This window comes from Thunnus maccoyii, chromosome 14, assembly GCF_910596095.1.
Source record: "Thunnus maccoyii chromosome 14, fThuMac1.1, whole genome shotgun sequence".
Classification (NCBI taxonomy): domain Eukaryota; kingdom Metazoa; phylum Chordata; class Actinopteri; order Scombriformes; family Scombridae; genus Thunnus; species Thunnus maccoyii.
In genome coordinates this window covers 23,593,388-23,650,357 of record NC_056546.1, presented here as the reverse complement: position 1 = coordinate 23,650,357, position 56,970 = coordinate 23,593,388, and the positions used below count along the sequence as shown (strand labels likewise).

The 56,970-nt window shown below is 39.0% G+C and overlaps 5 protein-coding genes across 7 annotated transcripts; 2 read left to right on the top strand and 3 right to left on the bottom strand.

Annotated features, from left to right (window-relative positions):
• The first annotated feature begins 611 nt into the window (after positions 1 to 611).
• On the top strand, positions 612 to 6,397 carry dnajc12 (DnaJ (Hsp40) homolog, subfamily C, member 12). Its single transcript, XM_042433575.1, has 5 exons — positions 612 to 955; positions 1,716 to 1,794; positions 2,127 to 2,266; positions 2,362 to 2,506; positions 3,691 to 6,397. The coding sequence occupies exons 1-5, from the start codon at positions 878 to 880 to the stop codon at positions 3,771 to 3,773; spliced, it is 525 nt and encodes a 174-aa protein (XP_042289509.1). The 5' UTR covers positions 612 to 877; the 3' UTR covers positions 3,774 to 6,397.
• An 8,151-nt stretch (positions 6,398 to 14,548) lies between these two features.
• On the top strand, positions 14,549 to 15,880 carry LOC121911687 (cytochrome c oxidase subunit 5B, mitochondrial). Its single transcript, XM_042433441.1, has 4 exons — positions 14,549 to 14,709; positions 15,307 to 15,377; positions 15,448 to 15,547; positions 15,639 to 15,880. The coding sequence occupies exons 1-4, from the start codon at positions 14,610 to 14,612 to the stop codon at positions 15,749 to 15,751; spliced, it is 384 nt and encodes a 127-aa protein (XP_042289375.1). The 5' UTR covers positions 14,549 to 14,609; the 3' UTR covers positions 15,752 to 15,880.
• A 491-nt stretch (positions 15,881 to 16,371) lies between these two features.
• On the bottom strand, positions 16,372 to 29,536 carry herc4 (HECT and RLD domain containing E3 ubiquitin protein ligase 4). Of its 3 annotated transcripts, XM_042433437.1 has the most exons (24): positions 29,420 to 29,535; positions 26,941 to 27,218; positions 26,697 to 26,856; positions 26,528 to 26,604; positions 26,214 to 26,435; positions 26,021 to 26,112; positions 25,335 to 25,465; positions 25,012 to 25,166; positions 24,572 to 24,648; positions 24,342 to 24,466; positions 24,164 to 24,223; positions 23,461 to 23,572; positions 21,949 to 22,138; positions 21,693 to 21,865; positions 21,470 to 21,589; positions 21,277 to 21,375; positions 21,000 to 21,167; positions 20,582 to 20,725; positions 19,953 to 20,119; positions 19,661 to 19,727; positions 19,481 to 19,563; positions 17,975 to 18,158; positions 17,493 to 17,595; positions 16,372 to 17,378 (listed from the first exon to the last, which is right to left on the bottom strand). In XM_042433437.1, exons 2-24 carry the CDS (start codon positions 27,164 to 27,166, stop codon positions 17,170 to 17,172), a joined length of 3,144 nt encoding a protein of 1,047 aa, XP_042289371.1. In that variant the 5' UTR covers positions 27,167 to 27,218; positions 29,420 to 29,535; the 3' UTR covers positions 16,372 to 17,169. The 3 variants fall into 3 exon arrangements, with proteins under 3 accessions (XP_042289371.1, XP_042289372.1, XP_042289373.1); XM_042433438.1 differs by lacking the exon at positions 29,420 to 29,535 and having other exon boundaries at positions 26,941 to 27,570; XM_042433439.1 differs by lacking the exons at positions 16,372 to 17,378; positions 17,493 to 17,595; positions 17,975 to 18,158; positions 19,481 to 19,563 and having other exon boundaries at positions 19,902 to 20,119; positions 29,420 to 29,536.
• A 6,288-nt stretch (positions 29,537 to 35,824) lies between these two features.
• On the bottom strand, positions 35,825 to 37,496 carry LOC121912082 (androgen-dependent TFPI-regulating protein). The gene is made up of 6 exons (XM_042434144.1): positions 37,322 to 37,496; positions 37,077 to 37,202; positions 36,889 to 36,990; positions 36,664 to 36,779; positions 36,030 to 36,181; positions 35,825 to 35,916 (listed from the first exon to the last, which is right to left on the bottom strand). Exons 1-6 carry the CDS (start codon positions 37,472 to 37,474, stop codon positions 35,879 to 35,881), a joined length of 687 nt encoding a protein of 228 aa, XP_042290078.1. The 5' UTR covers positions 37,475 to 37,496; the 3' UTR covers positions 35,825 to 35,878.
• A 1,479-nt stretch (positions 37,497 to 38,975) lies between these two features.
• On the bottom strand, positions 38,976 to 48,926 carry fam83ha (family with sequence similarity 83 member Ha). The gene is made up of 6 exons (XM_042434202.1): positions 48,534 to 48,926; positions 46,795 to 47,246; positions 46,509 to 46,673; positions 44,584 to 44,708; positions 40,623 to 44,385; positions 38,976 to 40,516 (listed from the first exon to the last, which is right to left on the bottom strand). The coding sequence occupies exons 2-6, from the start codon at positions 47,236 to 47,238 to the stop codon at positions 40,505 to 40,507; spliced, it is 4,509 nt and encodes a 1,502-aa protein (XP_042290136.1). The 5' UTR covers positions 47,239 to 47,246; positions 48,534 to 48,926; the 3' UTR covers positions 38,976 to 40,504.
• Positions 48,927 to 56,970: the final 8,044 nt, after the last annotated feature.

Below are 56,970 nucleotides of genomic sequence, written 5' to 3'. Positions count from 1 at the left end.
TTTTTTCGACATATGTCACATGATATATAGCCCAGTCATCAATATATATCATTTTATCACATGGTCATTTATTATGTTGTTTCATATATTATGTTATTATGTATTTCAGTCAAAAGAGTGACAGTAAGTTTAAAAATAACTTACTGAACAATAAAAAAAATGGATGATCAGAAAGAAACATTGGTATAGAGGGACGGGGTACAGGATATGTAAGTTGTTTTTTGTTTTGTATTGTTTTGTTAGGTTTTGTTTTTGTTGTCTGATGTTACCTGCTGAGGTCAATATGACGTGTTGTTCAAAGGGTAAACATTATAAGCTGTAGCTTCAGCCTGGACCTTTTCAGACTGCAGAAATCTTTTAAGTTGTATTATTGTGTAGTTTTCAACTGTGGTATTTGAATATCTGCCTCCTTTCTTATGTGTTTATGTATGTATGTATGTATATGAATGTATACATTTATACATATGACCTCATTATTTCTGTTATTGATTGCAGACTAAAATAAATGTAAATATTTTTTTTTTTCTTTCCTTATGTTTTAATTTACCTTTACAGTATTTCATTGCCCCACGAATGCTCGAAATCTCGAGCTGGGTGGGAGCTTTTATGCAGACACTTGAATGCAGCATGCGTCACATGCTGAAAAATTACAGTTCATTTTTTTGCCCACAACTCAGGAGAAATCTCCTGGGATAATTTTTACCACCTGAGAGTTTCTCCATTAATTAAAAGCTTTCTTACAAAACAACAATAGAATTAACTTGAAGGATATTGTCAGTGATCCGCGCAGCAGCCATTGAACCGAACAGCTGTGATCCAGCAGACATTCAAGCTGCTCCATTACAAGAAATCAGACACATTTCCACACCAGATTTTCATGGAGGCTGTTTTGAACTGCAAACCAGAGGACTTGGAGGATTACTACGGGTTACTGGGATGTGATGAATTATCGTCGGTAAGTTGTTGCCAGTGGGTAAGGCTCAGCCTATTTGCTGGGATGACATAACCTAATGGTTGTTTAGATCTACAAACCAAAACATACACGTTCAAGGATTAATTAAAGTGGAGGTTAACATACGATACCTGATCCACACCGCGGAGATAAGTATTTTCTAAGCTGTTATGTCAAAAGGTTAATTAATTATATTCAGTATGTTTCAGAGGTTAGTCTGAACCAACAGAGACCTGTTGATGCTTCACTAAGAGATGTCAGATGTGTTGCGTTACAGTATTTATACCTAATACTTACTTCTTCAACATGTCCACATGGAGATGTAATACATGGTCGGTAGGTTATTTTATATATAGTTCATATAATTCAAAATAATAAAGTCTGACAACAGTAACATCTGCACACGTGTCTAAAATCATTGATTGATCTAAATCACTAGTCAGGCTAACTATAATAACCATATAAGATAAATTAAATTTTATTTTATTAAATTAAAATAAACATACAATACTTGTGTCACACAAGCAGTAAGCTAATGTATTTGAAGGCCTCACAATACACTGATCAATATCCTTTTCAAGACAGAATAAAGTACACCAGTACTCAGACATTCATGTTTCATGTAAATGTGTGTGTATCTAAATGTGCTTTACCGCAATGAATAATGTCCTTCAAAAATAAAAACAAGTGACTGTTGCCCAGAAAATTTACATTATTAGATTAACAAAATAAAATTACATTTCTTTAATCTTTTTCCTTGCAGAATGAACAGATTCTCAATGAATACAAGATCAGAGCCTTGGCTTGTCACCCAGACAAACATCTAGACAACCCGAGAGCAGGTAGATTCATGGACCACTGCTGTGACACGCTGGTGTATTTTTAAAACGGAAATTTTAAATGCTGACACATTTCAGATTTGTAATCCAAGTTCAAGATTTGAAGTCAATGTTAACTCAGTTTATTTTATTTTATTTTGTAATTGTGTCTCCATTTTCTGACTTCTCCCACAAAGAGTTAATGCCTCTTTCTGATGTCTTCACTTCAAAGCAAATTATGTTAATGGAGGGCTGCTTTACAAGTGCATACAAAGAGAAGGCTATTTCTCCCAGTTCTGTAACATTATTTGCCATCTTAGATATGATAGATATGACATTTTCTTTCTTTCTGACAGTGGTAGACTTTCAAAAGCTACAAGAAGCCAAAGAGGTTTTATGCAATGAGGCCAAAAGAAAAAACTATGACCTTTGGAAAAGAAGTGGAGTCACTATTCCATTCCGTGACTGGCAAGCCTTGAATGACTCTGTAAAAACCGTATGTAATGTCTTTACTTCTTTCTTTTTTTTCAAAATACTTTGTAATCTTAATAACTAGGAAGCCCTGTGATATGTTGTGTCACCTATCTGCAGTCAATGCACTGGGCTGTGAGAAGTAAAAAGGAACCAATGTTGGAGGCCCCAGAAGCAGAAACCCCAGTCACCTCTCAAGCAGAGGACCTTCACTGTGAGCAGGAAGCACCAGAGATCCCCTCATATGAAGCCATGCCATCCTCAAGTAAGTCTACTTCAAAATGTTCTCAAAGTATTGAAAAATATGCAAACCCGATTTATTTCAATGTATGATACTTCTGAAGTGTAAAATACAACGTCTAACAAAACAAATGAACAAAACAGAAAATACCAGCATGGAAGGGGCTAATTATGGTGTAGAAATCTTGGTGTTCAACTCTCCCTTTAACAGCCTTGTTCTTATAGCCTGAAGACTCAGAAACTGTTAACTCTTGCCACCAGTAACTCCTCTATGCACATATTAAAGATATACTTTTACACTAAGGTCACACCAGAGACGCACTAGATGATCAGAGAAGCACTCCAGGTGGCTAGAAACGGCTAGAAACAATTCTTACACAAGTTCCCCTCTGGTGTACATTAGAAAGCTCTTTGAAACTCCACAATGAAGCCCGTTTTTTGTTAAATGTTGTGTTGTGCACTTCAAGACGTCCACTATAATGAACTGCATTTTGAAAATTGGAAAGTATGAACAGCATTTCCATAAACACATATGACGTTTCTGCAGGTTCAGATGCATTGCCGTCCTGATATTTATTATGTTTTGTAATAATCTTCAGCTATAGCAGTCATTCCAAACTGTTCTGGGAAACTCAGGACCTTCAGGTTAATTGAGTTTACCTCAAAGATGCAGCTGCTTCACAGTAGAAGCCTTCCTTGTCATTCTGTGGTGAAAAGCTTTTGATGTGAAGCAGCAACAGCAGCAAGAGTTTGGTTTGTATTAACAGCATCAATACAACTGAATAACATGAAATGAATTTATTAAAATTATAATAACATGACCCTCTGAGTGGGATACAATTACCATAAAGCAGTTGTGGTAAAAAAAACAACAACAAAAAACAACAAAACAAACAGTTAGTAAAATGCTGTGATTATAACCTCATAAGAAGTAAAACATGTTTTTCCATTACTTAACTTATTGATCAGTCAGTGTATTATTATTGGTGTAGCATCACCATTTAAACAATACATCTTTTCTTTCTATGATGTAGTAATGTGATATTAGTACATTATGAATTGTGTGATTATTTAACAATGCTTAACATCAGCATGTTGGAAATATTTCTTATCCCATTCAGTTTTTGTGATGTACCAACAAGAAGCATCTATTGTTTGCACTGTATTAAATCCTATAAAGCAAACTAACTTTTTATCATCATTGTCTAGGTGATTACTGCCATCGGCGTTTCCGCTGGGCTGCTGACTCACCATCCAATCTACTGCAGAAGTTCAGAAATTATGAGATTTAAATATACCACCAATTAAATTTTGCTTCAATGTTTGTGTCTTATTGTTGTCACTTATTCACTTTGGACCCTGATAACTGTGGTGTCAAACTTAGTAAACATGGTCTAGCTGTAACTTCATATACTTTCTTGCATAAACTGGAGATATTAAGCTAAGCTGGAAGTGTGGAATACAGTTTGACAGATCATATGGATAATTTATGTTGTTGTAAGTCTTGCTCAGTTTATATGTTCATTAATGCACAATGGAGAGATGATCAAAGCTGATACTGAGGTACCTGTAACGCTGTAATGTGTACTTTCATGTTGCTGTTCATAATATTTGTTGGGAACATAAAACTACTTATGTGTATCATTTCATGGTTTACATTGTAATGGATGTCATGTAATAGCGAGTATGAAAGTTATTTATTGTCATAAAAATGCCTATCAATATGGATCATTATTGACTTCTATTCTTGCTTAAATAGGATATCTAACCACCAGAGAGGCATAAAAGGCAATTGATCAGGATTGTGGAAACCATGCTTTTACTTGTTTTCAGTGTATTTCAACTTAATTGTTAATTAGGTTGAATCCTACTGACCTGTACAGGTATTGCTTTTTACCATCAAGTCATTCAAAAAAGTGTAAGTTGTCCAACATTTCCTTGTTCAGCTGCAAACATTTCACTTCATTTATCCAAGGCTGCTTGCTTTCTCTAGACATAGACCTGACCTTAAGAGTCGCTATGTAATATGTAGACTGACAGACTGAATTAAAATGGTCAGTCAGTTCATTAATGTTGGAAGATTATATGCTGTGATTATCAAATACCACACAGAACTTTGAAGCATTTTGTTCTTTGAAGAACTGAGTGCGGAAAGAGCAGGGTAAGACTATTAATACCTCATAATTCACAGTTTAAATTACAGTCATGTTCAATAATTCCACAGAGGATATTCCTGAACCCATGGTTACAAACATGGTCCCAAAATATGATCACAGCTGCACACATTAAAATATGTAATGATGTTTAAGACATTAGTAATAGAAACATTGTAGGTCTCAGTAACATGAATATTATAAACACCACAGGACAACGCTGTCAAGATATAAAACTAGACTGGATAGAAATACAGGGCACTTTATTGCCAAATGGTTTTGGGGGACAATAAATGATAGCAAACATGATAGAAGAGACCTCCAAGTTTGAATGTGAGAGCTTAAAGGACGACATTTTTTTACAAGGTATTTTCCAGTACTTTCTATCAAATACTCATGAGGCCGCCACCGTGACCACTGAACCTATGGTTGGCGAATGCAACCATATTTGAGAGGGCACAGATCTGCAAGCTGGTTATGACCATTAGTTTTCATTAGTTTTACTTAAGACTGAGTTATAAACATGAAATCCAAGTTAGCAGACAAAATAAATCAAATAAAAAGCTAATTTTATTGAAGAAGGTTCTTGCATTGAATAGAGATGTTTTAAGTGAGGGCTTTAGAAACGAATGAAAATACCTCACATCACTAGCAAATAAGAATTTCTTCAAATGATTGTTTTACTCATAAAAAATGTGGGTTAAAACAAGACAAATGAAATACAGTCTCACAGACTAATCCTTTCTCTTGCCAACTAAAGCTGCAAAATAATTATAGCTGGATTTGCTCCTATACTGACTATGAATCATATATTATAAGTGTCTAATAAGTGAAAAAAGCTTTCTTAAATAATTTGAAGGTTTGGTTGATGTTTAAAGCACTGAAATGAGTTGAAATGTTGAAATGTAGATGATATATTGAGCTGGAAGTGTCAGTCGAAGGGAAATTAGTAAATCTTTATGAAGAGTGATAGGAGTTATTATTATTTGTTGTTGTTGTAGGAATGTATGTCAGAAATGCAGGTTGTACACTTCAACATACTGTATGACAACAGAAAATAGGCCAAGAGCAATTACTGAAAACAGATAAAGAGCTTTTCTAATGATTTAGTTACATATTTGAGGTATGCAGTTCTGACTGTTGTTTTGTCCTGTGTTTTCAGCCAGAGGCAACACCTTGCGGTTTGCACATTTTGCGAAGTGAGACATTAAAACAGGTTCAATTAACGGCAACAGAAGCCTACACAGTTATGCACACGGTTCAAACTGGAATCTCAAAACATTAGCACATTTACATTCAACTAAGCTCGGATATTATGACGCTTATCAGTGGATGAACTTTAGAAAAATGTTGAAACACTGAGCAACAAAGTGCAGCTGCACTTCTTCGCCACTAGACGTCACCGGAGTTTCTGATGACGTCATCTGTGTCGAAGTTAAAAGCCCGATGAGTGCAGAGAACAGTTGCCGGGTGCGGTGGCGCGCGCCTGTAATCCAAGCTACCGGGAGGCTGAGGCTGGCGGATCGTTTGAGCTCAGGAGCTCTGAGCTGCAGCGGACTATGCCGATCGGGTGTCCGCACTAAGTTCGGTATCGATATGGTGCTCCTGGGGGAGCTCGGGACCACCAGGTCGTCTAAGGAGGGGTGCACCGGCCCAGGTCGGAAACGGAGCAGGTCAAAGCCCCCGTGCCGCTCAGTAGTGGGATCGCGCCTGTGAATAGACGCTGTAGTGCAGCCTGAGTAATACAGCGGGACCCAGTCTTTTTTACATTCTGCACACTTTACAACAAACAGCTGTGACAGCACACGCACTCAAACATTATGTCTTTACATGTTAACACAGTTTTATGTTCCAGGAAGTCCTCAGAAACCAATGCTGTTTAGTCTCTCCCACACTGCCTCCACCTGGAGAAGAGGAGTAATTACTATCAATCACACCAATCAATGCAGCACCACAGACACACATCACTGTAACACTAGAACTATATTGAACTATATACCATCCCATATTCACTGGAGGTGAAACAATATGTTGCACCACAATATAGAGCTGTACAAAACTATGACAATATACATTGTGAATCTGAAAATAGAGATCAGTTTTTAATCTGATCAGTTATGATTCCCAAAAGGTCAAAGTTTTGCTTTTCATACCTTTACTTTCAAATTCAACTTTGTTAAAAAAAATTCTGAGTTTATTGTCAAACTGTGAACTGTGTGGTGTGTACTGAACCATGAGCTGAGTGTATCAAGTCTCCCTTAATGTTCATATTTTAGGCTGATATTAGACGCACACAACAACAACAACAACAATAACAACCTTGCAACAAGATGGAAAAAAACATTGTTAAATGTTTGTAATCCAGATATTCTGTAATCTGATTGTCCTGCCCAAATCAGTGTGGACATATTTTATTTTCTGTCTTAGAAAACTTCATTCAAAAATCTGGGGAAAAACTCAGTGATGCAAAGTGACTAAGTACATTTACTCAAGTATTGTACTTAGGTACAATTTTGAGGTACTTGTAATTAACTTGAGTATTTCCATTTGATGCAACTTTATACTTCCAGTCCACTATATTTCATACATTTCAGAGAGAAATATTGTACTTTCTACTCCACTACATTTATTTGACAGCTTTAGTTACTTTTCAGATGAAGATTTGACACAATGGATAATATAAGAACTTTTTTAAATACAACACATTGTTAAAGATGAAACCAGTGTTTTCCAACCTTTTTGACTTTTGATGTCTTACAAAAAGCATTGTGTAATCGGGGTCACATTTCAGATGTCTATGAGTTGTTAACAGCTCTACCAAATAGTGATTTTTCCCTCTAAACTTCTCACATGGTTTCATTTCAATAAATGTTCAGATGATCCAATAATTCACCAAAAATCAATAATTAGAGAAAAAGTTCAAAATCTGAAAAAAGATTTGTGTATCAGAACATTGTTTTTTCTTCTTTCCTCTCCCATTAATCATCTCATGACCCCTCAGATTTATCTGGTGACCCATTGGAGTGGTCTCTTCCAGGATGACAATGCCCCAATTTATATGTTCACTAGGGGTCACTGAATGTTTTGATGGGTATGAAATATGCTATGGCCCTCGCAGTGACCAGATCTCAACCCAAATTGAACACCTATGGGAGATTTTGGTCTGACAGCGCTCCCCACCACCATCATCAAAACACCAAATGAGGGAATGTCTTTGTGAAGAATGGGGTTCCTCAGCCCTGGCACTGAAGTCTCTGGAACTCTTCTGGAGGAATGAACAGTATTCTTCAAAAAGTCATAGTATGACAAGACATCCTCATGATCCAATATTAACTCTATGACAATTTTTTCCTAAGTTACATCTTATGTTCGTCGTCACGGCTATGTGACATCACAGAGGATGTCCATATTGATGTGTCATCAGTTCTCAGTTGACAACAGTGCTTATTTGACGTCATGAATGACAGCGTCAAGGCTTGGAACCGAGTTTATAAATAGGACCCCCTCCTGCCATCAATCTCCATTCCACACTCCCTCACAGGAGACGTGGAGGCTCTGATGCACTGCAGCACCATGGTAGCCCACGCCTCGGCCCACGTCTGCAGCCGAGGGGAGTCCTCGATAGCCGCCAGGTGTCATGCATCGCTGAGCTCGAGCTCGTGGTGCACCGCTGAGCTCGAGCTCGCGATGCATGACACCTGGGGGCCCTGCCAGTGCATAGATCTGGCCTAGTCTGTCGTGCTGGTATGGGAGGCCCAGGCAGCCTGGGTGCTTCAGAGCCTGTATATATGCTGCTTTTTTTTTTATTTATTTATTTATTTTTTTTTTAAATTTTCTTTACTTTTCTTTCTTCACTGCATTCATACCTTTATGTACCTTTATGTACATTTATGTACGTTTATGTACATTTATGTATATTTATGTACATTTATGTATGTTCATGTATATTTATGTGCGTTTATGTACATGTATGTACTTTTATGTACGTTTAAGTAAATGTATGCACGTTTATGTATATTCATGTATATTCATGTACGTTCATGTAGGCTACATTTGACGCACTGCGCGGGGCGCACTTGACTGAGATTTCTGCCACATCACTGGGTTCACATCACTGGTCTGTAACGTGTCAACAACACACAGACTGGTATTAAGCACTTTTACATGTCCACTGTTTGCCTCGTACAACTTGTTCTGGTTTTAGTCCTGTTCAGGATATGCCTGTTTGAGTCTTACATTATCCAGGTTTCTGATGGTCGGTGTCAGAGTGACAAGTTCTGTCATTTCTGCATTAAGGTGGCATGTATTCTTATTTGCATATTAGTTATCGATGTCCTGACCACGTTTATATTATGTTATGTCAACTTTATTGTCAAACTCAGAGTCCATTCGAAAAAATATACAATACAAACAATGTACAATATATAGCCTACATTAAAATAAAAAGAAATAAATCGCCACTTTTTACTTATTTATTTATTTTGTATAAAAGTCAGTTATACTATTCTTCTAAACGATATTCCCTCATTTGTTGTTTTGATGATGGTGGTGGAGAGCGCTGTCTAACACGTCAGTCCAAAATCTCTCATAGGTGTTCAATTTGGGTTGAGATCTGGTGACTGCGAGGGCCATAGCATATGATTCACATCATTTTCATACTCATCAAAACATTCAGTGACCCCTAGTGAACATATATATTGGGGCATTGTCATCCTGAAAGAGACCACTCATATCAGGATAGAAATGTTTCATCATAGGATAAAGGTGATGACTCAGAACAACTTTGTGTTGATTTGCAGTGACTCTTCCCTCTGAGTGGACAAGTGGACCCAAACCATGCCAGAAAAATGCCCCCCACAGCATAACAGAGCCACCAGATCCCCTCACTGTAGGGGTCAAGCAGTCAGACCTGTACCAGCTTTTCCTTTAATTTGTCAACGTCTGTATATATATATATATGATGACATCAATAAATTGGTAATGAGCATAGATCAAAACAGCAATTGGCCATAAAGATATGTTATAAAACTATGTATCTTTATTAAAAACATGAGACATTATCAGTGAGTGATCTTTGGGAAACTGTTGACCTGTTTGATGAACCTTCAACACTGTAGTTGGCATTTTCGAAGCTAGATGGCGCTGGAACGTGCTTCTTGGTGACATCACTTTTGTTAAATCCCAAAACTCCCATGAATCAGGTGTCTCTCGCCGGGTGCGGTGGCGCGCGCCTGTAATCCAAGTTACCGGGAGGCTGAGGCTGGAGGATCGCTTGAGCTCAGGAGCTCTGAACTGCAGCGGACTATGTCGATCGGGTGTCCGCACTAAGTTCGGTATCGATATGGTGCTCCTGGGGGAGCTCGGGACCACCAGGTCGTCTAAGGAGGGGTGCACCGGCCCAGGTCGGAAACGGAGCAGGTCAAAGCCCCCGTGCCGCTCAGTAGTTGGATGGCGCCTGTGAATAGACGCTGTAGTGCAGCCTGAGCGATACAGCGGGACCCAGTCTTTTTACACTCTGCACACTTTACAACAAACAGCTGTGACAGCTTCATGTTCCAGGAAGAAACCTCAGAAAGCAATGCTGCTTAGTCTGGCCAACACTGCCTCCACCTGGAGAAGAGGAGCACTTACTATCAATCGCACCAATCAATGCAGCACCACAGACACACATCACTATAATACTAGAACTATATTGTGCTATAACTATTTTGTTGTATACCATAACACAAGTTTTTACGGTGGTGGAAGAAGTAAGCAAAGTATTATCTTCCGGCCTCGTGCACAGCTCCCACAATACCATCACACATAGCACAGAGGGCTTTGGGGTGAGAAATGTCCATTACAATTTACATCAGAACACATAATTGCTCCTTTGCTGAGATATACATCACTCAGGAGGACATCACTTTTCCCATAGTATGACAAGACATCCTCATGATCCAATATTAACTCTATGACAATTTTTTCCTAAGTTACACCGTTTACAGATCATACAGCCTAGTAACATTACTGACACAATTTGGGAATGTTTTAAAGTTGATTACTTCTGTAAAACGAATATTTACAAGAACCTGCTGGTTTCATGTAATATTTTGTACATTATATGCTAATTGTCTGCTAACAATGTGCACACTGCACGTGGTGACAGGAATTTCAGTGTCTCCTGCAACAGAAATTCAAATCTTACCTCCAAAGCATATTTGGCATACTGTATAAATGTGGGTGCTGTCTGTTAGTATTCGGTGTGCTTGGGCTGTATAGTCATATTTAGGGAAGTGTATTTATTTATTTTTTTTATCTTGGGAAGAACAGTTTTCTCCGGAGCTCTTGGCTCATTAAACATCTTGCTGCTTATGAGAGGAGCTGTTGTGATTGGCATTAATCAAGCTTCCCGTAACTCCACCTGTTGTTGTGAGAAATATTCTATTTATCAATGAATTTGAGTTTCAGATGTTTGTTTTACTCTTTCATTTCATCTTATGTTCGTCGTCACGGCTATGTGACATCACAGAGGATGTCCATATTGATGTGTCATCAGTTCTCAGTCGACAACAGTGCTTATTTGACGTCATGAATGACAGCGTCAAGGCTTGGAACCGAGTTTATAAATAGGACCCCCTCCTGCCATCAATCTCCATTCCACACTCCCTCACAGGAGACGTGGAGGCTCTGATGCACTGCAGCACCATGGTAGCCCACGCCTCGGCCCACGTCTGCAGCCGAGGGGAGTCCTCGATAGCCGCCAGGTGTCATGCATCGCTGAGCTCGAGCTCGTGGTGCACCGCTGAGCTCGAGCTCGCGATGCATGACACCTGGGGGCCCTGCCAGTGCATAGATCTGGCCTAGTCTGTCGTGCTGGTATGGGAGGCCCAGGCAGCCTGGGTGCTTCAGAGCCTGTATATATGCTGCTTTTTTTTTTTTATTATTTTTTTTTTAAATTTTCTTTACTTTTCTTTCTTCACTGCATGCATACCTTTATGTACATTTATGTACGTTTATGTACATTTATGTATATTTATGTACATTTATGTATGTTCATGTATATTTATGTGCGTTTATGTACATGTATGTACTTTTATGTACGTTTAAGTAAATGTATGCACGTTTATGTATATTCATGTACGTTCATGTACATTTGACGCACTGCGCGGGGCGCACTTGACTGACATTTTCGCCACATCACTGGGTTCACATCACTGGTCATTGTCATCCTGAAAGAGACCACTCATATCAGGATAGAAATGTTTCATCATAGGATAAAGGTGATGACTCAGAACAACTTTGTGTTGATTTGCAGTGACTCTTCCCTCTGAGTGGACAAGTGGACCCAAACCATGCCAGAAAAATGCCCCCCACAGCATAACAGAGCCACCAGATCCCCTCACTGTAGGGGTCAAGCAGTCAGACCTGTACCAGCTTTTCCTTTAATTTGTCAACGTCTGTATATATATATATATGATGACATCAATAAATTGGTAATGAGCATAGATCAAAACAGCAATTGGCCATAAAGATATGTTATAAAACTATGTATCTTTATTAAAAACATGAGACATTATCAGTGAGTGATCTTTGGGAAACTGTTGACCTGTTTGATGAACCTTCAACACTGTAGTTGGCATTTTCGAAGCTAGATGGCGCTGGAACGTGCTTCTTGGTGACATCACTTTTGTTAAATCCCAAAACTCCCATGAATCAAGTGTCTCTCGCCGGGTGCGGTGGCGCGCGCCTGTAATCCAAGTTACCGGGAGGCTGAGGCTGGAGGATCGCTTGAGCTCAGGAGCTCTGAACTGCAGCGGACTATGTCGATCGGGTGTCCGCACTAAGTTCGGTATCGATATGGTGCTCCTGGGGGAGCTCGGGACCACCAGGTCGTCTGAGGAGGGGTGCACCGGCCCAGGTCGGAAACGGAGCAGGTCAAAGCCCCCGTGCCGCTCAGTAGTTGGATCGCGCCTGTGAATAGACGCTGTAGTGCAGCCTGTGCGATACAGCGGGACCCAGTCTTTTTACACTCTGCACACTTTATAACAGACAGCTTCATGTTCCAGGAAGAAACCTCAGAAAGCAATGCTGCTTAGTCTGGCCAACACTGCCTCCACCTGGAGAAGAGGAGCACTTACTATCAATCGCACCAATCAATGCAACATCACAGATAAACAGCACTATAGGCTATACTGTACACTATTACAAACTTTTCCTTTCAATTTTTGGATGAAATTATAGGAGAAAAAAGCTGTCCGTTTACTTTTCTAACAAGGTAAATAAAACATGTCAACAGTAATTTGGGCAAGACAATCAGATCTACAGAATATCTGGATCACAAACATTAAACTTCATTTTACTTTTGTTGTAAGGTTGTTGTTGTTGTTGTTGTTGTGGTTGTGTGTGTGTGTGTGTATCTAATATCAGAATAAAATGTGAACATTAAGGGTGACATGATACACTCACTGATTCATGGTTCAGTACACACCACACAGTTCACAGTTTGACAATAAACTCACAATAGTTTTAACAAAATTAAAATTGAGACTTAATGTGTGAAAAACAAACATTTAACCTGCTGGGAGTCATAAGTGATCAGATTAAAAGTGATCTCCATTTTCAGATTCACAATGTATATTGTCATAGATTTGTACAGCTCTATATTCTGGTGCAACATATACCTTCAAGCGATTGCAGGTAATGATTGCAGTGATTGCAGGGAAAAGTATTTTCTCAATTTTCTGTTAACTGTCAGTAAGTAAATCTCAAGTACAGTATACAATCTAGATCTGTGCTTAAGCTAAATTAGCCTATGTAAAAAAACAAAAATTATAAACAAATAACATTAAAGACTTTACTGGTTGTCTGCAGCACAAGCCACAGTAAGTCCCTGTTTTAATAAACCCTACATTAATTTTGGAAGCCACTGTAAATTTCACGTGTCTTGAATTTTTGTGGTAGACTTACTCATGGATTTTCATTTGGATCTCAGCTTGTACATAGCCTATAGGTTACTGTATTATGCAAACCACTGAAATGCAGGAGCATCCGTTGTTTGTCAAGAGGTTAGACCACAGAGAGGAGGATAATAACAATATAAGAATGAGTATTTTAAAGATAACATACTTGAAACCACATATCCTAATTAAAACATGTAAGGTTTTAACATTGATTTTTGGGAATTTGTTGATAGGCTTGATGAATCACTGTGCTGTTTGAACAGTTGAATAGTGCATGCTGCTGAAATTAAATCTAATATTCTGACCAGAAATTTAATTTTAATGTGTGAATTCTAACACTGTTTTAATTCCACAACAAGCCTTTTGGACGAGAACACATTTGTCCTTCACAGACACAAATAAGTGTCAGTCTAATAGAAATGGTGTACTGGTGCCACTTTTTTCTAAGGAAACAACAACAGTAGGTTCCTTTCAATCAGCCATAAATGAAGCTGTGTTTCTACGGTGCTAGTTAATGTCTCACCAGTCACAATTCCTGAAAAAAAACAAAAAAACAAAACTGGCCTATGGTTGAAACTCATTGCTGTAACTAACTTACTAACTGTACTAGCAACCAATAACACCAAACAGTGCAACACGAAAGATACTGTGAACTAAGAGATTCTCCTCTCTCTCTCTCTCTCTCTCTCTGTGTGTAATGACTTTAGCTTTTTAATTTGTTGTGATACTTCCTGTTGTGTCAGTGTCTCCCCCAAAACAAGAAAAACGTTAGGATCTCTTAGTTGTTCAGTAGGACTAAGTAAATAAAAACAGAGCCAATAAAACAATAACTAAGCCTATTATGATTTTCATCATTTCTGTATATGACATTTTACACCTGTTCCTCGTGCTCCCCTCTGCCTTCTCATTGGGTAGCGCAGCTGTATTTCTGTTCCTATTGGCCTGACCACCTGTCGCTCAGACGGTTGTCGGGTCATTTCAGTCCACTGCTCGGTGTGTCAGGTCATTCTCGGTACCTGACAGTGAGACCAGGATGGCAGGACGGTTTCTCCTTCGAGCTTGTTCAACAACATTGCGGCTGAGGAGCCATGTGGCGGCTACACGGTCACACCGTGCCATGGGCACCCTGAAAGGTAAAATACTGATTATTACCGACGGCATAAAGCCTGTTTAAAGTGTCAAACAGTCCTGCAGACTGCGGTGAAAGCGCAGCTGTCCGCGCTTATAAATGTGTATAGACAGGGAACTTGAGGGGGTTACACCGATAGTCAGTATTCAAGCTGGTATTTTTAGTTTATTGCGCAGTTAGGTGGCTAAAACGCTATACCATACATGACGTCTGTAATATATTAACTAGCTGCCACTGGTGCTGTATTATATACAGATGGTAGATAACAGTTTTGTTTATTCGCTGAAAATATAAACTGTTTGTGGTCACTTTATGTGCTGTAAAATTATTGTGTACCACCGACATGCGCCTAAAATGTTTGAATCAAATAATGAAGGTCATTTGGATCATAACTTGTGGAAAGGCCTCTGATAGACCCACCTCCTTTGGCAGGCGTCTGTTGGTGTGGTGCCAGTATCCTGTTAAGGGACAGTACGTTGGTGTGGGTGGTGTCCAGTGCCCGTCTGTAATGTGCATAGAGTACAAGCTGGCATGACGACTTTGAAGGTGGTTTCCAATTTATAATGGATCTTTATGTAAAGCTTTGCTATATCATTTTCAGGAATACCAACAGATGACGAACAGGCCACTGGACTGGAGCGACGTACCCTGCAGGCCTTTAAACAGGGAAAGGTAGGCTACTGTACATGTAAGTATTGTTTAATTCTCATACAGTATTAACTTATCTATGTTCACACTACAGGATCCCTACAGCATTCTGAAGCCGAAGCAGCATGCTGGAACCAAGGAAGACCCTCACATTGTGCCGTGCATTGGAACCAAGAGGCTGGTGGGCTGTCTCTGTAAGTGATGTTTAGTAAGGGAAGAATCTATTGGTTTATTATCAATGTGTAGATGACAAAACCAGGATGACCATAATATAATTCTCTGCAGGCGAGGAAGACAACACAGCTATAGTGTGGTTCTGGCTTCATGAGGGAGCCGGCGAGCGCTGTCCTTCCTGTGGTTCCCACTATAAGTTGGTCCACCACGAGCTGCCCCATTGAAACTGAGTTCATCACCAAAAGCTCTGTACAAATGGGACATCATCCTTATTTGCCTCCTTCATGGCCATATACGACAATGTCTGCATATCATTTCACATGTACAGTTTAGCATTAAAATGTATACCTGAACTGGATTGTCTCGATAGAAATCTGTTGTTAGGTTCTTAATAAGCGAACAGATTAACACCCATCAAGCTGTGACAAAGGGTAAGTAAATCTATAAAAGCCGAAAATATGAACTATTTTCATTGATATGGTGTATGATGAAACAGTGGAAATAATGCTCTGGTTTCAGTTATGTTTGCATTACACAGTAGATAAAGATTTGGCTTATTAGCTGGAGTACACATCATTTGAAGAGCATTGTCTTGTCTATCTACGACGTTTGACCCTTAACTGTAACTCCAATGGATCACTGTTATATTCCCACTCAGTATGTAGCTATGGAAGACTAACAGTATTAAAAATGATTGAAAACTCTTTATACACCTGCAGACAGTCCCAAGATGGTTGGTGGGTGAATGTATAAAATGTAAATAAGAGGGGAAAAAAGCCAAATACTGTAACGTAAGCTCAAATGTAATCAATCAATCAGCATTTTATCCCAAAAGTAACTCACATTTCAGTGGCTGTACTTAGTTTTTATTTGTGGATTAAAGCTTACAGCCAATAAAATCCACTCAGCATCTAAAGCAAACGCTTTGCACTGCTCTTTCTCAAATGTCACAACAGAATTTATGTCAAACATAATGAGTCAAACATTTAATGCACAGGGGGTGGACACAACATAATTAGTTCCTGCAAAATACAGCGTAATTCACTGCAGTAGCCACGGAGCAACTACTACCACAGTGAAGCTTAAAATGTAAGAGAGAGGTGTTGATTTAAATCTGGTCATTTTTGAGGCCACAGTGTTTTCTTGGATTAGTTTGAATTCTTGGATTAGTTACATTTTCCACCAGTATAAACATGACAGAAACATCTCACTATTACATTGAATTGCATTACAAGCTTCAGAAAGGTAGGGCTACTGCATTTCATTATATTTTACAGGTATTTATGTTGCTGTGTACATGCCCTGTACTGTACATAACAGTAGTTTGCTTCATCATACTTGACATATCCAAACATGAATAAAAGCGTATCTACAAGAGCAATATCAAACGTGAATCGGCTTGTAATAGCGCAACAAATACTGTGATGGCATGGGAAAAAAGCTGAAAAATCAAAGTCAAGATTAACGTCTAGACATCCAACTCTTACATCACTTCTAGTGTCATGTGGCCTCCTCCTTTTTCCAACCAGTGTTCATTTCCTATAGCAGAATTCAGACACAGAAGTCTGCTAAACAAAAACATTTGGGAATGTGGTTGCCATCAACAGTCTGGACATGAGGTTCCAGCCATTTCTGTGCACTATCACGCAAGATTAAAGCCTTGATTGTGATCTATAGCTTGTAGAAGCTTCTCGCGGAGTGTTTCTAGACTCGTGTACTTGGGCAAGTCCATCAGGTTGAAGCAGGTGTGTGCAACAGGTAAGTAATGCTCCCCTCCACCAGTGGGCTGGATTACCAGTTTCAGGCTTTTCATGCCCAAGATGGGTATGCGATCACTTCCCGTGAGGAACACTGAAGAGACAAGAAACATCTTTGTCACTATTACACTACTGTGTCAATTCACCTTGTTAAAGCAACAGCTTCTCCAATGTTTTTAAAAAATCATATACGGAGAGCAGCACTTACAGAGAAACTGTTTCTTCTTTTCTAAAGGAAGATTGTGGAACACTTCCCAGAAGAGCCTGATGGTGGGGTGGTCAGTCCAGTACTCCCCTTTATATTCAGTACTCTGAAAAATGAAAACAAAAATGATTTGTACCATTTAAAGTTACTTGGCCCACTTCGACAATTTCCGGGGAAATGTGTATGTTTTTACTTAAAACTGGAGGAGTTTGCATGTATAAATACATTCATGAATCACCAATAGATGACATATGTGAGATTACAAAAAAATGATTATAACGTACTACTATAACGTGTTTTTTTTTTTTTTTTAATTAGCCAAGAGTGGAAACATTTATTTAGCTCTAGATACTTAGTTTTGTAATCATGTGTTGTATGATAGATTGATTTTGATACAAAACCAAGAATATCGTCCCTTTCTGAAGATTATTTTACAAAGCTTGGAAATTAATCAGTGAAATATTTTTGTTTTTATTTGTCAAGACCTTTTCAAGCTCTGTCCAGTCGTAGTTGGTGTTGCCAATGACCATGGCCTGCAGTTCGTTCGGCTGGAACAGCTCCAGAACTTTCCCACCGCACACCTTGTGAAAGCCTGCATAGAAGCACTCAAACAGTGGAGCCACTGATGTGTTGAAAATGTAGTCTACGTATGCATTGACAAAGTCTTGCCTAGAGAAAGAAAAAAAAGACAGCAACGAAAAAGAATATGATTTTTGTTAACATCAAATGAGTGGATTGCTAAAGCTGAAAGAGTTAATCAAACAAAAAGGAGACCAGAGTGAATCTTGAGGTGAAAGGATTCATTGGTTAAAGGTTAGGAACAACTTAACAGAAAAATTGAATAAAAGCTCTAAATAGAATTCAGTGGAGACTTAATATTTACAAAGCGCTATCTTGGAATATCTTTAATATGCTGCACCTTAAGGGCTGCTTACTCTCACTGTATACTGGTGTCGGCAAATGCCTACATGGACACCACTACCAGGTCAGGAAAAAGACAAGATCATGCAGCTGAAGAGCTAGAGAATGACAAAAAGCTTCAACCATGTCTCTTGAAATGCTAGACTTCTCTCTTTGACTCACTTTTTGTCCAAATGTTACATAACACACTAAAACTATAAAGAATGCACTCTGCACTTATGTTGACAATATGCTATTTTAGCAGTGGGTATCCAAGATACAACTTAACTATTTTGCACTATGTGAAACTTATACAAGCTTACTTATAAGTATTCTTAATTTATTCATAAATTAAGGCTAAAACAAGGCCAAGAGTCCACAGCCATGCTAGCAACTCTATGAGGCTTTACTCAGGCACAGAGGTGCGTTGAGTGAAATGCTAATGTCGGCATGCTAACATGCTGATAATGATGATGCTAACATGCTGATGTTAAGCAGGTCAAATGTTAACCATATTCGCCATCTTTGTTTAGCGTGTTGTTAACATGCTTTGCTATTTAGTATTTAACACAAAAGTACTAGTGAGGCTGATGGAAACGTTAGTTTTACAGAAACTTTGGTCATATTTAACTGAAAAAACAAAAATATTTTTCTGATTTTGGAAACTTAAACCTACATTCACTGATTTTTTTTTGGTCACTTGAACTTGAATGCTCCATTAAGTCAACCAGCTAATCGCTAAGGTGAGCATGTAGTGTACAGTGGGGGTTTTTTAAGAGCTTTTTCACTCAAAACAGCTGCCTGTTGTGGCCAAAAATGACGCTATGAGAGCGGTGAGAGTGAACCAAAACAATAAAGTTGCAGTCGGGCAATTAAACAATGAGCTGAAACTCGCTATAAAGCTCCATAAAGCTGTCTCTTGATTCATTATTATTATAACAAATATCTGTTACAGCTGCTTTAGTAAACCTTCCTCTAGTGAATCATCAGGCAAATGCGTTTCAAGAGAATATCTCCTAAACCATTGAGTCACAACAATTAAACAATATTGCTATTGGTTAACATGACATCCAAGAAAAGATTGATGTTACCTGTTTGATTTGTTAACATTGATGTCTTCACCATTAGGCACTAGTTCCAAAACCTCTGTGGCACCATAGTTTTCTTCTGTGATCTGAAAAAAATAGACATTGTTTTTATTTTGCTGATTAGATATGCAGATATCACAACTATTTCTATACTTAATGCTCCACAGGAGACACTCATCTTACTGTGAAGTTCAAGCAAAAGGTTTCCTCAAGGTCATCTTCTGTGTAGTCCAGTAACTGCTGCAGACTCCTAGTTTAAGAGGAGACAGAAAAAGAAACACATCTTTTACAATATACTTCTTTAGACAATGGTACTAAACACTACTTCAAAAATCTTCTATTAAACACAGTGTGTGGTAATATAATTGAAATATTTAAAGAAAACATTTCAGATTCAGCAAAGGCGATACTGAGGTAAACTGACATTCATAAACATGATAAATGGAAACCTCAGATGACTGTTCCTTGATCTGACCTTCCCACATCTGGCATTAACTCTTTCAGGTCATCTAAGGTCGGCTTCCTCTTCAGGAGCTTCTTGTAAAGGGCCACCGGGAAGTTGAGCTCCACTATTGTGAGATTGTAGATGGCCAGACCACAGATGACACCGATGAGGTTGAACAAGTCAATGTCCTCAAAAGTCTGGAAGGAACAGTCAGAAATTGTCAGATGGAGTAACATTGTCTACTTTTAAACATTGACAGTTTCCACGATAATGGACACAAGTATGCTTTAAAATCTATCTATGAGTAAAGGCAAACAAATAATTAATATGAATTTACAGCCATTTGTCTCTCTCCAGCCATTAAGCTAGTAAATACAGTTACACATTGGTTTATTATTAGAACCTTACAATCTGTGCAAAGCCAAATAACATGTTTACCTATTAAAAATCTAAATAGAATTAGAAAGTACTTTATTAAGATTTGTTAAGGTTACATTTGTCTAGTTGACTCCAAACAGGATATGCCATTTAAATGTAATAATTCACATAACACCACTTCAGTATCCCCATTATTGAGAATGTTTTAGAGTGCACTTACACATAGCCAAGTGATACTTTAGCAGTGTGAGGGTATGAAGGTGAATCACACAGTAAAGTACCTTGTTTGAAAACCAGATGAGCCTGGACTCCTCGTGGTAACGAAACATCCCATATTTGGGATCCAGCAGCTCTTTCATGATCAGGAGGAAGAATTCCTTTCTCACGCCTCCCGCATCAACCGCCTCTTCTCCGACAAATATCACCTGCCATAGATTTTTGACATGTTAGCAAAGATACAGCACCTTTTAGGACTTAATCTAAATGACAACACACCTTTGTAAACGTGTGTTTTGGCTAAAAATGAGCATTTTTCTGCCCCCTCTGGTCAAGTTTCAAGCCTCTTTCACCTCTAACCACACCCAACAATGATGTCACTGTGCCCAAACCACTGGAGGCAGCAAAAACAAGATTTCCAGGGGAGGTTTAGTTGCTAAAAAAAAGAAATAATCACTTTTATGAAATAGCCAGTAATTTAACCTTGAGTGGTTTCTTGTAGTCAACATTCTTGGACTTCCTGAGGACTTCCATGGTGTCTCCAACAATATTTTCCCTCCGGACGATGAGGATGAGGCATGGATTTACAGATTCCACAGCGGGCAGGAACATGGAGCTGAAGTTTTGCATCTGTGCCTGGTCCACTGCCATCTATCAATATAACAAGGGAATAATGAGGTTTTCAGTTATAATAATACCTTTATTATGTTTCAGTATCGAATGGGGGACAGCAAAAACATGCTTTACTACTGTGCATTACCTGCATTTGTATGACAGCATCAGTCTGAAGTAGTGTGGTCTTTGCTTGGGCATCAAAAACAAAGGGATACCTGCACAGAGTCACCACACCATCATGACCCTGAGGACACAGAGGCATAAATTAATGAATCATAATGATGACTAGACAAATGTAATGATGTGAAAAGTGGAACCGACATCAACAGTAGACTCACCATTGGGTACATTTGCCTCTGAATCCATGTGACGTAGTCATTTCTGATGTCTATCAGGTCATCCAGTTCATGGATGTAGAATTTATCGTACTGTATGATGTGTCCTGCTCTCTCACTCACCTGTGGCGACAGGAAAATGGATGTTATCAACAGTTCTTCAAAAGCACTGCATAATGTAGGACTGCTGTGGTAACACAAATCCATGGGTTTTCTCATTGCTCACCGTGTGCAGGATCTCCAAGAGTCGGAAGGATGTGTCCAGGAAACAGGTGAAAATTCTCTGCTCTACTGATGGAATGCCCACCTTGTGCATCTGGAGCAGATACACCACCACCTCCTTGTACAACTCGACCAGCCGCTGGAAGAATGGGGGTTCAAATGTGGACCACCAGTTTCCTGAAGGAAATACAAGACCAAACATGCTGTGAAAAAAGATGTGCTGCAAAAACTGCATGCATGAAAATTGTTCTTCGTCCTACCTAGCACCTTCAGTGGAGCTTCTTTCAGGCTGATGAGTGATTTGGCAAATTGGATAGCGATGGTCACGTAATTTTTTCTGTCACTGAAGAGAGGACATTCAGGGAGAGTGAGGTAGAGTCTTAGGGCTTCAATGTCTGGAGGAGAGTTGCTTAATCTGGGAATCAGGTTCTTCTCCAGACTTGCAGCAATCTGAGGGTGACAGAAGAAAGTATGTAGGTTTGTTAAGGTATGGTAATAATCTGAACCTAATTGGTCACATGACTCAGTGCTTGTTTCATAATCACCGTGATAAAAGGAGGTGGTGGGAAGTATAATACATGGTGCCACTGCAAGAGGAATTTGTGGCTGTGTGGACGGGGACTGTTATGTACATTTACAGCATACTAGTGCAGTGTCTGTTCAAAATATGTCAGTTTGGAACGGGCCAATTGCTTATTATTTCTTGAGAACCACACAGATGTGTCAATTAAAAGAGTAAGGATTTAATTAATTAAATGGTTTCAATCCAGACAGAGATTTCACCTAACTACCTAACCTTTCCAACTAAGGCTGAACCGTAGAAGCAAGCATGGGCTAGTTTTTCTTCCCCCGCCTCTCTTTTTTCTCCTATGTATGCTCATTCGTCTCTCTTGGGCAGTTTAACTGAGCGAGGCACGTGCCTTTGTCCCGCTCAGCAAGTCAGAGCCCAGAAGCCCCGCCCTGCTGTGATGTGACGGTGCTGCACTCAGATACGGTGCTGAGCAGCTCGCTGTTTGCTTGTTTATTCAAAATTTATTAATATTAAACGCGTTGCGTGTCCAAATTGCATCAAAAGAGCGTCTGTCTCCTCAGTAAATCACCTGTTGAGTGTTTGCTGGTTTTTTATTTATGCTTTAACATAACCGCCGTGAAACAAGCAGAAAATAACATTGTCATTTCTGTCATTCACAGGCTTTCTCTCGCTCAGAGAAAACTATCCAGCCTGTCTCTCTGTCGCTCGCTCGAGCTCTCAGGGCACTCGCACTCTCTCTGTCTCGTTCGAGATGAGTCAGGAAACCCACAACAAAGCCTAACTTTTAACGTTATCATATGAAGAGGGATGTTGTCCCCTCGTCTTTCTCATGGCAGGGTTGTACAGCTCTGATCATGAAGTGCAGTCGCAGAGCCCAGAAGGCCCGCCCCGCTGCAGAGCGCTGCGGCTGATCACTTGTTTATTCAGAGTTTAAGTTTATTAATATTAATCATGCTACTTGTCCAAAATGCACCAAATTTGACACAGCACTCCCTTTGTTCCCCAGCAACGCACCTGCCAAGTGTGGAGTCAATAGGATGAATCGTTTAAGAGATATGTGAAGGACATACAGACACACAGACATACAGACAGAGATTCCTTCCTTTAGTAGATAGATATACATCATATGTATACATATTAGTATAATTAAATATCATTTTGACACTGTAGTGGGGCGACTGACAGACATATAGCATGGATATGGTGCACCAACAAAAGCATCTATTTTGTGACCACTGACCTGCTGAGCGATCTCTGGGTGATCTTGCTGAATCACTCTGTGAAGCAGGAGACGAGCCATGTTCATATCAATCCCTGAATATTTACTGCTGGTACTGTAGTGATCTGGATGACTGTGTAAAAGAGAGAGACAGTTAATATGAGAATATACATGTAGCGTTCCAATAAAAGAAAAAAATATAAAATTACCCCCCTCCCAACCTCTACATAGATGAGGGGGGCTGAATATTAAACAAACCAATACAACATCACCACTGACTGCAGCTCCATACTACAACATAGCATTGAATTGAAATGAAAGTTGTTGTACTGGGTTGCATTAGATCACTGCTTCCTAAACTTTTTAAGACCACACCACCCCTTTATAATAAACATTTTATTTTAAGCGTGTTGCTTTACTGTAACAACCGGCAACCATGCATTGTCATTAGCTGAGGTGTTACTGCATAATAAACATTTTTAATACAGTGAATTTAATAATTTTCACTTATTCTGTTTTAATATATTTGAAAACATAACAACACATAATTAATATAAACATCACCTCAATTTAACATGGTGAAATGATTTTAAAAACGCACAATAAATGTAGATTGACATTAAATGATTTGCGGCAATAGTGAAAACAAAAAGTCTTTAGCAATGAGTTAAGACTTTTGGACTTAACTGTTGATGAAAATTGACTCCACTTTAAATGTGATTACCTCGTAGACAGAAACGATCCATTGAGGCAGCTTGCTGAGGAGAACACGTGGTCAATCTCACTAAGGGAATCATAAAAGGCAAGTCATTAGTGTGACCATTATTCACAACCAAGAAATTACGGCACCATGACAACTCGTCCAATAACATTAGGTCAAAGTTCTTGTGAGGAGACATTACTTGGAGACTTCTAGTGGGAGTCTTCCTGGTGAGTGATGCAGCCATTTTTGTATGATATCCTCATTCAAGGTGCAAAGTCCTCTGTTGGGGTCTCGTATCCTCACGTCATCCATGTTCTGTAGGTTCTACAACATAAAATATTAAAGACTTTTTAAATGTCTGAACTTACGTGAGCAAACATTAACTGAGGTCTCAAAATCATCAGAAAGCATGGGTTTATGAAAACTTACATTGGCAGTGCAATAGTGAGCAAAGCTCTGGTCTCCTCCAGCATAAATCCTCTTGACACAACAGCTCTGTTGCATGTCTGTAATGCAACGTGACAAAAGCAAGAAACAAATAACACAGATAAATGAAGAGGTTACAATGAGTCAAGTACATGTAGAGTCAAACCACGACCATGCAACAGTCCTCTTAAAGGTCTATCAAGTAATATTTTTGAAATGTACATGATATGAAATGACTTCCTGTAATGTAAAATGCTTGCCAGCACTTCAGATTCCAGTAAGAATCAACTTGCTTGGAGCTTTTTGCAGCTCCTTGTTTAAGTCTAAGTGGTTCAGTCATAATGGCTCTCACCCCTCCCAATATATAATGATAGTTGATGTTTCTTTCTGCCCTTTAATCCTTCAGAAATCTCTTAATGCAGCTTTAATTCACTGCATCTCACCTGTCTCTGTTTGAGAACTGGAGGCTACCCAGGGGCCTTTAACAGGGGCGGGGCTTTTTCTGTTGCAAGTAGAGCGTGTACCGAGTTGCCCATTACCTCCAAGCCCAAATGAGTCCATCTTTCCACATGAGGGCGTGAAGGCCAAAGTGTGCTGCCTGTAATTACACAGTCATTTGAGAATTGTAAGTTGTTTGGTATTATTTCAAATCATCCCATCAGACTAACATTGCACGCTGATTATTTCATATTACAGAATGTGCATTGATATGTGAACGCCATGTCTTACATTAAATTCGCTGAACAATACACATAGGACATTTTACCTTCCACATGCAATCTGCGTGACTACATTTCCCATGAGCTCAAACACTTTCCTAGGGTTGATTTCATGGTTTGTAGAGTTATGTCCAAGCTGTCCGTATCCTCCTGCTCCAAATGTAAACACACCTCCTTCCTGTAAAATCAGCAACACCAGTTATTCTGACCTTTTCAAGGACGAAAGTGCTGCAAGGCTAAAGGTTAGCAAACACTGCTTTTTACAGGGTAGGGCAGGATTAGAGAACACATAGGATTTAATCAGGTTTGTGATTTCAATCAAATTATTCCCAAAAGGTAACAGCCAACTAATATTACATGCAATTGTAACAGAATTTTGTCTATTTTAGTTCTGTCCATCATTCATTTTATTTATGACAGCATTACTAACGAGCTTAATTGCTGTGATATGGGGTTATTTAAAAAAGAAGATTACATAGTAGATATCAAAATGATTACCTAAGTTAGACCCTAAAGCCCTCCATTAGATTGCTCTTTTGTACAGCTATGTTAAGTGGAGTCCATGTAACCCCATATCTCAGCAATTCAGCTGACCAATAAAATGTAATCAGAGCTAATGATGGCCAAAACTATACATTTGAGGCCCAGGTGGTAAAAAAAAAAAATCTACCACCACCACCAATCACACACACCGCAGCAGGTTTGACAAATAACCAAAAAGTATGTAACTTACCTTGGTCAGTGCTGCCGTGTGATCTTCTCCACAGGAGATGTAAATCACTCTCTGCGATCTAAGTGACTTCAGCAGTGCCGGGAAACACCGATCTGAAAAAGACCTTCAAACAATTAGTCTCAGTTTAGGGCTTGAATGCTCACTCGCAGTTTAACATTTGGATCACCCATGACCCTTTTTTCCCCCCCCTCACCATTGCGGTCATTGAGACCCAGCTGACCAAATTTGTTGCACCCCCAACCAAACACGGCTCCTGAGAGAGTGAGGGCAAAGCTGTGAGCGCCACCCGCCGATATCTGAGCAAAAGGAATGCCCTGCAGAGACTGTACGATTTGGGGTGTGGATATGCTCTGTCCATTCATCCCCAGCCCAAGTTGTCCGTATCGATTCTGGCCCCAGGAGAAGACCTGGCCCCCTGTGAACAGAGAAGCGTTGAAAAAGGATTCATGTGAAGCAAACATAATCAGTGAATAAATTTGCATTATGTGCGTAAAAACCACCCCCTACCTCTTGAAAGTGCATGGGAGTGCCAGTGCCCACAGGCTACCTGAGCAATTTGAACATCTGACAATGTCTTGATGTTTCTAGCATTTTCAGAGAGAGAAAGGGATTAAAAGTGATTTGTTTTGTTGTTGTTGTTTGTAAGACAGCATCTTAACATAAATTTCAATTTCACCTAGGCACACGAACACATTCTTCAAAGTTATTTAGGCCCAGCTGCCCATCTGAGCCCAGACCCCATGAGAAAACCTGCCCTTTGTCATTCAGGGCGAGTGTATGGGACTCTCCACATGACACCGCCACTATGATCTGTGCATCCAGAGCCACAACCTGTTCTAATAAAACACAAAGACAAATGTTTATGTGATGAGTCATTTTGTGTCATCATGATTTAATTTTTTTTAAAATTTAAAACCAACCTGGTTTCTTTCTGCACTTCTCATGTCCCAGCTGCCCCAGGTCGTTGCAGCCACAGGTGTATACTGTCCCATCCTCCAGCAGGAAGGCGGTGTGTCTGCGGCCACACCCCACATCACACACTTGCTTCCCGTGGAAGAACTCACATTTTCGTGGCTCAACCACAATCTCTTCATCAATCCCACCCAAGCCCAGCTGTCCGTAGGAAGCATTGCCCCAACACAGCATTGTAGATCTGCCTTTTGGCTACAACTCACTCACGCCAGCAGGATCTCCGTCTCTGCAGAAACACGAGACACACCTCGGCCACTTATTACACCCTCACAGACCTCATTCAGACCTCCATAGTTTCAGTTGCAGGATGCACTTAGAGCTGGTGTCACCTAGCAAGGCAAGTTAGCCAAATAACGTTACAGCTTGAACACCGTTATCTCTCTGTATAAAACAGACGCGGGTTTGTGGTTGATTAAATTAATGTCTGCAGAGTTTAACGACATACAAAACAACAAAATGATGAACTCGTACCAGGCCGGGTAAAATGTAAACAGATTAGCTAAGTAAGCTACAGTAAAAATGAACGGCTGTAGCGGAGTTAAGTTCGCGACAATCACCTAACAATACATACAACTTCCGGTTTGTGCGCGTGGCTTTCCAAATTAAAGCGAACAGTTCTAAAAGTGAGAAAAAAATGACACATTTCTGTTAAGATTTACATTATATTTCTGTATTCAAAACGGAATGTTATCAGATCAGTCATCACCGTTGTACCTTGACCAAGTTAATTACATTGCATACAGTACTTTTTGGGTTATTTATGGGTTAAACGGACACATAAAAAACAAAAATCTAAAGGAGAGCATGTTAAAGTAAAAACACTTATTTCCAATATGGTCCCAAGATATTAAAAGACAAAGAAAAACATGAATAAACACAAAAACATTCAACAATATATTCCTGAAATCCAAAAACAAATCACCACAATTTAAGAAATTAAAAAATAACTCCCACATCAGAAGACAAGGACAGCTGAAGTAACAGTGTCATTGCAGATTGCATTATAAATCTGTGACCCTGTTCCATAAAAAGTCCTAACCTGTTTCCTATAAGCCCCTCTCATATTTAAAAACTGGATGTGTAGCAGAGGGCTGTTCGACAACATGGAACTGGTGTAAAAAAGTAACTTCTGGCTACATTTGCTTTATGTGAACATACGCTGGCCCTGGTATGATTGTTATGCTAATTATGGACCACTGTTAACTGCGAAAACAAGTATTGAGGAGCATTGATAATATTGTACATATGAAGCAGCTTCTGTTGTACTCTGAGCTGTAGTGGCAGCAGTCCTACTCTTCTCAATTCATCACTACCAAAGTGAGTTCGAGGGGATGCATTTAACAGAACAGAATATAAAATACTTTATTGTCTACTTTTTGTGTGCAAAAGGCAGTAATATGTGTTTGGCTTGCATGTGCAGAAATCTGCCATTAACAAGAGTACATTAAAACACATCCAGACAGAACACATTAAAATACAGCTACATTAAACTGAGCATCGGGTACTTGATGGACTGAATCAGGGTTAAATAAATAGATATAAAATGCTGCTGTGTGCTGAGGTAGCAGGCTGGCTTCAGAAAGTCCTTAATGATTAAGATATTTTATGGCTTGAAGATGTTTTTCTTTGCACAGAGGTCTCTGTTCCTAATAAATACAGAATAATATTACTTTGCATCACATGTAGTTTGCTCCTAAATTTAGCTGTCAAACCGTTAAAGGGGTGTTACACTGTATTTGGTGACCCATCAGATTCTGTGACCTTCAGTGCTTGAATCCTTTACTTAAGTAAAAGTATCAATACCACAATGTAAAAATACTGCATTACAAGTAAAAATCCTGCCTTTAAAATCCTACTTAAAGTATTGAAGTAAAATTACTTTTTTTTTTTTTTTAAAATTCAGCAGAATTATACTATACAATACTTTTAATTTCGTACTTTAAGTAAAGTTAGCTGGTAATACTTCTATGCTTTTACTTAAGTAGGATTTTAAATGCAGGATTTTTACTTGTAGTTAAGTATTTTTACACATTGTGGTATTGATACTTTTACTTAGGTAAAAAGTACTTCTTCTAACATAGCAGGTCACAGAATCTCATGGGTCACTAAATTCGGTGTAACACCGGTGTAACCACTGGCGGTAAACTGTTTAAGGACACAAACTATACTTAAAGTTCACGACACGTGGTTACGTTGATATAGCACGTCTTTCCTTTAACAAGCTATAGCATTCACACACTGTAGCTGAGAGTTCATTTATTATATTATTATTTATTTTAGGTGCCCGCCTAGTATCGCACACTCACAGACGTCTTATTTCTTTATCTTTGTCGAAAGCGTGTTAACAAGTTACAGCTATGTCTATGTTATCTATAACACGAGTTTTTACCTCCTTAGACGGGTATAAAGCCAAATAGAAAATCTTACCAAACCCGCCAGATAAAGTTACTGTTTTCCAGCGCACATTTTCAGTCCTTGCTGTCAAAAGCCAAGTGAGAACTTGATTATAAAGAATCCTGTCAACAACTGCTGAAGAAACGTTATTTTTTTTCGCACCCGCATTCTGCGAAGACCCGCCCTACTCTGCCTCTGATTGGCTCTGATCCTGACACTCTTACCCTAATCCAACCAATCTCACGCTTCATGCCTAGACCTAACTGATCAAACCAACGAAGGCAACGAGTACTAGCCAATCAGAGGCAGAGTAGGGCGGGTCTTCACGGAATGCGGGTGTGGAGAAAAATAAGGCTGAAGAAACACGCGTCAAGTTGACTGTACTGTAAATGCTCATTACCGGTGTGTTGTTTTAGAAATAGAAGTACTAGAGAGTGCAACCATGTTTTCCAATTTTAATTAAACTTAATTAAAGTTTTTAATAACTTGTTCGGTATATACAAACATAATGGAACACAAGACCAGTTGTTACAGTAAATCAATGAAAGATAAGTAACAGAGCAAACAGAAGAAAATAAAACAAACTAAATCTGGGCAAACAGAATTAGCTACAAGAACAGTAAAAAAACAAACAAACAGTAAACTATGGAGACCAATGGAAAAATAAAACATAATAGGGCACCATGTGTCAATAAGTGGAGTAACACATTTTCCTGAAAAAACAACAACAAATTGCAGGAATCTGTGCTTCCTGTTAGGCTCCTTCCTTTATATACATCAGAAAATTAGCATTACCATTCAGCAAGATCTAGTGTTGTCTGGCTCTTCCAGTTGCGGAGAATAATCCCTGAAGCAGCAATGAAGCATGCCAGTGCAAGTCTTAAAGATTGTTTGGATATACTTGCTGGTAGGAGAGACTGGTCTCCTTATAAGCACAGCTGGGGAGATTCTGGTAATGGCCTACACAATCACTCTCCCATACTTTTAATTACTTTTTTCAACAATAATTGTCTTCCATGAGTCCCACTTTTTGATGTTTAACCCCACCTAACACCCAGTTTAATCCTGCATGAAACCCACATGTGCAATCGATATGGGGCCATTATGTAACTTGTGGACAATCCAATATTAGGCCGATTTTTCAGCACATTTACTACCTACATCATGGGCCCCACATACAAATGTTGGCTGGGGACTGGCGTATAATAATACCTGTGGATAATTTTGTAATGCATAAATTTGCTACTGCATCTCTAACTGACAACCCAACAGTATTCCATTTTCACCAGATACCGAGACTACTGTCAGGAGCAGCTGAATTCATTATTAGAAACGTGTTATGTAAATTTGATGTGGCTTTAAGTGTAAATGTGGTGACCTTTAATTTGAAGGCACACTCGTTCAACCGGAAGTCTCAGTGCTTTTACACACTCTGTGCTTAACAGAAGTGTCAGGAAGCATCTAAAATGTTCTAGATGGCTCTGCAGCTATACATAGTACGTACACCATACACATACAGTGTAGGTACAACCCCCCCCCCACACACACAGACATGTAAATCTGCACATATACAGTTCATTATGTATATATGTTGTATGTAACATGGAAAGGTGAAAGTGATAGTGTGAGGGACTGTTATTGATATAAAGTGTACTGGTGAGGTTCTCAGTGCTCATATCCTTATAAATCGACTTTAATTAAAGTATAGCTTAATACCTACCATGTAAACTACAATATAATATAGAAAAGTATTCGAGGCAACTAAATTATAAAGGCACTACAGAGTATTAAAATTACACAATTAATATTTACAGTATATTTACAGTATAATAATTATTTTCTTTCTTTCTTTCTTTCTTTCTTTCTTTCTTTCTTTCTTTCTTTCTTTCTTTTTTCTTTTTTTCTTTCTTCCTTTCTTGCTTTCTTTCTTGCTTTCTTTCTTGCTTTCTTTTTTATTTTATTTTTATTTTTTTATTTTTTTGTTCCTCTTATGTAATTATGGGTTACTGGGACGATCTGGAACATATCTGCTGACCTTATTTGCCTTTTTCAAGCCTGATAACTGAAAACCTGATAAGTCAAGCTGATAAGAGACAGATAAGGAAGCATGGCTGGCTTTATACACAAACTCACTCACTCACTCACTCATCGCTATGTTTCTATGTTTTATGTTTTGTGTTGTATGTTTTTAATGCTGTAGCACTTTGAGTTTCACTACGAATGAAAAGGGTGCTACAAATTAAATGTATCATCACTTCAGTCATCATATTTTCGGGGGGGAAATATTCAGATCTTATTATCGTTATTGCACATTACATGCAAAGCGGGAGTGGATACTGTCATATAACATCTTTCTCCAAGTTGTGTGAATTAGTTATAGAGTTGTGAAAAAGGTTTGCATCTGTACCCCCCTCAAGCTACAAGATAACGACAATATGATGCATTTAAGAAATGCGTCTTCCTTCTTCTGCAACAAGTAGCCAGTGAGGTGCGTTCAACGTTAGCTAAATTAATCTGAGTTTCTAGCGTCAAACTGATCTGCATTAACTATAGTCAGCAGTGATGTTGTCATTGTGTTTGTGACGTTAATGTCAGATATTAAAGTAACACCTAATGTATGAATATATGGACAGTAAGCATATATATTTCCTTTATTCGTATTTTATGTTATGTTTGCTCAACAAGTGAATATGTGTATAAGAACAGTGAACGCAGCTACATTAAAATTAATGTTAAATGTTAACTGTTTACAAATGTCATTGTATATTTAAGTAAATAGTTAAGTTCAAGCAATTCAGTATTTTTTGGAGGAGGGAGGGATGAAGGAATGTTAACTATTAAAATCTTTATCTTAAATTAATTTATAAAATAAACCAGTGTCTAATACACCTTATGTGTTGCTTTTTAGAATTGTGGCTTAAATGCATGATGTCTACCAAGCCTCAGTATTATGATATGATATTTGAATTATTTTAAACTAATTTTTTGGCACATAGTTATAGTATCTTGGCCATACGTACAATATCAGCATCTTCTTATGGCCCATTATTACTGAAGCAATTCTGCCTTCTATGGAAAGGTGGTAAGAGATTAATATGGAGGCGAGAAGCAGCCATGCAGCCAGAGGAAGTGTTAAGTGTTAAGCTGAGCTTCTGCAAGTGAGGATGCCAGTCAGAGGGCAGTACTCTTACAGTGGGTAAGAGTTGGGCTGGTTAACATGTGAGGAGAATTTACTGAAATAAACTTCATTTTTTTGCATGTATCATTTATTAACTGTCATGAAGCAGTGTTTGAACCAACTTCAGTCATAGGTTTGTTTTAAATACGTAAATTTTAATATCCCTTTAACAGTGTTGCAAAAGTAGTCATTCCAGGCATATATTTATTTAATTATCTGCAAAAATCACCTTTTATGAAGTTGGGCTCCTGCCCCTCTAATATCCTCTGCACATACCCAAAGCCCCCTTATGTACATTGAAACAGATTTTTCTTGCTGTAATCATTCCTCCTCTTCATACTTGACATAAAGACATCCCTTCATAATGTGCTTACAAGGTAAGTGATAGGGGACAAAATCCACCATCCTCCTTCCATGCAAAAATGTATTTAAAAGTTTATCTGAAGCTAATATGAAGCTTCAACCATCCAAATGAGTCAAATCAAGTGGATATCTTACAAAGTATAAGTCCTTTTAGTACCAAAGTCCCTCTTTTTGCTACTGTCCTTCCACCTCAGCTCAACAGTGAAACACTGTCTGGGGAAACACAGAGGGAACTCTGGAGGACATCCACTTGATTTGTCTAACTCAGACTGCTGAAGCGTCATATTAGCTTCAGATAAACCTATAAATACATTTTTATACAGAACAAGGACTGTGGTTTTAGGAGGGAATCTTCTAATAGTCATTATTAGCAGGAGGATAGACTTGCAATACCAGACAATCAAAGATCTCCACCTACCAAAGTCTAGAGATTTCTAAATTCATGGTAGCTGCTTGAACAGCGGTGAAACCAACCACTAACAAACCTACACCCCTTACATTTTGTCAAGGACGCGCCTCAGTCTCTATGAGCGAAGTGTTTAGAGATTGACCTGTGAGTCCAGCAGCAGGAATGATTAGAGAAAGCAAAACCCATTTCAATTTTCATATGGACACCTGACTATTGTTTTCAGACAGACTTGAAAAATTGTGAACTTGTCCTTTAATCCCAATAAAGTATTACTTAAAATAAAATAAGAATGGATACTCTCTCTAGGTGTCAGAACAAGATTTTTCACAAACCACATCAATACACTTCAAAGTATGTTTGGTGTAAAGGGAATGCTAGTGGACAGGAGGTGGTTTATTTTAGGATTTCCAAGTGATTCTCAATGTTGCTTCAAAGTGTGAAATCATAGATCATGGACCAGTCATAACTCTTCTCTTTCCTTGCTATTTGCAGGTGATGACAGAGAACAACTAATCTAAACTGGAAACTGTATTAACACTGAAAGGCATGAATGGCCCTTCTTTCCACAACAAAAGCCCATTTTACGCAGTCATTTGCGTAACAGAACATTTGTCTCATGATCACATATTTCAGGTGCAAGATTAGGTGCTTCTTGAAAATGCAGCATATCCAGTAGTGCTGGTTTTTCATGGGTGTTCTTCCCTGGTGAGTTATGTAGTCTGCTGTCTCAGAGCAGGAGGAACTTATTTGACACACATTAAGTTACAGATCAGCACACAAGCAGGACAGAACCAAGAGGAGTACAGATGTTGCACTTGCTGGGCGTAAGTAAAAACATCTTTGTAGTTTACTTTAATTTCTTTTAGCTGTGAACAAGCAATGTCAACTCGTCAGAGTTCTTGTCTAATGAGAACTGTGATTTATGTAATACTGACTGCTGTTCTTTTCAACATGCACAGATCGTTACTGGCCTTCTCTTCATCATAATGTTCTTTACAAAAGGACTCAAAGATGTGAGTAAATATTTACAGTGTTGCTGTTGTGTATGATGGAATATTTTCTGTTTTATCCTTTAAAGCACAAAACCTAAATATCAGTATTTTGCAAATGGAAACATGAATCAGATACGTATTAATACATGAATCAATCTTAACAAGAAAGAACCAAAAACTGTCCTGCAGCTCTTAGAGGAAGTGTCCATTATGAGCAAGCAGGAAATACAGTGTGATTTTCTATAAAGACTATTATCTTTGACAGGGAAATAAACTTCAAAAATCACAGTTGTCTGAATCCTCTGCCAACAAGATGGTGAGTAGTTATCCAAAGGTAAATGTTGTAATTATTTAAAAGAATTGAGATTAAATGTTTGACGTTCTTCTCTTCATCAGAAGGACCTGAGTGAAGAAGATGTGCATTTATTGGCCAGGATCCTTTCAGTCGGACTGGTGGATGCAGATCCAAACTACCTCCACCATCTTAAAGGCTACAGGGACCTGAACAGTTGATGATCTCCTTTGAAAAATCTGCACACTTACAGTATCTAATGGACACAAAGATGCAGCAGTTCCTGGACTGATGGATTTGTGATGACATGAGGTCAAGGCTGTTAAGCATTGTGTTTTGGATTACAACAAGTCAAGCTACTCTTGCAAGGCCCAAATTGCTCCATCATTAATGGAAAATATGCACTTTATTCAGGCCAAACGTCAATTAGCTATAACCTCCCCTTTGCAGAGAGGGGAACTCAGCAGCGCTTAATGTGGATGTGACCATTTTGATGATGGATCCTGACTGCTCTATTATTATTATTACTATTATTATTACAAATTATTATTTTTGCATAACAGTGGATGAAAAGCATTTGAAATCAGTGAATATGTGGATAAAAAAGCCTCTGATATATTACATAAAATTAAAACAGCCACAGGAGGATTACATGCTTTGTTGTCAGTAGAACTTGCTTTATTGGGCTCGCTTTGGTGTTTCAACTGCATTATTCAGGCACTTTGCACTGTTGAATACCCCTTTGTTGACCTGTAAAATTAAACTTTTACATTAATATAAGAAGTATAAGTGTTCTTATACTTCTTATATTGTGGTATACTTCTTATATAGTGGTTGTTGCAGTTTCCGTAGAGAAAGCAATGAATCCTTTTGAGGCGAGACTATTCCTACTAGCTGAACAGTAGCCACTGTGAGTACAAGTGACGGTAACAGAAGTGCTAAAGTACTGTTAGCTAAAATTCTAAACTAATGTAACAGTATGACAGTGATATACTCAAAAAAAATTGTGTGTTAAAGTTTGCTAATGTTAGCTAACAGCCACCATAAGCTACTGCTCATATCAGACCAAATACGGGTGTAAGCAGCAAAACCCTTGAGCGTATTGAATTGGACAATAGTGCACTTCATTGCTAATAAATCCACGTTTTCATTTGCAAGAGGAGGAATGTGTCATTTATTCTTTCAAAAGTTACACAGTCTTGCTTTCAGGGATTACTATTTGACCATTTTCATTTGGCAGAGAGGCTGAGTCATTGAGTCATTTTGGTTTCGCCATTATTTTGTTCAAGTCCTTACCTACAATAAAAGAGACAGAAGAAGAAAAGAGGTAGACAGACAAGGAGATTAGAGGCAAGCTAACTTTTGCTCATTTGTTTGTCTCCGGTAGTAAATTTGCTAATGTCTCTTACTCCAGACATGGCTGTTGAGCTTGTCTCCTAGCAGGTAGAGCAAGGTCACCACCGACATGTTAAAAAAGAAGAAGCCCACCAGACCAGCAGTGCTGAAGTGCCCGAGGAGGGGATACACCCAAATCCCAACTGACAAGTACACCCATATAATCCTGCAGAACATGTTCAGAGGAAAAAAAGGAAGAAAAGCAACTCTCAGAATCACCATATCTAACAGATCATCTTGTACTGTCTTGTCTCAAAAAACTTGTATGTCTTGTGCAAATATTCACTGGCACAGTTTCCACTGATGGCATTGATTATTATCACAGTGAAACACTCAGCATAATAAAAAAAAACTTGACATGACATATGCAAGTCTGTAGGCACTGTTACAGAATCAGAGCCAAAATTATAAAAGGTTCACAAAAGCAGTTTTTACCCTCTAGCTGTTTGCATTGTGAACAGATACATATTGCTGCACTGCACTAGCCTAGACTAGTCACAGTAAGAACATCATTCTTGCTATTTTAGTCAGTTTTACATGAAAGATATTAAATCAAGAGGGATGTCATTATTTCAAAAGCAGAAAAGGTTGCAATACATACATGCTTTGACATTATACTACTCTACTACACGCTGACTTGTCTCTTACCAAAATAAGTAAGCCAAACCCACAGCTCCTAATGCTGCCAATGCATGTTTGGTCGGTGGGTAGACATGAGGCTGCACCAGCACTTCTCCAAGTAAAACAGGAAGGACAAATGTGTGCTGAGAAAAGAGTTCAGGAATAACTCATTACGTAGGGTGGTTTATGTCAGGAGAATCATGATTATTAAAATTTTGGCATAAGATGGTTGAAAATGCAAATTTTACAAACCATAGCATGGTTTATCCAAGGAGGGAAGAAGGTGTCAATAGAAGCAGGGTAGACCAATTCTCTGTCATAGGCAAAGATCGTCCAGAAAAGTGCAACAACAAACTAAATGAAATGCAGAAAACAGCGAGTTAACATAATAATAATTTTGTGTTTAACAAAAAAAGATTTTCCAAAAACTGGTTTCTCACCATGCCCACAGGGAAGGCAAAGACAGAGAAGAGAAGGTCTTTACATCTGGTCAGAGTTCTCTCTGAGTTTTTCCCAGGTTGAAGATCATTTACTGCAGCCAGTCCAAAGAATGACATTTGCAATAACTGAAACATTACAAGTGACATTATTGTTTTTTCCAATATCCTTTCTCAATATCTGCCTTAGAAATTATGAGACATTCTGTGTTTCTAGGTGATAGAGACAGTGTAGACAATGTACTCACCAAATTTAAAAAAGTGAGGTATTTCCAAGGTCCACCATAAACAAAGATTCCTGGTGGTAACTCCTCTCCATCCTTAGCAGCAAGACTCTTAACAACAAAAGCATACCAGCTGAATGCAGTGATGTGGTACACTCTCCTCAGGACTGAAGTCATTCTGTTATAAGCTTATACTGACAGCAAAAATAAATAAAACAATGCCAAAAACTACTGTTCCGAGCGTGAGTTTTCCTACTGCAGGCAGTGAAGGTTCTGTAAAGATTAGTGTAATTCAGCCTGAGCTTATCAAGATATCTGCAAGACAAGAGGCCCACTGTTTCTTATGAAGCACAGGAGTCCTTCTTTCATAACCAATGCACTGTAGCATGTGACTGGGTTGAAATTTCATTCACTGCGAGCTTAGTCGGTTTCATAGTGTTTTGCAAGAAAAGCCCCACAATGTTAAGTAGTAAATCAGTTTAAATGTCTTTAGGGTGAGTATCATTTGACAAAGACACTTGAAGTGTTTATTACAGGAAAGACTAGACAGCAGCAAGCTGGCAAATGTTTGTAAAATTCCTCATTTACTGTAGATCCAGAAATGACTCCTGTGTTGGCATGAAGTGTCCTGAAATTCTGATGTGTCCTTGAGTAAAACATTGAATCCCAGCCAGCATCAGGTACTCTGTTTGGTAGCTGAACTTGACCTCTGACCTCCCTGTAGAGGGGCGAATTTTTTAACTGCCAAATGTTGGAAATTAAATGGTATGATATCAACTATCATATCATACCAGATGCAGGCCGGAGATGTAAAATATGTCCTGAGGGTGGCACCAGAGGCACCAGGCCACAGGGTGGCACCCTGTTCCACAGTGTTGAGGGACTTCTATGGCTGTAACTGTTATTTCTGGCCTGAGGGTAGTTGAGATATCTTATCTTATAGACTTCACAAATAAATTATGTCATAATTTGTTGCTCATGATGTTATCAAACAATGACTTTTCAATATGCTGTATATTGCAATCAACTACAATACATCACCAAATATGTAGGTGAATAACTTACCTGTGAAATACTATTTTATAAAGTAGGAGCTGGTCACATTTGCAGTTCTGTACACCATCTCAGTAAGTAAAAGAAGTGAAATACATGTTCAAAAATCAACATGGGCATCTGATTTTCACGTCATAAACTGAGAATTGTTTAAAACATCATTAATTCTGGAGATGTTCACACTTTTTACATGTCACAGTAAGAAAAACACAGGTGTAAATTATAAAGTTAATGATGACTGAATTCCATTTTGCTGATTCAGTTTCAGGGTCCTGATAATGTGCATGCTGACTCACTGTCACACTGTCATCATGTATTATTGGGACACTTAAATAGAACAGAGCCATCATCAGTGTTATTAATAACACCTGAGCTTCTCCTGCTATGACAAGTCAAAATGTCTGCTGCGAAAAAGGCCTATGGTTAATGCTGATGCAGCAGATGCTAAGATATCCTGACTATTTGTCTTTGCAATGGGTGGAACACTGGATCCAACACTTTCTATAACACAACTTGATAAAATTCTTTTCTTTAGACCTTCCCTGCTTATTAAATGTCCACTTCTTTCAAACTACTGCCCAACTTTGTCAATTCGCCATTAACAAAAAACTATTAATTATTACTATTATTAACATAAACATTTTATTTCATATAACTATACAAAGCTACTGTCCTTCAAGATCAATCCTCTTCACTTTAGAAGAAAATTGTTATAACAACTTAAATGACAATATGTACATAAAGCTAATGAATTTAATATGTGAATTAATAAATTTTTCCTCATTGGAATTCAAACATTCAAACATTTGACACACAGGAGCCAAAAACCCCTAAAACACATTCTATGTAGATATAAATGATCCTGATAAGAGACAAGTTTTTAATTTAAAAAAAAATATTTATAACAACCATAAATCCTTTTAAAAAGTGTAACTTGCAGAATACAACTCTACATATAGCTGTGTAAATTCTTTGTCGTTTCAAAATTTCTTGTTTAAACAGGTATGACAGGTTTTCATTCAAAAAGGCACATTTTACAGGTTCAGGCAAATTTTCAGAGACAATTAAAGGGTTGGTTCAACCAAGTTACAAAGAAATAACTCATATTCATATTTTCTCTGCAGTGGAGTCTAGCCATGCAGGGCGCTTTGGTTTTATATGGTTAAGTTTTGATCTGACTCTAATGTTGCACAAACAATATTTTTTACCTCCATTGTTTTGTTGTAAAATATATCTCAAAATCTGTACAAATATGGGTTAAGACTGTCATCTCTCCAGTATTGGCATTTAATAAAGGAATTAATGGCTAAAAAAACAATAAAAAGAAGAGTAAGTATCTGCATGTCAATGTACCACAGAGGTAAGCTTGAAAATATGTTCTTTTGTGCGTGTAATTTGGTTGAACAAACTTAACTTAAATTGACATAACTAACACCTTAAAGATTCTTACTGTATTAAGTGTAAGAAGAGAAGAGAAGAGAAGAGAAGAAAAAAACACAATACATACTGCATGGTGTGCAATGACTTATGCACTAATCTCGGTTCATAATCTCAGTTTTGTTTATGTTTGATTACAATTTCAGAGAATTAAACAATTACAATTAATTTACATCAGAACATTAACAGTCCTGCATGGATATGAATTTACATACCCACCTGTTTCACAAAAACACATTTTTATCAGCATCTTTGTTTAAAATGATTGTCAAATACATGACAGCATACTATGATACATTTTTACAAGCTCAGGATACTTTAGATTATCTATTACACTTGAAAATCACATTTTGACAGAAAACCAACTAATAATTATGTAAACGCTGTCAGTGCTGTAAGAAAAAGGCAAGGACAGGCCACATAACAGATACTGTCGCAAACATTGCACTTCACCCATGTGGTCAGTAAAAACATATTTGATCACACATACATAGTCTCAGTCCATGTAATTTTCACACTGGAAGAAACTTAGTGAATCACCCATAGAAAGAAGCCCTTTGTTGATCACGACATTTCTGTATTAATTTGTATGAGTTTCATCCTGTAAGTTCATGTCTTTAGTGAGAAAATGTCTTGTTCATCATTTCCCTTTTCCATTGTATTTTGCATTTTCTTCTATACATACTGATCATCCTCACAACTTTCTTCGGATCCCTGTTAAGGTGCCATCTGTGAAAGTAAAAGTGACAAAAAATGATTTACCACAGAGGCAAACAAATTTGTATCCTAATGAGTAGCTGACACAGAAGCAATCTTACTATTAATGTATTCATACCTCAAAGCGACTGTAAACTTTCCTCTCCTTCCTCATGTTCTGGAGCTTTTCCAGCAGCTCCTGGCGCTCCTCAGTTGACTTCTGCGGCCCTCTGCCAAGTGACGCAATCCTTCTTTCTTTCACACTTTTGGCGTTTTTGTCAGCTTTATCTTCTTTCTCATCATCTGTGACAGGAAACTCTTTGGTCGCCTCGTTCCTGCTTTGGCTATTTGCAGAAATTTGCCCTAGCAGCAGCTTTGTATCATCTCTGAGGTTGCTGCTTGAGAGCACTTTGGCTGTTGACGAGTGGTAGCGAGACTGGGTTGATTTTGGCTTCTTGGACTGTGGTGACAGAGGAGCAACTTCATCTGATGCAACCTCTGCCACCTCGCAGCAGTCATTTTGCCTTGCTTGGTCATTAGATTCCTGTTTGCTTACTTCAATTTGATTGTCTATATAACTATTATCAGCAGGTACAGGTGACTCTTCAGGTGTTGGCAGATCAGGCTCTGTTGTGACTAATGTGACTATCGAGGTAGGCTCAGTTGGGCTAGAAGAATATTCTGTAGATGGGTGCATTGGAGCTTTGTTTGAGTCTGTTGGAGTCTCATTGGATAAAGAATCAGTATCTGAGGAACTGTGCAATACAAGCATGCTCGTTTCTGTTCTTTCAGCCTCAGGGGACATGACAGATCCAACTGACTCAGACATAGGAGAAGAACATGATACTGTTTCAGCAGGAGTGGGAGAGCAAGATCCTGTCAGGTTAAGTTCAGAGAGAGAGTTTGCTTGTGTTGGTGCATCTTGAAGACATGCACTTGTTTCAGATCGGGAGGCATCAGGAGGAATGTCTGGATTGACAAGAGACCTAGTTTCTGATTGCTCAGGTGAAGGGTCTCCTGGTGTAGAAGTAATGGGCTCTTTTTGGTATGGTTTATTACTACTTTCAAGATCAGATACATTGGGTAAACACAACTCGGGTGATGAAGAGCTAAGGCTCTGAGGTGTGCTATCAGCTTTGACATCCTTTGGTGATGCAAGAACAACACTGGAAGAAACCTCAGATTCCTCTGCAATGGGGCTGTTTTCTGATTCAGGAGCATCTTTTTGTGAATCAGGTGAAATCGTACAAGATTCCTCAGAGTTTATCTTTGTAGTAGACTCTAATGAGGAGGGCACTGAACCAGCAGCATATGCATCAGGTGAAATATCAAATTCCACATGAGCAGAGTCAACTACTGAATGGGTATTGGGTGAAGTCGACTGTAAAACAGTATCTAATGGAGCTTGAGTAGATTCTGTCTGCATGTCAGACGAAGCAGTAGATATTTGTAAAGCTTTGTCCGCTGATTGGGAGGATTCAGGTGGGGAGGGACTGAAAGATTCCTGTTCTCCTATTTTGTCAGAAATTGAGGACAGCATGTTGGAGGCTGGGGTCAAGCTTGAGTCTTCTTGGGTGACATTAGAAGATATAGTCTCTGCTGGAGGGGAAAGAGGGGCAAAGCTGGAAGCTGTGGGACTTGGGGTGGTCTGAGGACTGAAATGGGGCAAAGTGTTTTCACTTTTATCAGTACCTTGCGCAAGAGATGGAACATTTGCAGGTGTGTCATTTGTTGTTGTAGGTGACTGACAGGGGCTGCACTCTTTTACAGCAGGTTTTGACAGCTTTTGGTCTTCTGGTGGTTCACTCTGAGGGGCTTCTGTTTCTGCAGAAACAGGCAGGGATGCTGCTGATTGGATGTTCTTCATCTCTATTTTCTCTGAATCAGTTGAAGCTCTGGTTTGTTCCTCTTCACAGCTTTTAGATGTATTGGGGTCATTATTGACCTGCTGTGCGGTTTGCTTTTTGACAGACGTATCAGCAATTTTTTCATGTGGTACAACTTCCTCATTTTTAACAGTTGTGTTGTCTTTCAGATAAGTTGGTGCTTTCATTGGACCCTTCTCTGCACTCTTTTCAGCTCCTGCAGCCTTTGCAGCTTTGCGTTTGGCTGCCAACTCTTTGAAAAACTTGAGCCTCTCAATAGGATCATTCATATCTACATAGAGTGGAGTGAGCAAAGATTTGGGGGGTTGTACTATTTGATCAGTTTTGGGCAACTCAGCTTCAGAAGGCTTGGATTGGGGCATTGATGGGACATCTGATGGTTTTAATGACTCTTGTACCTCAGGGGTTTCTGGTGGATTGTTTGAATTCTCGTCTTTTGAAGATGAATCTTTCTCCTCAGCTTTATTGGTTCCATCGTCTGGTTTGGAAGCTTCTAGTGCTGAGTTATCAACAGTGGCTGACTTTATGTAACGACTCCATTCAAAAGGTCCTCTTGCAGCGGATCTTTTTTGTCCCAAAACCTGAGAAACAAAAGGTACTTTTGTCTGTTTTGCCTCATCTTTTTCACCCTCCTCATCCTGTTGCCCTGCAGCAGTTTGGGTATCTTGAGAGGTATGCTGATCCAGAGAGCTGAATATCAGAGAAGATCTTAACCTCGAGCTCCGCGGTACTGCTGCATTGTATTTCCTACGGAACGACTCCTCCCTTCGAACAACACTAGTCTTCGGTTCTTTTGGTTCTGCTTCCTCTGTCTTGTCCCCCTCAGTTGTGGATGACGATTCTGAAGGTGTTGGAGTCGTTTTGGTTTCTGCTGCCACAGTAGTACTTTCATCAGGCAATTCCTTTGATTGCTCTCGCACAGTGGGTTTGACATAACTTGGCATCTGACTTGCCCTGCGTAAAGTAGGAATCTTAAACTCTCTGAAATGAGGGATTTTAGGAACTGAAAAGTGCATGCCTGGTGCTTTTTGCTGTATGGGAGGGTTAGAGGGTTCTTGTAAGGGATCTGGTACCTGAGGTGGTGCCAGTGGCAGGCCTTCATCTCCTGGATTATCGTATGCACTGAGGTACGAGCTAATCCTCAAGTTTCTTAGCCCCCGTTTCACCATGGGATCCTTGCAGTCAGTGATAGGCTCCTGGAAAAACTGCTTCTGATCAGTTGGATTTGAGGGTGTGGGAGAGGTTTGACATGCATATGTCTGGCCTAAACTCAGTCTTCTAGGGTAAGATGAACTTAATGGTAAATCTGCTGAAGGTAGTAATTTCTCTGAGCCCTGGTCAAATTCTACATTTCTGGTAGATGATAAATAGTTAAGCACAGGGTCAAAGTTATCCATCTCTTGTGGTAAGCCAGGTTCAGAATACTCATCTGCTGAATGACTTGACTTGTCTCGACTCCAAAATTTGTCATAGCCACTGTAATCTGCTTCGGGTCCTGGCCCTGCATGTGGCTGCTGGCCCCTGTCAAACTGCCTTCCCTGGGTCTCAAGGTCTGGCAACCCCTGTTGCTGCAGGAATGGGTAAGAGTGTCTGCCATGAGTACCTTCAGCATAACTGTGCCGTTTGAAGGTGGGATTTTCCATCACAGGCATCCTGGAGTGACCTTGATCAAACAAGGGATCCATTTGTGACTGCTCTGATGGAAACCTACTGTACGGATCTACAGGGCCATGCAAGGATCCCTGCCTTTTAAGGGGCATCATTCTCCAGTCCATATCTGTACGTTCATCATCTGGACGAAACTTCCTGGGGTCTCTGTACAGTGAAGTTCTTTCACGTGGGTATTGCATCTTTTGTAGAGGGTTAAAATCTTCCATTGGAGCAAGCACATTTTCAATCATCAGCGGCTGCGACTGAGCAAACAGAATCCGAAACTCTTCATCAAAAGTTGAGACAAGTTGTCCAAGGAAAAGGTGTGCCATACAGCGGTGTAGCTTCTCAAAAGACCACATGAAGCTGGACAAAGACATGAAAATAAGAAGGAATTACTAAACACACTAAATTCATTGCAAACTCACGTCCAACCAAGTGTGGTGTCTAAATAAATTCAGAAAATTAAACATAAAATCACAAAATAATCACAAATCATCACTCCTACTATTTTGTTGTGTAATGTGTAGAGGTATGGCTTTCTGTTGCAGTTTCAAATCTCACCTGTAGTTTCCACTCAGCACAGCCCTGCAGTCTGTCAACATGAAGCGATCCATCATCTGACCTTTGAAGGATTTCCCTGAGCGGCAGTGGTACGTGATGCCAGATACTGTTCTCACACGTAGAAACTGCAAGACATGCATCAAATCACCTACGGTTCATACTGAGCAGAATTAGGAAATGCAGAGGTGTTCATGTTCCAAATTGTAATTCAAGCTACAGCAGGTGGCAGCATTGCATTAGCACTGCCACTCCGAAAATAGGGAGATAGAAAATGGCTGTTTTTCAAGTTCCTCTTCACAGCTAAATATGCAGTATTTAGAAGTTGCTCAATATTTGTGGTTTCTATGATGGAAAAATACTTTATTATCAATATTTACTGTGTATGTCAGGTACAAATCATAGATTGACATCATTGCGATGTACTTATGCCAGATTTATCCACATGGCTAATGTCTATCTAACATCTAAACAACCATATAAAACAAACACATCATAGTATTACAGGCAAATACAAGAGGCATATATCACACATAAAGCATACATATAACATACAACATGTAAAGAAAATGACAGACAAGAAAAAGTGACACATAAGACAAACATGACATGACTCATGACATAGCATATAAGATTCATACAGACTTGACAGACATTGATGGATGAAGATAAAAGGGTTGTTAAATATAATGTTCACTGTTGTTTGTTCAATAACTAGATTTTCACATGTCCAGCAAAGGTATGATAAGGTTGTTAGTTCTGTCAAGTCAGTTGGAGGTGTGCACCAACCATGTGATGTTTGGAAAGAAAAGACATTATGACATTAAGATATTTTTTCCTTATTCCTATAGTCACTTTTACCAACAGCTGTAGTGAAGCTACTGTACTTGTACTTTGCTTCACAAATTCAATTAGTATGGATAGAGTTAAAGGATAAGGCTGGTGACATAATAAATATTCCTTATTGTCAGCAAATCCCATGAAAAGACCAAAACCAACAGTGTGTTGGTCTGCCTATCAAAGCCCTCTGACTTCCATACTCTGTCTGTGACACTCAGACCCAAGTTCATTTGTTCCTACTAAAGAAATAAATGTGTAAAAACAGGTCACAAACAGGTCACAAAACAGGTCCTTTTTAAAAAAGGGCTAAATATTTTTTTATAACAGCTGGGCACTGTAGTTTTTATCAAACATTATTCAAACAGGAATAAATAGCACATTTGTTGGGGACTATTTTGAGCTGCAGATTAATACACATTTGGTTCACTACTCAGTGTTTACAGCAGCAGGACAGTGTATATCTGATTGACTCAAAATATACTACAGTGCCTGCGTTTACCATCATGAAGGAACATGTCAGCCAGTGCAACAGTGTGGCTCAATAATGTGAGCTCTACAGCACAGAGGAATAAGCTATATCAGGCTTTTGACAATACTTGTTAATAGGATCAGTTCATTGTTGGTTTTGGTCTTTTTGTGGGATTTGGTGACAAAAAAGAAAAACACAGAATATCACCAAGCTTTTCCTTTAAGTATCTAAAAACACACTGTAACAGTGCATCGGCATATATTTTATTTTGCTTCTATAGTCAAACTGTAGTCAAAGAGTAATGAATATAAAACTAGTTAGTTGAATGTTACTGAAGTCACTCAAGAGTTCTTTCAAATATCCAAATATTTACACTCATTTGCTACTTTTCTATTAAAATCTTCAGGTTCCGACCTTAAAACCTTTCCAAAAAATGGTTGGAACCTCTGTGGTGGGTGGAGGAGTTGTGCTGACTGGGAGTGTATGAGGGGAAGGAGAAGGAACGTAATATCCTGGGTTGGTAATGGAATTTAAATCTGTTTCTGTTGTGTTGTTATATAACAATACAGCTTTATTACAGTCCAAAAGGAATATATTTTATAAAACAACATGAACTCACTTGGATGCTCTGTAGATTTATTCTGCAGTTGGACACCATGTTAATGAAGTGATGTGCATTCTGCTCGTCTAGGATAATATAGACGGCAACATTCCTCATGGCAGCATTGAGAATATCCCTAAACATGTCAACATCAGTAAACATGTCCATCACTATGGCAATCACCTAGGGAGATAAAAGCAACAAACAAGACTGATGTGAAAACAAAATTGTTATAAGTTCAGTAACTTCAGAGAAAGATTAGTCATGTCTAAATCTACAACCATAATGAAAGTGAAAGACCGACCTGCTGAGCATTCTTAATAAGTCGCCGTGCCTGCTCCTTGATACTCGGCATGTAAGGCTCAGGGGGGTTAATTAGAGTGGTGACCTCTGTGGGTCCATTGAAGTGATGCAGGTGAGGCCAGCCAAGGTCCAGGCCCGGGGCATCCAGGTCCGAATGGATCGGCCAGTATGTGTCCGAGGAGCCATCACCCCCAGTCTCTAGGAAATGGTGTTCCTGGTGGTTGCTCTGCTGAGGGACCTGAACAGCACTCCGAATATAGTGAATCTCAGGTGTGGACAGGAAGTCCACCTCATCTACTTTTTGGAGGAGCTCGTAGTATCCCTCCAAGTCCTCCTCAACCAGTGCGTCAATAGCCAAGCGGTACTCTTCCCGATAGTGAGGAGCGAGGTAGTTGGGATCCAGGGGGTCATCCCCAGCAGAGGAACACTGAGAGCGACGTGCCATACTGTTGGCTGAAGAGAGACATGGGATATATTTATTGTACATAATAATTTTCACTCCACACATTTATTTCAGAGACACCAAACAACCAACAAGAGTGTCATCTAATTAAAGCGGAACGATAATTCAATTAGAGATGAATTAGCTGATTAAGAATGACAGCAAATTTATCTATTGCAATTTTGACAACCACTTAACCATTTAAATCCTTTTTCAGAAACAGACTTCTAGCTTCTGAAATGTGAATATTTGCTGCTTTTCTTTATCTTAAATGATAATAAGCTGAACATGTTTAGGGTATGGACTGCTTGTTCAAACAAACCAACACATTTTTAAGACATCATGTTGGGTCTTGGGAACTTGTGTTGGGAATTTTCCACTATTTTCTTTTACTTATTTATTTTACTATTGTCATTTTACTGACCAAACGATAAACTGATAACTCAAGAAAATAGAAAGTAGTAAGTAGTTGCCTCCCTAAATTCAATATCATTGGTTATCATCCTTTACTGGAAATGTATTGTGTATTGATCACATCATGTTGTCACTTTATAAAGTTCAGTGGTCCATATTGATTCCAAGCAAATAGTAACTGAAACTATTAAACAAGTCATTGTAGTTTTCATTTTACATGTTGCAAATATTCTGTCAGATGTAATGCACAATATTGGAAGAAAGTTAATTGGATTTGACATCAATTTAGCAATTTCATATTTGATTTTGCGTACATCTGTAATATTATGATATCAGAAAAACAATCTTCATATCATGATATTTATTCCAACCATGTCAGCCAGCAACAAAGCTCACTTCTGGGTCTCATTATACCTTACAAGAGATGGGGCCCTTATCACAAGAATCCTCTCAGTTGTAATACTGTGCTAGTAAAAAGCAAAAAAAAAAACGCAAAAAAACCAAAAAACAGTATGATGAATGAGGGAAGATCTAACCACAGGATAGATGGTTATGGGTGCGGCTCCTCCCTCTGGACAAAAACTCACCATTTGCAAGTTCATGTAAAACCATATGTAGGAAACGAAATAGTCAAAACTAAGCACTACAATCACTATAGATAAGACAGAATAAACGCTTCAGAAGATAAATGGTTACTGGTATTTCAGTGGTGGGGGTCCGAATCAAAATATTTTTGCCCACTGAGGCCGAAAACATTTCAACAAGATCAGGTAACACTGAAGCACACGTCAGGATACGCTTGCCATATGTCACACATATTCTCCATGTAACCATCGCTCTATAAAAGACTACCGTACAGCTCTGTCGTTATTTGGTGAACTTACCCCTCTGAAATTTACTCGTCAAAGTTTCGTCATCTTGCCCTCTTCACCATGTTTTCTTCCACAACATGTCGCGCTTCTAGTCCAGGTGGGACATGCCAAAAGTTTTCAGTTCCATTGCTTTTCCGACGTCACCCAGCTAAACCAGTTTATTATCATGCTTGAGGCATGTTGGCGAGAATGTTTGAGGCAGAGCGAACAGACAGAGAGAAAAGTGTTGTCGACAAATCTCGCCCCGCCTCGATTACAGCTCCACAGTTTGCTCACTTCTGCTCTTCACAGCTCGTGTCCATGCTGAACTCTGCACATCTGTTATCTGTACACAGCTGGCTAATTGCTGCTATCAACTGCGGTGGAATTGCTGCGAGGCTATTTAATGTCATTCTTGTGTAAAGCATTTATTGTATTACTCATACATTATTATCCATTAATTTCAGATTACAAAATACATATAAAAAAACTTTTAGGTTGCCAGATTGCAAATTATTCCTTTGGTTGGTCAACAGTCTAAAACTGATGAACTAAACAGCTAAGGAGATTTTTCACAACCTGGCAACCCAGATTTTTCCATCAAGTTTCCAAAGCAGACCATCTTTCATAACTTAAGAGCTGTTAATGCTCCTATTCACCAAGTATTTTCATACTCTTGTGATAAAGCCCTGATAATCATCCGCTCATACAACTGACACGCTTACCCAGCAGGGCCAGCTACGCTCTTTTAGCAGACACTTGTAATGAAAAATACTATAACTCTGTCAGCAGTTGTCAACAAATCAAATCTGGGGACACAGTGCGATTATTCAATTCTGAAAATAGAAAAACAACAATAAGCCGTGCTGCTCAGTATTTCTGTGTGTTACCTGAAGGTTGATAAGAACTTGAATCATCATTCTCTCCAAACCTGTTTCCACAGGGGTAAGGGTCATAGGTCATAGGTCATGCTATAGTAGCAGGAATCCGAGTCCATGAATATTTTGTACAGCTCATCAAGCAGCCGCCTCTCCAGACGTTCCTTCTCTTTGTTTTCCTTTACCTGGAAGGCAGGGGAATACTGGATTGGGCAAGTGGACATAAAATGTCAAAGCATGACAAAGCAAAGAAAGAAAAATCCTGACTTAAAAGCCTTTCAATGTGAGAAAGATAAGAAAGGTAGTGTGTGGGTTCGAAGATGACAAGACACTTTCATCAAATGTACAGAAACAAATGCCTTTTTCTTGATGGGCACACCCACATTAGATTTGATCTGGCTTAAAGTTTTCATCAAGAACTTTGACTCATCGGGAGACTGGGCCAGTTTCTCTGGTTTGTCTATTCCAAAGTGATGCTTCTTGCAAGGCTGAAAAAGAGGATTTTCTGTCAAATTTATGTAATCTTACAAATTTCATAAACATAATAGTGATGTTTGAAAGATAAAAAGGGCCAGTTTGGTGATGATGACATAACTGAATTTGGTACCACATGGAAGTTCTCAAAACAAAAATCAATGAGATTCAACATGGAACCCTGGTGCACCACAAAAAACACTACTACTACTAATATCTCCTAAACTACTACAGTACACATCGTAACAGCTACATTAAGCTATAGGATTTCTGGGCACACAAAGGTGTGGTACAAGCACATGTACAACAGGATGGGGTCTAAAAGCGTATCCAGGATCTTCCTAGTAAATGATAGTAAATGATTTATCAACCATCAATAAAACCATAACTTACGACTTATAAACAAGGTTGGATACCAACTACACAAAGCGGGCACCTGCACTTAATGTGTCAGTTTGCTCACGAAAGTTTCTACAATGTGCCTTCCAACCACATCTGAAGGCAAAAGTGTTTACAGGTCTTTCAAATAGCCACACTCAAAGGCAGGATCAAAATTCGGCCGTTATAGAGAGGAACAAGACCCAATAAATGTTCAAATGTGGATAACACACTCTCAGACAATCTTGTACACTTGTTTGTACACATGAAAAAATGTGTACAAATGTGTAAAATGAAAAAAGAGAGCTTGAGAGAGAAGTAGGCTACAAGTAGGCTCCTGTTTATTTTCTCACTCCGCACACCTGGCCAGTGGCTGCTTGAAGTGGGCGTGATTGGGTTGGATTGATTGTTGGTTTTGGACAGTCACAGAAACTGTGAGAGGTCTGAGGGAGTTTCAGACACTGTATTTTCAAAGTACTTCAGTTGAAGCATACTGACAGCTTTTGGGAGCCCAAAGTTTATTGACAATAGTGGCAATAATTTAGTGGCAGTTTGATTTAATGCAGATTTGTTTGGTAATATGTACCACTAAAGCACAATCTGAAATGAAAAGATGAGAGTCTTAAGGGCCTCAGTTAACATTTTATTTTAATGCCTTTGTTGTTTCAATACATGTAGTGCCTCCATGGAACATATTCCTTAGTCATATTACCAATGACTCATTACTAATGACGAACTACTGCGCACACACACAACTCCCCCCCCCCCACAACTAGATTGACTGATATTTTGAAAAAGGCATCCCCTAATTATAGACATTGAGAAATCCTGCCTAATTGTGATTAAATGTCATTTAAAAAGATGAATAGAGGTAGATAATTAAATGTAATTATCATAGCCCTTTGTAGGATTTTAATTAATAATTGTATCGAACGCTTGAGGTGAAATGTAACAGGAGTTACAGGAAAAGTAAAGAATCTTACAGCCTTCCTCTTAAACTGTATGAGTCTCTTGATTTATTCTTATTTATGACTTATTCATCATTTATTCAGCCATTAACTGTTGCTGCTATAGGCCCCATAATAGACTCCTTCTCATTTATCTGCACCATCTACAGACAGGTGACAAATTAAAAGAAAACCTGGTCCAGGTCTGAATACTTGACCCCTACAGTGAGGGGATCTGGTGGCTCTGCTGCGGGGGCATTTTGCTGGCATGGTTTGGGTCCACTTGTCCAATCAGAGGGAAGAGTCACTACAAATCAAAACAAAGTTGTTCTGAGTCATCACCTTTATCCTATGATGAAACATCTCTATCCTGATGTGAGTGGTCTCTTTCAGGATGACAATGCCCCAATTCACAGGGCACGAGGAGTCTGAATTCTTCAAAAAGATATTCCCTCATTTGGTGTTGATGATGGTGGTGGAGAGTGCTGACGAACACATCAGTCCAAAATCTCCCATAGGTGTTCAATAGGGTTGAGATCTGGTGACTGCGAGGGCCATAGCGTATGATTCACATCATTTTCATACTCATCAAAACATTCAGTGACCCCTAGTGAATATATAAATTGGGCCATTGTCTTCCTGAAAGAGACCACTCACATCAGGATAGAAATGTTTCATCATAGGATAAAGGTGATGACTCAGAACAACTTTGTATTGATTTGCAGTGAGTCTTCCCTCTGAGTGGACAAGTACACCCAAACCATGCCAGCAAAATGCCCCCCACAGCATTACAGAACCACCAAATCCCCTCACCGTAGGGGTCAAGCATTCAGACCTGTTCCAATTTTTCCTTCAATTTGTCACCCATCTATATCATTGCATGGTGCATGGCCAGTCAAACATAATAAACCTTGCTGAACAATTTGAATACAAAGAAAAGCACTTTAAGATACTTATAAAACATGTGTCATTTAATTTAAGTCTGAATGATAACAAAGAAAACCTCTTAATGTGTTAACCTCAACCCTCTTAATGTGACAAATATATAAACAAACAATGGAGTCACTGGCAAAGGATTATTATCATAAAGACTGTCATGCTTTGATGGAGGTGTAGCCTAATAACACAAACAAAAGAGCAGAGCAGCACAAGGACCTTAATGCCTGCAGGAGAGGCTTCCTGTGCCAACACGGTGCCAACATTCATTCTTTTGTATCTTGTAATGGTTCATTAACAATTTTTCCAGCACCATTTACAATAATGCCCACAGACTGAGATGATATTACCTCACCAGACAGGCTGTGACTTAATGATACAAAAATAGTGAGAGGGCTTATGTGGAAACCAAGCTTTGAAGTTGGAGGAAGGCCATCTGGGAGTCCAAGATAGGACCTTGTACTGCATGTTTTGTTAAACCCTGGAAGGAGAGAGAGAGCGAGAAAGAGAGAAAAAAAATACTGTGATTTTCCCTGTAAGGGTTGCTCCACACTCAGACCTAAAATAGCCTCGTCAGGATGGAATTCGACGTAACTAAAGTAAAGGAAGTGATGCAACGTAGCTGCTCAAGTGAAGACATGAAGACAATCCCTTATTGTTCCTTTCAGGCACCACCCAAGGCAAACAGTGGAGCAGCTGGGATAGAATCATCAAAATGAATGTTCACTGAGTTCATAGATAGTTGCTACACTACATACCATCGAGCAGCATTCACCACTGGACTCTGTTAATCTCTGTAGCTCTCAGAAAAACACACATTTGGTATCTGCCTTGTGGCTTTCTGACTGACAGCTTCGATTGTGAAACATGAACTTGACTGTGACCACTCCCCCCCCCCCCCCCCCACCCTCCCCCACCCCCATAAGACATCTCAAGGAATGTTTGACCCTCATACAAACACACACTGTAACTGATATGATTTATGTGATAACACAATGTCACTCTAAATGAACTGCTATTGTGAAAGGTGAACAAAAACACAGTCCCTTGTGGTAAACACACCACAGAGAAGATAACATTCAACTGATAACTGTGTCTACATGGTGAGCAGCTTTGTAGAATAAGTTAAGTTTACTAAAAGTTTTAATTTCATACTGTGTATACCTGTTGGACATAGTCTCATATACAGTACTGGGGTCAGATTCAAAATATTTTACTGTAAACTGTATATTTTATCAAACTGAGGGCTGCGCTTCCAAAAAATACAATCCTGTTGAATAACTTCCTACATGTAACATGCACAATGCAGATGTGATAGATGTGGTGCAAACATGGGAGGCTTCGACGGCCATCTATTAATGACTGTATAGCTGGTGTGCTTGATAATCTTTTAACATTTGGTTTAAGGGAATGACATGTAAACCACTGGCATTTTCAAAGACAAACAGAAAATACAAGGATAACTTTATGTCCTCAAAACAGTAGCACACCACAAAGTGCTTTAATGGTGAACCTAAAAGCATAACTTCAATTGGAGGATGGAGTTGGCCTGGTGTTTAATGTGGGCACTTACAAGCACAAACAAATGGTAAAAAGGTGGGTTCACCACATTGGTTCAGACTAAAACATCTCCCCTGACATTTCCTTTACTGTCACCATGAAACTTCACCATTTGTGGTTTTGACTGAAATGTCTCAACAACTATTGAACTAATGAAGTGTATTCATTTTGGTGGTTCCCCAGCTTTCCGTTCTGCTCCATCATCAGGTCATTTTTTTAATGTGTCCAATACTTTGTTTAATGACTGAATACTTGCAAAACTAATGGCATTCCCATCAGTGCAATTTGTTGCATGTTGCATGTTAAAATGCCAAACTAAGATAGTGAACATAGTAAACATTATATCTAAACATCAGCATGTTGGCATTGCTACTGTAAGCATGTTAGCGCACTGACATTAGCTTGTAGCTGAAAGCACCACTGTGCCTTTAAGTGAAGCCTGACAGAGCAGCTAGCATGGCTACAGACTCTTAGTCTTGTTATAAACTGCTATAGAGCTGTTTATACATATTTTTATTATCTACAGTTGTATAAATGTAATAATGTGTATCTTTGGGCAGTAAATCTATTGAACAGCTGTTGTTAAACCTTTCTGCAGTACCACCACTTTATATTTACCAAGGGAAGTATGTGTTCATCTTTTGTTTATAACATGTCTCAAGGCTTTTGTGGTGCTGATAAAGAGAGAGTAGGAAGAGGAAGAGAATGGTAAAACATAGGAAAAAGGAAGAGCGGCAGCTGCAGAATAGATCTCTGGTTGCAGCATTTGATGGAGAGGCACAGGAAGTGTAAGCAATTCTCAAGGAGGTGAGATCATGCTCACCCAGAGAGATGATGATGATGGATTCAAGAGGATGATGACTTACAACAGTTACAAATGAGTGCAAGACACAACATGTGTACTGGAATATTAAATATTATGACTGGCCATGACACAAAGCCCATTAGTGCATAATCAAGCAGTGAATCAGATGTTATTATGAAATTTAAAATAGGCAAAAGAATAGAGAAGAACTAATTTGATTTTAATTCAGTAGTCAAAGTGTGAGAGACCACCCTCACCATTAGAGGAAAGACAGGCTCCTCTATATTTGTCCCTTGGAGAGGCCATGACAAATTCCACAGATGACTGTATTCCTACATTTTGTGTCTCTACCTTTCAAACTCCTTGTCACTGGGTGTGATGGCAGTGATCACTCTGCAGCTTTGTCAGAGGAGGCTGGGGGTGTCCAGCCAGAGATCATCACCTCACTGGTGGAGAAAGATGTAGACATAAACACGCAGGTGAGACAAAACCACAACATTAGAAACAAAAGGCTCTTGTCAGTTTGGCATGTATGTCAGCCACTTATAGACACACAGCAGCATGGAGGTGTGGAATGGGTCCAGGTTGTGCGTTTGGATGGATACCTCTCTTCTAATCTGTATTCAGAGGCCATGTGCAGACGTTGCTGCGATTGGGTGCTGACCTCAATCCACACAATGGATGTACTACTCAGCGTGTGTGCATTTGTATCTGATTTGACTGTCATTTAGATTGTTGGCAGTGTTTGTGTACTTAGGAGTGTATTGAGCTCTGTGTATCTGTAGGCTACTACAAGAGATTTGTTCTGTGTGTGTGTATGCGGATATACATGCATGCTTGTTTGCACCTGTAAGTATATGTGCAATTACATTAGCATGTGTGCTTGTGTGTGCCTGTCATCGTGTGTGGCAGGTTGCTACAGGAGTGGCAGTGGCAGCTCTTTTTAAACAGACTCCACATTAGACAGAGAAAATGCGAGAACAGAGGGTAGAAAAAGAAAAATGAGGCCTCGTGTGACCAACCAGTTCTGAACCCACCCAGACTCTTGTTTACAGTTTCATCACTTCAAAGAGAAAATTTAGACAGACTAGATGGAGAATTGCTGCCCACATAATTGCAGCCTGTAGAAAAGATGACAGCAACAACAGGTCAAAGCAACTGTGCTTTACATTTTGCAATGTTGTCTTCCTTCCAACAGTTTGGTTTGACTGATTTCTTTCCAGTTCTATTGTACTGCATCCTGCGGCACATCCTGCAGCTACAGCACGTACTGGAATGTCCTGCATTGAGTCAGCGACAGATGTCTCAGGATAGACATCATATCCCTTCATTGCATGTTTGATTAGACACAACAATGACCGGTGTTTCCACAGGCACCTAAAGAGAGAGTTGGACCATCTTGAACAGAACATGATCGATGCCAGCGTGAGGGATAGCCTACATACATCTGGAATCAATGATCACTTAGCTGATGCAGGAACATTTGCTTGACATCATAGTGATGTCACCTCTTTTTTTCTGGGTGAACCCTGGGTTTCAGCTGCAAAAAGTGCTTACACAGAGCTGAATGAGCAGAGCTGAACATGACAAATGTGCAAAGTAAGGACATGGCCTTTTTTCCACTTGTCAATTCCAAGCTGACTTCCCATTATACTTTCAGTGACCTTTCAGGTTGTTTGGTTTGCTTTTGTGGCCTGTGTTTGCGTCTGTGTGTGGGTAGCTGGTTTGTGGCACTGAAGACGTATTGGCAAAGGTTCAAAGAGGAGCACAACAAGCTACTGAACTACAGTTGTAAACTGTGCCAAGTTAGTGTTCAAAGCTCCCCAATGGAGGGCTTATATTTTTGTATAAAATGAAATGTAGGTTACACAGAAACATCCAGTCTCCCTTGTTCAGAGGCTCTCCTGGAATGTGATTGGATTTACAAGGTCAAGAGGGAAAACAGGTCAGAAGCATGATGTTACTGCATGACTTTAAAATTCAAACAGTGACATAAGCTTTCTAAATTCTAAATAAGATTATATTGCATTTTACTGCTGCACATAATCCACTTCAGTACATGTCCTTCTCTGGTGGAATCTTTCAACCAGGCTGTGATACTTCTCCTCTACAGAGACACTAACTGAGACAAGGAGCCTGAAAAACATGACAGTGGCTCTAAAAAAAAAAGCAATCAAAGAACAATAGCATCATTACCATTACATTTTATGCTCTTATTCTCTGTCTCTACAACTCTACCTACATTTACCATGATATTTATAAAGGAAGGCTGTTGAATCTGTTGAACAGGGAAATAAATCTAATTTATCTTCTGAATATGCATAATAAATATTTACTCTAAATCTACTGAATTCTTAGAATCCACTGTATATATTGAATTGAATATTTGGGATTTTCAAATACAGACTAGAAGAAACTCAACCAAGATTTTCACTACCTGTCCAGTTTATTCATTTTCCAGCTGCAGGTATTTTATTATAGTGTGTTACTCA

Bases quoted from the DNA above. Each gene is read 5' to 3' on its own strand.
- dnajc12 (XM_042433575.1), top strand. From the start codon at position 878: ATGGAGGCTGTTTTGAACTGCAAACCAGAGGACTTGGAGGATTACTAC. The intron at 956-1,715 runs GTAAGTTGTTGC...TTTTCCTTGCAG, and splicing joins GATGTGATGAATTATCGTCG to AATGAACAGATTCTCAATGA. The intron at 2,507-3,690 runs GTAAGTCTACTT...ATCATTGTCTAG, and splicing joins TGAAGCCATGCCATCCTCAA to GTGATTACTGCCATCGGCGT.
- LOC121911687 (XM_042433441.1), top strand. From the start codon at position 14,610: ATGGCAGGACGGTTTCTCCTTCGAGCTTGTTCAACAACATTGCGGCTG. The intron at 14,710-15,306 runs GTAAAATACTGA...TATCATTTTCAG, and splicing joins TGCCATGGGCACCCTGAAAG to GAATACCAACAGATGACGAA. The intron at 15,548-15,638 runs GTAAGTGATGTT...AATTCTCTGCAG, and splicing joins GAGGCTGGTGGGCTGTCTCT to GCGAGGAAGACAACACAGCT.
- herc4 (XM_042433437.1), bottom strand. From the start codon at position 27,166: ATGCTGTGTTGGGGCAATGCTTCCTACGGACAGCTGGGCTTGGGTGGG. The intron at 25,466-26,020 runs GTAAGTTACATA...CTGATTTTACAG, and splicing joins ACACGGCAGCACTGACCAAG to GAAGGAGGTGTGTTTACATT. The intron at 20,726-20,999 runs GTTAAATTACTG...AATCTATGGCAG, and splicing joins ACTACAAGAAACCACTCAAG to GTGATATTTGTCGGAGAAGA.
- LOC121912082 (XM_042434144.1), bottom strand. From the start codon at position 37,474: ATGACTTCAGTCCTGAGGAGAGTGTACCACATCACTGCATTCAGCTGG. The intron at 36,991-37,076 runs GTGAGAAACCAG...CATTTCATTTAG, and splicing joins TTGCCTTCCCTGTGGGCATG to TTTGTTGTTGCACTTTTCTG. The intron at 36,182-36,663 runs GTAAGAGACAAG...CATGTTCTGCAG, and splicing joins GGTTTGGCTTACTTATTTTG to GATTATATGGGTGTACTTGT.
- fam83ha (XM_042434202.1), bottom strand. From the start codon at position 47,238: ATGGCACGTCGCTCTCAGTGTTCCTCTGCTGGGGATGACCCCCTGGAT. The intron at 46,674-46,794 runs GTCGGTCTTTCA...TTATCTCCCTAG, and splicing joins TTATTAAGAATGCTCAGCAG to GTGATTGCCATAGTGATGGA. The intron at 44,709-46,508 runs GTGAGTTCATGT...CATGTCTTGCAG, and splicing joins TAAATCTACAGAGCATCCAA to TTTCTACGTGTGAGAACAGT.